This window comes from Anguilla rostrata, chromosome 2 (genome assembly GCF_018555375.3).
Source record: "Anguilla rostrata isolate EN2019 chromosome 2, ASM1855537v3, whole genome shotgun sequence".
Taxonomy (NCBI): Eukaryota; Metazoa; Chordata; class Actinopteri; order Anguilliformes; family Anguillidae; genus Anguilla; species Anguilla rostrata.
In genome coordinates, this window is record NC_057934.1 from 73546599 (window position 1) to 73618375 (window position 71777).

The 71777-nt window shown below is 46.8% G+C and overlaps 2 protein-coding genes and 1 long non-coding RNA gene across 10 annotated transcripts; 2 read left to right on the forward strand and 1 right to left on the reverse strand.

Moving 5' to 3' along the window:
• Positions 1-11419: 11419 nt before the first annotated feature.
• On the reverse strand, positions 11420-37626 carry LOC135249104 (uncharacterized). 4 transcript variants are annotated; one of them, XR_010328563.1, is made up of 6 exons: positions 37564-37626; positions 34656-34693; positions 34383-34423; positions 14038-14107; positions 13881-13952; positions 11420-11682 (listed from the first exon to the last, which is right to left on the reverse strand). It is a non-coding gene; the product is annotated as an uncharacterized LOC135249104 (long non-coding RNA). The 4 variants fall into 4 exon arrangements; XR_010328562.1 differs by having other exon boundaries at positions 34656-34705; positions 37564-37617; XR_010328565.1 differs by lacking the exons at positions 11420-11682; positions 13881-13952; positions 14038-14107 and adding an exon at positions 14189-14304.
• kcnj16a (potassium inwardly rectifying channel subfamily J member 16a) lies at positions 23088-40475 on the forward strand. 5 transcript variants are annotated; one of them, XM_064324381.1, is made up of 2 exons: positions 23088-23187; positions 38904-40475. In XM_064324381.1, exon 2 carries the CDS (start codon positions 38931-38933, stop codon positions 40047-40049), a length of 1119 nt encoding a protein of 372 aa, XP_064180451.1. In that variant the 5' UTR covers positions 23088-23187; positions 38904-38930; the 3' UTR covers positions 40050-40475. The 5 variants fall into 5 exon arrangements, with proteins under 5 accessions (XP_064180451.1, XP_064180452.1, XP_064180449.1 ...); XM_064324382.1 differs by lacking the exon at positions 23088-23187 and adding an exon at positions 23376-23641; XM_064324379.1 differs by lacking the exon at positions 23088-23187 and adding an exon at positions 29828-30208.
• Positions 40476-43211: 2736 nt separating this feature from the next.
• On the forward strand, positions 43212-52294 carry kcnj2a (potassium inwardly rectifying channel subfamily J member 2a). Its single transcript, XM_064324383.1, has 3 exons — positions 43212-43417; positions 49584-51863; positions 52094-52294. The coding sequence occupies exon 2, from the start codon at positions 49954-49956 to the stop codon at positions 51235-51237; it is 1284 nt and encodes a 427-aa protein (XP_064180453.1). The 5' UTR covers positions 43212-43417; positions 49584-49953; the 3' UTR covers positions 51238-51863; positions 52094-52294.
• Positions 52295-71777: the final 19483 nt, after the last annotated feature.

The following is a 71777-nucleotide window of genomic DNA, read 5'->3' on the forward strand; positions in this document are numbered from 1 at the left end:
GACCCGTTACCGTAGCTACCTCCATGATACGCGCTCATCTTGGGAGACTGAATTTTTACAAGCTAGCTAACTTAGTATATCAAGTATCGATAGCTAAGGACGTTGACTTACATCCAATAATAATTTTTGCTAGCTAGTTAGCCAAGTTAAGATAAAACCACAACTATAACGTCCTTATGAAAGCAAACTAGCTAACTAACGTTATCGATAACATTACATTATGAAAGCAAACTACATAGCTAGCTAACGTTAGCTAGCTAGCTATAATTGAATATAACCAACCAGATAGTCTAGTAGTCCTTAAAAGGCACTCTAATAAGTGAACCTAACGTTAGTCAAATATAATAACTATGGGTCACGAGTTATTATACGGAGTGTAGCACAGTGGGTAAGGAACTAGACTTGTAACCGAAAGGTTGCAGGTTCGATTCCCGGGTAAGGACACTGCCATTGTACCCTTGAGCAAAGTACTTAACCTGCATTGCTTCAGTATATATCCAGCTGTATAAATGGATACAATGTAAAAATGCTTTGTAAAAAGTTGTGTAAGTCGCTCTGGATAAGAGCGTCTGCTAAATGTAATGTAATGTAATGTAATATCCATGGGTCCCGAAATATGATTTAGAATGAGCTATCACAGCAATCTGAATGACAGTAGGGAGGGCAAAACGGAGCTTTAGAATGTCTCCACCAGTGTATGCGCATGAGCTCGCCAATACATTTCTCACAGAAAAGGTATTTTGTCGCCTTTTTTTAGTTCATTACAGTGGTGATAGAAGTGAAAATAATTAAGTGGTGCTGTGCTGTTAGCCTTTACTGATCACCGTACAAGGTTAATGTTAAGTGGCTAGCACAATCGGACAGCACTAACCCATAAAAATGTACTTTGAATGATACTTGCTCAATCGAACAGTAAATCTGAAAAACATTCGAATATAGTCAGTGGCACCAAAATTTTTTCACACCCTCAATAAACCGCAACAGTCCCAGAAGATTGAATGAAACCTTTTAAAGTTATATATTTTCTGAAACATTATCGATTCCGTTTGGCCACAGTGAGTGAAACTAGACGATCTGAGCGTATAATTTCTATGTAAATTATGTCAGAAGGATTCAGCCTTGTTGTTTGCTACCTAAACTTCACAGCACACTTGTAGCAGGGCGGTGTGTCCGGTCAGATTTCTTTACGGGGCGTGGTTACGGTACTTGTGACGTACTAAGTCGATAACATTCTCAACCGGCTGAAAATCAGACGATAAATTTAAAATGCATATTTCTCCAAAAATAAAGAACGGACATATTTAATAATTTACTCATCGTGTTTCTTCAATGCCTCTTGTGCAAATAGCATGTAAAACCGAGAAAGTGTGAAAACCACCATGTTACTCCTTTATATTACAAATGAAACATGAACTCATATCGCTGCCATATAGCATATATTTTTAAAAAGCAAAACTATAACCGAAAGTTTATTTTGCAGTGGCAGCACAAGATTTCCAAAGCTATAACATATGCTCCATTTTGTAAGCAGCTTCTCCAGACTTTGTATCCAGGTAAACCATTTGTGCTTAATATGCCTAATATAGTAAACGACAAAATCACATCAACATAGTTTTTTTTGTTTGTTTTTTCTGCAGCATGCAGCTCAGCACACATCACATATCTCAGCACACAGCTCAGCACACATCACACAGCTCAGCACGCAGCTCAGCACACAACTCGGCACACAGCTCAGCACACAGCTCAGCTCAGCACACATCTCACACGCAGCTCAGCACACATCTCACACACAGCTCAGCACACAGCTCAGCACACATCTCTGCACGCAGCTCAGCACACATCTCAGCACGCAGCTCAGCACACATCTCACACGCAGCTCAGCACACATCTCACACGCAGCTCAGCACACATCTCACACGCAGCTCAGCACACATCTCACACGCAGCTCAGCACACATCTCACACGCAGCTCAGCACACATCACACAGCTCAGCACACATCTCAGCATGCAGCTAAGCACGCATCTCAGCACGCAGCTAAGCACACATCTCACCACACATCACACATCTCATCACACAGCTCAGCACACATATCACCACACCTCAGCACGCAGCTCAGCACACACATCACACACATCTCAGCACACACAGCCTCAGCACGCAGCTCAGCACCACTCAACACTATCTCAGCACACAGCTCAGCATGCAGCTCAGCACCAGCTCAGACATCTTAGCACCAGCTCAGCATGCATCTCAGCACACAGCTCAGCACGCAGCTCACAGCTCAGCACGCATCACACATCTCACACACAGCTCAGCACACATATCACCACACCTCAGCACGCAGCTCAGCACACACATCACACACATCTCAGCACACAGCTCAGCATGCAGCTCAGCACGCAGCTCAGGACATATCTTAGCACACAGCTCAGCATGCATCTCAGCACACAGCTCAGCACGCAGCTCGCATCTCAGCACACAGCTCAGCACGCAGCTCACAGCTCAGCACACATCTCAGCACACAGCTCAGCACGCAGCTCACAGCTCAGCACACATCTCACAGCTCAGCACGCAGCTCAGCACACAGCTCAGCACACATCACACATCTCAGCACACATATCACACACAGCTCAGCACACATCTCAGCATGCAGCTCAGCACACAGCTCAGCACACATCACACAGCTCAGCATGCAGCTCAGCACGCAGCTCAGGACACATCCTAGCACACAGCTCAGCACACATCTCAGCACACAGCTAAGCACGCATCACGCAGCTCAGCACACATCTTAGCACTCAGATCAGCACGCATCTCAGCACACATCTCAGCACACATCACACAGCTCAGCACGCAGCTCAGCACACATCTCAGCACACATCACACAGCTCATCACACATCTCAGCACACATCACACAGCTCAGCACACAGCTCAGCACGCAGCTCAGCACACATCTCAGCACACATCACACAGCTCAGCACACATCTCAGCACACATCTCAGCACACATCACACAGCTCAGCACACAGCTCAGCACGCAGCTCAGCACACATCTCAGCACACATCACACATCTTAGCACGCATCTCAGCACACAGCTCAGCAAGTATCTCAGCTTGCCTACAAGACCGCTCAAATTGGAGGGCAAACTATCACCTGAAGTTCAGCTTGGTTGAAACTGATACTCTGTATTTCCCAATGAGACCTCCACCCTGCTTGGCCTTCCACTGACCCTAGCTGGCACTGCAGTTACACCCCTCCTCCGCTGCCAGGAATCTGGAGCGGTGCTGGAAAATGACTGTTCCCCTCTGAGAACACCATGGCACCTCACTGGGTGTGCAGATTCTCCCTGTATAATCCGCCCTTTCCTCACCACCTACTCATCACATTCAAACATTGGTGCTAGCCGATCAGGCAGCTGAAGGGACCGATCTGTTATATCTTCAGAAGATCAGTAGACCCCACACACATCCCACTGGAAGGTGCTGCTGCAGTCATTGCACACCCATGTGCCCACACACCGGTGGCCTTGCTCATTTCCGTGTCATGTGGGAGTGCCACACACACACTCACACGCACCAGCAGAGCAGCAGGGAGGAGACGGCAGGAGGGAGAGGTACAGGAGGGGCTGCAGTAGCACGTTTCCGTGGTTTGTAAAGCTGCCGTACATTTGATACCACAAACCACAGACTTTAATAAAACCCCCATTCTGCCTGGGCAACCCCCCCACCCCAACCCCAGTAGCAATGAGGTCATGGTTTTCAGGAACAACCATTCAATGGCCTCAGTAAATAAAACCAGCCCAGACCTCAACAGACCAATCTAATGCAAGGGAATTGCACTGGGCCCTGCCCCCTGCTTCCCAACAGTCATAGAGTGGTTTCCTGCTCTTGATAACCATCGGGGCCATGCATGGCCCGGTAAATACTATCACAAAAAAAAACACCTCTCTCACTGCCGCCCATTTAAAGCCTTTATGGCCGCCGCCCTCAGTGATGTCACAATGGGGCAACACTAAATGCTTTATGATGCAATCAGCCAGGTGCATAATGTGAGAATCCCAGATTACGATCTCTCCCAGATTACAAGAGAGATATGAATCTCTCTTGCTTCGCTAACTGACTGAAAACACAGCACTGCTTCAAAGATGCTTTTCTCAGAAACAGGAAATATGAAAAAGTAGCCTGAGCCTGAAATCCCCAAAAATTCTGAAAGTGAGAATAATAATACAAAAATATCCAGGTGGGAAGAACCCTGGTACAGAGGAAGATGCCAACAGTTAGGGTTGAGTTAAACAGTAATATACAGATATGGGGGAAACATTTATTTAAATGGATAGCATGAAAAAGATTCAAATAACTTTTACATTTCCTATCCCTTCTGCTTGGTGTGAGATTTCCACACACAGAATTCAGAGGATCAGAGGAAAATTCAGATTACTGCTGTGTCCTTATCAGAAAACATGGATCAAGCTAAACATGGATTAAGATGCTGAGATTAGGGTTAGGGTGAGATACGGATTAAGATGCTGGGATTAGTGTTAGGGTGAGATATGGATTAATATGCTGAGATTAGGGTTAGGGTGAGATACGGATTAAGATGCTGGGATTAGTGCTAGGGTGAGATATGGATTAATATGATGCGATTAGGGTTAAGGTGAGCTACGGATTAAGATGCTGAGATTAGTGTTAGGGTGAGACATGTATCATGCTGCTGGGATCAGGATTAGAGTGAGACACGGATTAAGATGCTGAGATTAGGGTTAGGGTGAGACAGGGATTAAGATGCTGGGATTAGGGTTAGGGTGAGATACGGATTAAGATGCTGGGATTAGGGCTAGGGTGAGATATGGATTAATATGATGAGATTAGGGTTAAGGTGAGCTATGGATTAAGATGCTGAGATTAGTGTTAGGGTGAGACATGTATCATGCTGCTGGGATCAGGATTAGAGTGAGACACGGATTAAGATACTGAGATTAGGGTTAGGGTGAGATACGGATTAAGATGCTGGGATTAGGGTTAGGGTGAGACAGGGATTAAGATGCTGGGATTAGGGTTAGGGTGAGATACGGATTAAGATGCTGAGATTAGGGTTGGGGTGAGGCATGGATTAAAATGCTGAGATTAGGGTTAGATAGGGATTAAGATGCTGGGATTAGGGTTGGAGTGAGATATGGATTAAGATGCTGAGATTAGGGTTAGAGTAAGACATGGATTAAGGTGCTGGGGTTAGGGTGAGACATGGATTAAGATGTTGAGATTAGGGTTAGGGTGAGATACAGATTAAGATGCTTGGATTAAAGTTAGGGTGAGATACGGATTAAAATGCTGGGATTAGGGTTAGAGTGAGACATGGATTAAGATTCTGGGGTTAGGGTGAGACACGCATCATGCTGCTGGGATCAAGATTAGGGTGAGACATGGATTAAGATGCTGAGGTTAGGGTGAGACATGGATTAAAATTCTGAGATTAGGGTTAGGGTGAGACACGGATTAAGATACTGAGATTAGGGTTAGATACGGATTAAAATGCTGGGATTAGGGTTAGGGTGAGGCATGTATCATGCTGCTGGGATCAGGATTAGGGTGAGACATGGATAAAATACTAAGATTAGTGTTGGGGTGAGACATGGATTAAGATGCTAGGAGTTAGGACAAGGCTTCAGTTTCTTCTTTTCCTAGTCGATTATTGCTGATTTTGCAAAGTGACTAAATGTTTACTTTGTCAAAGAAGTTGATTTGAGTATGAAAGAGAGAAAGAGAAACAGGAGAAATATTGGACCGAAAGGGAGAGATAAAGAGGGAGACAGAGAGGCAGTGAGATTTTAAGTAAATTATTGCTTTGCAATTCTATACCTGTGTGGTCATGCCAATAATAGAGAGAGAGAGAATGAGGAACAGAAAGAGAAAGCCAGTGTGGGAAGGAGAGAGAGAATGCAAGAGAGACATAGCTAGTGAATGAGAGAGGGTGGGGAAGAGAGAGAAAATGATAGAGAGACAGTGAGTGAATGAGAGAGGAGAGGGGAAGAGAGAGGGAGAGAGAATGAATGAGGGGGAGAGGAAGAGAGAGAGAATGCAAGAGAGACATAGCTAGTGAATGAGAGAGGAGAGGTGAAGAGAGAGGGAGAATGAATGAGTGAGGGGGAGAGGGGAAGAGAGAGAGTGAAAGAGAATGCATGAGAGGAAGAGAGAGAGGGAGAAAATGAGAGAGAATGAATGAGAGAGGGAGAGATGAAGAGAGAGAGGAACAGGATGATCAGTAATTTCTTCAGTAACTGTAACCACAGTCTGTGCAGAAGGCCAGAGCATTCCAGCTGGGTATAATTTGGGTTTTCATTTTGTTTTATTATTATTTTTAATCATAAATGTTTCCTCTTGTGGTTACTCTAATATGTGGAAATATAGTCTTCGGTCCATAAATCTTTCATAAGTGCTTGTGTGAGCTGTGATCTAAAGCATTTGGAAGCCCTGTGCTTGTGTTGTTTTTATGAAGGCAGTATTTGTATATCTTTACTTGGGTTTGGGTCTGTATGAGGTTGATGAATTTAAACAGACCTAACGGTGATCTTGACCTGATCATAAAATGGTTGTTTTGTTGGTTAAATCGTTAAATGTGTTGTTCAGCTCTGCAGGCAAAAGCCAATTAATGCATCTTCTACAAAACCATCTACTATACAAATAGGCCAACCTGCCATGGTGAATAGCCAGAATTTCTTTCTTTGTTTATTCAGTAAGAGCTTATTCCTCTTTATGCAGAATAAAATATTGTATAGTAGTTTCAATAAAGAATTAATGATGCAATATCATCTAATCTTTGTTGAGAAAAAAGAGCACACACCAAATGAGTGCATGGGCAAATTGGTTTTTTGGCTCCTTGTTTTTAAACTGTATTAATTCTGTTGTGCAAGACATACATACTTATATTTTATCTGTATGACAATTTTCTAATAGTTTTCAAAATCCAAAAATGCAAGAATATAATGTTACGTATAATTAAACACCCCAGCCTATTGCACATGCACTGAAAATAGATATGACTGCAATTTAAATTATTTGTCCAACAATCTGAAGAAAAGAACTCTAGCAAATAAGGTCAGGCAGCTGGCAAAGGCTCAGAAGATTAGCTGGGAATTCATAGCATAGGAAGAATATGGACAGACAATTAGGGAATGGCAGGGACAGAGGGACAGAGAGACAGGGGGACAGAGGGAGAAGAACAGAAGGATGAGGACAGATGGACAGAGGTAGAAAGACAGAGGGAAAGCTCAGTGTGTCTAAGCTCTGTCCTGTGTGTGCAATGTGTGTAAGATCTGTCCTGTGTGTGCAGTGTGTGTGTAAGCTATGTCCTGTGTGAGCAGTGTCTAAACTCTGTCCTGTGTGTGTAAGCTCTGTCCTGTGTGTGCAGTGTGTGTAAGCTCTGTCCTGTGTGCGCAGTGTGTCTAAGCTCTGTCCTGTGTGTGTAGTGTCTAAGCGCTGTCCTGTGTGTGTAGTGTGTGTAAGCTCTGTCCGGTGTGTGTAAGCTCTGTCCTGTGTGTGCAGTGTCTAAGCTCTGTCCTGTGTGTGCAGTGTCTAAGCTCTGTCCTGTGTGTGCAGCATGTCTAAGATCTTTCCTGTGTGTGCAGTGTGTAAGCTCTGTCCTGTGTGTGTAGTGTGTGTAAGCTCTGTCCTGTGTGTGCAGTGTGTAAGCTCTGTCCTGTGTGTCTAAGCTCTGTCCTGTGTGTGCAGTGTAAGCTCTGTCCTGTGTGCAGTGTCTAAGCTCTGTCCTGTGTGCAGAGTGTAAGCTCTGTCTTGTGTGCAGTGTCTAAGCTCTATCCTGTGTGTGCAGTGTGTGTAAGCTCTGTCCTGTGTGTGCAGTGTGTGTAAGCTCTGTCCTGTGTGTGCAGTGTGTGTAAGCTGTCCTGTGTGTCTAAGCTCTGTCCTGTGTGTGCAAGCTCTGTCCTGTGTGTGCAGTGTGTGTAAGCTGTCCTGTGTGTCTAAGCTCTGTCTTGTGTGTGCAGTGTGTGTAAGCTCTGTCCTGTGTGTGCAGCGTGTGTAAGCTGTCCTGTGTGTCTAAGCTCTGTCCTGTGTGTGCAGTGTGTCTAAGCTGTCTTGTGTGTGTAAGCTCTGTCCTGTGTGTGCAGTGTGTGTAAGCTGTCCTGTGTGTCTAAGCTCTGTCCTGTGTGTGCAGTGTCTAAGCTCTGTCCTGTGTGTGCAGTGTAAGCTCTGTCCTGTTTGTCTAAGCTCTGTCCTGTGTGTGCAGTGTCTAAGCTCTGTCCTGTGTGTGCAGTGTCTAAGCTCTGTCCTGTGTGTGCAGTGTAAGCTCTGTCCTGTGTGTGCAGTGTAAGCTCTGTCCTGTGTGTCTAAGCTCTGTCCTGTGTGTGCAGTGTCTAAGCTCTGTCCTGTGTGTGCAGTGTAAGCTCTGTCCTGTGTGTGCAGTGTAAGCTCTGTCCTGTGTGTGCAGCGTGTATAAGCTCGGTCCTGTGTGTGCAGTGTCTAAGCTCTGTCCTGTGTGTGCAGTGTGTCTAAGCTCTGTCCTGTGTGTGCAGTGTGTGTAAGCTCTGTCCTGTGTGTGCAGTGTCTAAGCTCTGTCCTGTTTGCAGTGTGTCTAAGATCTGTCCTGTGTATGCAGTGTGTAAGATCTGTCCTGTGTGTGCAGTGTGTGTAAGCTGTCCTGTGTGTCTAAGCTCTGTCTTGTGTGTGCAGTGTGTCTAAGCTCTGTCTTGTGTGTGCAGTGTGTGTAAGCTCTGTCCTGTGTGTGCAGTGTGTGTAAGCTGTCCTGTGTGTGCAGTGTGTGTAAGCTCTGTCCTGTGTGTGCAGTGTGTGTAAGCTCTGTCCTGTGTGTGCAGTGTGTAAGCTCTGTCCTGTGTGTGCAGTGTGTGTAAGCTGTCCTGTGTGTCTAAGCTCTGTCCTGTGTGTGCAGTGTATCTAAGCGCTGTCTTGTGTGTGCAGTGTGTGTAAGCTGTCCTGTGTGTCTAAGCTCTGTCCTGTGTTTGCAGTGTGTGTAAGCTCTGTCCTGTGTGTGCAGTGTGTCTAAGCTCTGTCCTGTGTGTGCAGTGTCTAAGCTCTGTCCTGTGTGTGCAGTGTGTCTAAGCTCTGTCCTGTGTGTGCAGTGTGTCTAAGCTCTGTCCTGTGTGTGCAGTGTGTGTAAGCTCTGTCCTGTGTGTGCAGTGTCTAAGCTCTGTCCTGTTTGCAGTGTGTCTAAGATCTGTCCTGTGTATGCAGTGTGTAAGATCTGTCCTGTGTGTGCAGTGTGTGTAAGCTGTCCTGTGTGTCTAAGCTCTGTCTTGTGTGTGCAGTGTGTCTAAGCTCTGTCTTGTGTGTGCAGTGTGTGTAAGCTCTGTCCTGTGTGTGCAGGTGTGTAAGCTGTCCTGTGTGTGCAGGTGTGTTAAGCTCTGTCCTGTGTGTGCAGTGTGTGTAAGCTCTGTCCTGTGTGTGCAGTGTCTAAGCTCTGTCCTGTGTGTGCAGTGTGTCTAAGCTCTGTCCTGTGTGTGCAGTGTGTGTAAGCTCTGTCCTGTGTGTGCAGTGTGTAAGCTCTGTCCTGTGTGTGCAGTGTGTGTAAGCTGTCCTGTGTGTCTAAGCTCTGCCCTGTGTGTGCAGAGTGTCTAAGCGCTGTCTTGTGTGTGCAGTGTGTGTAAGCTGTCCTGTGTGTCTAAGCTCTGTCCTGTGTTTGCAGTGTGTGTAAGCTCTGTCCTGTGTGTGCATTGTGTAAGCTGTCTTGTGTGTGCAGTGTCTAAGATCTGCCCTGTGTGTGCAGTGTGTCTAAGCTCTGTCCTGTGTGTGCAGCGTGTGTAAGCTCGGTCCTGTGTGTGCAGCGTGTCTAAGCTCTGTCTTGTGTGTGCAGCGTGTCGAAGCTCTGTCCTGTGTGTGCAGCGTGTATAAGCTCGGTCCTGTGTGTGCAGTGTGTCTAAGCTCGGTCCTGTGTGTGCAGTGTGTCTAAGCTCGGTCCTGTGTGTGCAGTGTGTCTAAGCTCTGTCCCGTGTGTGCAGTGTGTCTAAGCTCTGTCCTGTGTGTCTAAGCTCTGTCCTGTGTGTGCAGTGTGTCTAAGCGCTGTCTTGTGTGTGCAGTGTGTGTAAGCTGTCCTGTGTGTCTAAGCTCTGTCCTGTGTTTGCAGTGTGTGTAAGCTCTTTCCTGTGTGTGCAGTGTGTCTAAGCTCTGTCCTGTGTGTGCAGTGTCTAAGCTCTGTCCTGTGTGTGCAGTGTGTCTAAGCTCTGTCCTGTGTGTGCAGTGTGTGTAAGCTCTGTCTTGTGTGTGCAGTGTATAAGCTCGGTCCTGTGTGTGCAGTGTGTCTAAGCTCGGTCCTGTGTGTGCAGTGTGTCTAAGCTCTGTCCTGTGTGTGCAGTGTGTCTAAGCTCTGTCCTGTGTGTCTAAGCTCTGTCCTGTGTGTAGTGTCTAAGCTCTGTCCTGTGTGTGCATTGTGTAAGCTGTCTTGTGTGTGCAGTGTCTAAGATCTGCCCTGTGTGGCAGTGTGTCTAAGCTCTGTCTGTGTGTGCAGTGTGTGTAAGCTCGGTCCTGTGTGTGCAGCGTGTCTAAGCTCTGTCTTGTGTGCAGTGTCGAAGCTCTGTCCTGTGTGTGCAGCGTGTATAAGCTCGGTCCTGTGTGTGCAGTGTGTCTAAGCTCGGTCCTTGTGTGCAGTGTGCTAAGCTCTGTCCTGTTGTGCAGTGTGTCTAAGCTCTGTCCGTGTGTGCAGTGTGTCTAAGCTCTGTCCTGTGTGTCTAAGCTCTGTCCTGTGTGTAGTGTCTAAGCTCTGTCCTGTGTGTGCATTGTGTAAGCTGTCTTGTGTGTGCAGTGTCTAAGATCTGCCCTGTGTGTGCAGTGTGTCTAAGCTCTGTCCTGTGTGTGCAGTGTGTGTAAGCTCGGTCCTGTGTGTGCAGCGTGTCTAAGCTCTGTCTTGTGTGTGCAGCGTGTCGAAGCTCTGTCCTGTGTGTGCAGCGTGTCTAAGCTCTGTCCTGTGTGTGCAGCGTGTCTAAGCTCTGTCCTGTGTGTGCAGCGTGTCTAAGCTCTGTCCTGTGTGTGCAGTGTGTCTAAGATCTGCCCTGTGTGTGCAGTGTGTCTAAGCTCTGTCCTGTGTGTGCAGTGTGTCTAAGATCTGTCCTGTGTGTGCAGTGTGTCTAAGCTCTGTCCTGTGTGTGCAGTGTGTGTAAGCTCGGTCCTGTGTGTGCAGCGTGTCTAAGCTCTGTCCTGTGTGTGCTGCGTGTGTAAGCTCGGTCCTGTGTGTGCAGCGTGTCTAAGCTCTGTCCTGTGTGTGCAGCGTGTCTAAGCTCTGTCCTGTGTGTGCAGCGTGTCTAAGCTCTGTCCTGTGTGTGCAGTGTGTCTAAGATCTGCCCTGTGTGTGCAGTGTGTCTAAGCTCTGTCCTGTGTGTGCAGTGTGTCTAAGATCTGCCCTGTGTGTGCAGTGTGTCTAAGCTCTGTCCTGTATGTGCAGTGTGTCTAAGATCTGCCCTGTGTGTGCAGTGTGTCTAAGCTCTGTCCTGTGTGTGCAGTGTGTCTAAGCTCTGTCCTGCGTGTGCAGTATGTGGTGAACATGCAGATTCTGTGTCACAGCTCCCTCTGTGGCTGGTTTCAGCTGAGGCAGCATTACTGCAGATGGAGGAGAAAGAGTCCTGCTTGCACGTGGGCCCTGAGGGCACGGAGTCTCAGCGTGCAGTCTGAGGTCCCCACCATTCCTTCCTCTGTCCTGCAGTTGGACTTATTTGGACAGAGGAAATCTAAATAGAGTGCAATTTTTGGAAGATGAGAATTCTGGCAAATTCTGTGAAGCTTCGTTTTTTCAGTTGGAAATGGTATCATTTCAGCAATATCTTTTTTTTAGAGGAGAGATGGGAATGAAGTCATTCCATTTTTATAGTTCTGTCTCTTTCTTGCTCTCACTTTCAACCCCTAGACAATAGATACCTAAATCTAGCCCTCAAATCCAAATCTGGCCTTGATTTTCTTTTATCCCAGGTAATAAACTGAACAATTAGTGCTACTGTTTGGCCAGACCTTCACACCTGACTCCCAGATAAAGGGAGGGTGGAAAACCAACAGTTCTAAGCCCCCAAGGACAGTGAATATTTTACACCCTACAGGCCACACACAGCACAGCAGAAGAGCCAGTGACTGCTCATGGTGAGAGCCTTTACTGCGTATGTGTGGGAATGTGAGTCATGACCCCCCAGCCCCCCAACCACCTGAGTACAAGTGCTCTAAGAGCCAGTGTGTAAGTGCACTAAGAGGCTGTGTGTAAGTGCTCTAAGAGCCTGTGTGTAAGTGAACTGAGAACCAGTGTACAAGTGCACTGAGAGCCTGTGTGTAAGTACACTCGGATTCTTTGTGTAAGTGGACTTTGTGTAAGTGCACTGAGAACCAGTGTGTAAGTGCTCTAAGAGCCAGTGTGTAAGTGCTCTAAGAGCCTGTGTGTAAGTGGACTAAGAGCCTGTGTGTAAGTGCTCTAAGAGCCAGTGTGTAAGTGCTCTAAGAGCCTGTGTGTAAGTGAACTGAGAACCAGTGTGTAAGTGCTCTAAGTGTCTGTGTGTAAGTGGACTAAGAGCCTGTGTGTAAGTGCACTGAGAGCCTGTGTGTAAGTACACTCAGATTCTTTGTGTAAGTGGACTAAGAGTCTGTGTGTAAGTACACTCAGATTCTTTGTGTAAGTGGACTAAGAGTCTGTGTGTAAGTGGACTAAGAGTCTGTGTGTAAGTGCACTGAGAGCCTGTGTGTAAGTACACTCAGATTCTTTGTGTAAGTGTGGTGGATGCAGAAGCAATCTGGCTCAGGCTCTGGGAAACCCATGTAATGGGACCGGTTTGATCCAGACTCTGAAGCAGGGCCGGTGTTTGTGTGCCCCAGAGCTGTTTGGGAGCAGCAGGGTACCCCTGAAACCCTGCAGGTCTGGAGCACTCCGGCATGCACCCTCTGGACAGCCCAGGGCTGTGATGGAAAAACCAGACCTGCTAGTGTGTGTGTGTGTGTGTGTGCGTGTGCGCGTGCGTGTGTGTGAGAGTGTGTGTTTGTATAAGTGTGTGTGTGTGTGTGTAGGTATTTGTGTATGAGTGCGTTTGTGTAAGTGTGTGTGTAGGTATTTGTGTATGAGTGTGTGTGCGTGTTTGTATGTGTGCGTGTAAGGAGTGTGTGTAGTGTTTGTGTGAGTGTATGAGTGTGTATGTGTAGGTGTTTTTGTATAAGATAAGATACAAGATGCTGTGTGAATTGTCTAGTTACTTTTGGTCCCTCAGAAATGAGGGAACTATGTAAAAATGGTTGTGTTATCTATGTAGTTCACCCTGTATGGATATACATACCAACAAACCAAAGTTCGCAGTCTGTACCATAACATCATATTCATTGTTTTATTTAAATCCTATGTGCTGCAGTACAGACCCAAAACAACAAAAATTGTGGAACCGTCCAAATATTTACAGTCTGTGCTGAAAGGTTGTAAGTATATAATATTGTGTGTTTGTGTTGCATATGGGACATCTGGATCTGATTAGCAGGCATTCTGCATGCTGGGGTCAATTCCCAGTACGCACCTCCACAATGAGAACATTTACACTGCAAACATATCCCCTTCCCCACTGCACACATCCCCCCTTTCCCACTGCACACATTTCCCATTCCCCACTGCACACATCCCCTTTCCCACTGCACACATCCCGTTTCCCACTGCACACATCCCCCCTTTCCCACTGCACACATCTCCCCATACCCACATCTCCTTCCCCACTGCGCACACCTCCCCATACCCACATCTCCTTCCCCACTGCACACATCTCCCCATACCCACATCTTCCCATACCCACTGCACACATTTTTCCATACCCACATCTCCCCTTCCCCCATGAGTAAGAGACAGAGAAGCAGCATGTAACAGCATGAAAAATGTCTTATCCCTTCAGTGGTAACCAAGCCCAACTGTGCTTACCTTCAGTACTAACCGTGAACAGTCCTGCTTAGCTTCACCATTCAGTTGAATCATTGGGTCGAGCTGATCTGACTGGTTAGAAATGATTGATTACCTGGCAAAAGCGGGGGGGATTGATGTATCTATAATTCAGCAGGTTAACACCAGAGTGACCTACCTGGCTGTCCCACAGAAGATGAGCTGCTGTGCCAGGCATACACAGATTAGCATGTGGGTTAATAACTCTCCTGCGGGCACAGGGAAGGTGGGATGGAACACAGTGGCATTTCTTCAAAACAAGTGTGGTGACGTGAGTACATGATGCTGCATACAACTTTACAACTGAACAGCCTGTTTCTGTTGAAAAAGGGCAGGTGCAATCACATCTATATCCACAGACTGTAGAAGTAAAATCTTGTCAGATATCCAGTTTTTAGATCACCACCTTTGAGAAACAGACAAAATAATTTTGTGTCACCATTGGAATGTATCTGACTTCCCTCTGTCTCCTTTCCCCTCCACAAACATCCTTGGCAACATCCTTGGACAATTAGGGTCACCGGAAGGTCGTCTAAATGTATACAAACCTGGAGATGCCACTCTTTTGAAAGTATTATTATTTTATTATTGAAGACACAGGACACTCAAACTATAAACTCAGAGACCCCATGTGGCTAAAGAATGCACAAAACATCATCTTCCATTTTCCCTTCCTAAATTTGAATGCAATCTGCGACATTTAATTGAGATCACAGATTGAAAATGTTAATGTCTCTATAGATACTGGTTGTTGAGGCCAGGCAACTGAAATCTACATTTTTCAGGAGCGGTTCCGGTTTCAAATGGGAACCAACGCAGTGCGATTTGGTTTTGTTACATGGAAATTATTTTGCTTGAACGTGGAGATTATAACCTGCTGGCTTTAACAGTCATTTGTTGGCAACAGTCACCTCTGTTGTTGGAAGCAGAAATAAACCTCCATGTTTTTTTCAGAGGAAGTTCACAGTTCAGACCACCTAACATATTCATGTAAGACAATTAATCTTTTGATATCATAGTGCTTAGCCCTGCTTCCAACAACATAAGGCTACTTCAATATATACATTTGTCAGCTTTCAGATAAAACAGTCTTTGCCTGACCCATCTCCCACACACACCTCCAACCTTCCACACCTCCACCCAAATCAGAGGAACCACGCTATGCTTCTTTCTTCCCCTCTCTTGCGACACCATAAAATGTGGACCTTTTTCTATACATTATTAAAATTTCTGAGTACTTAACTTCAGTCACTTAAGATCTGTTGTGGTGGACATTTGGGGGGGTTGGTATCTGCCATTGCCATCTGAGGAATCTTAACCTTGCATCTGGGCCTTGTGTTGCTTGGTGTTTGGGGCGACATAGCTCAGGAGGTAAGACCGATTGTCTGGCAGTCGGAGGGTTGCTGGTTCAAACCCCGCCCTGGGCATGTCGAAGTGTCCTTGAGCAAGACACCTAACCCCTAACTGCTCTGGCGAATGAGAGGCATCAATTGTAAAGCGCTTTGGATAAAAGCGCTATATAAATGCAGTCCATTTACCATTACCATCCATTTGTTTGGATGGTCTTACTTTTTTTTTTCTTACAAGCCATCCTGAATTTTTACATTTTCATCCCTAACGTTTTGGAATATTCTGCTGTCTTTTAGTTTTTGCATTTTGATCTTGGTTTTCTTGGGACTATGAGAAGTTTTAACTGTTTATGCACGCTAATGAGTGCCAGATGTCAAACATGGGTGTTAGTTGTTAAAACCCCTGGATTCAGAACATAAAAACATTTTACTCAATTCTCACTGTCCTGACAACCTCAAGATAAAATAGTGAATATGTACAACAAACATATAGCTGATTTTGCAATACATGAGCAGAGCACGTATTTGAGTTCGTTTATTGTGAGTGTGCATGTGTGAGTGTGTGCGTGTGTTTGAGTCTGTGCGCGTTTGAGTGTGTGTGTGTGTGTGTGTGAGGGGTTTCTGCCGAGGGGGCATACAGATTGTTGAATCTGGTCGCATCCTATTTAATTATTTTTATAAGAGGAGTAAAAAAGTGAATGGAAACTATGCGCATTCCACACATCCCAGGAGGCCAGAGTGTCAGCGGACCTGCAGTGAGAGCACGTTTACAGTACACACCACTGACGCCAGGGATTATGGGAAATGAGAAACAGAGCTGAATAAAAAGCTATGTTCTACATGTACCTGACCTTTAACCTCAATCTGTCTCCCAAAACACAAGCACAAAACAAACACGCGCACACACAAAACCAACACACACACACACACAAAAATGCCCGAGTTTGGTTTTCATCTCCTCTCTAAATACCTACACCTTTTCTTCACTTCACTTCACTTTAAGCTGGGAATGAAGAGTCCCCCCCTTGTCTCACCACCGTTGTTCCCCCTCGTCCCCCCCATCCCCCACAGACTGAGAGCATAGTGCAGTTTCTTGGCCGGATGGCCTGGATCTGGCACTGAGGGCTGCAGTCCCTGTTTGGTAGGAGCCAGGTCACTCCACATGAGCACAGATCACAAAACCTTGGTCCAGATGCAGGCAAGTACGCCTCAACCACATTTACAGCCGCGCCTCAACCACATCTACAGCCGCGCCTCAACCACATCTACAGCTAAATCTCTAACACACCTGCAGCTAAACCTCAATTATATCTACAGCTAAATCTCAGCCACACCTGCAGCTGTCCCTCAACCACACCTGCAGCTACATCTCAACCACATCTGGTGGAAAGATGTGTTTGAGTATGTAATGTGTTTGGCACACACAGTGGATGTGTTTCAGAATGTAACGTGTTGGGGATTCACAGTGGATATGTTTGAGGACGTGACGGATGTGTTTGAGTATGTAACATGCTTGGCACACGTGACGGATGTGTCTGAGTAACATGCATGGCACACGTGACAGATGTATTTGAGTATGTAACATGCTTGGCACACGTGACAGATGTGTTTGAGTATGTAACGTGCTTGGCACACGTGACGGATGTGTTTGAGTATGTAACATGCGTGGCACACGTGACAGATGTGTTTGAGTATGTAACGTGCTTGGCACACGTGACGGATGTGTTTGAGTATGTAACATGCGTGGCACACGTGACGGATGTGTTTGAGTATGTAACATGCTTGGCACACGTGACAGATGTGTTTGAGTATGTAACATGCGTGGCACACGTGACAGATGTGTTTGAGTATGTAATATGCGTGGCACACGTGACGGATGTGTTGGAGTGCAGCTGACCCCTCAGGTCTATTAATACAAGCAGAAATATTCTCATTATCCTCCAGGCCCTTCAGGTTGTGGTGACTCTACAGTTTAAGTATTTGCCGGTAGGTTCTTTCTTTGCCAAGAAATACAGAATAAAATGGCAGAGAGCTTTCATTAAATAAGAAACAGCCAGTATTCATTTCAAAAGAATGCTTAGCAGCGAGCAGCCACGCACCATCAGAATACCAGCACAACTGAACTCTGCGAGTCAGACTGGTGATTCAGACTCGAGACAGAAAGCCAATCCTGTCCAATAACTGATTCCAGTCTTCTGTGAGAGAGTGATTTATACAATGTAAAAGTCATCATCACAGATCAGTTTTACTTTGCCAAAACGGAAGAAATTGAATAAATTACACTGGCCAGAAGCTTAATTAAAGACTCTGAACACACTGGTTCTCACCTATCCCCACGCCTACCTGTTTAAATTTATTTACTTTATTTAATCAGTATTTTAATCAAATGTAGAGATGAGAAGCACAGAAGCAAAATGCTTGTTCAAAAACAAACTGACTCAACCAACTCAACTGACTCAACTGACTCGCATTCCAAAAGTTACAATAAATATTGCGCAAGCTCACTGTGAACAGTCTAGCGATAGAGCCTTTTCAAATAACACTTTGGAGTCATTTAGTAATGGTGGGAAAATATCATGGAAAATATTAGCTAAATGGAAAATATTACAGGTAGAGTTGGAACCAAATTGACATTGTAATTTTATAACTAATGCATCTGAACTTGACAAAACTTCCAGCAAAAAAGGTCTCTACACCCTTTTCTCTCTCTCTCTCTCTCTGTCCCTCTCTTTTTCCACACACAGACACAGACACACACACGCACAGCCCTTTCCCTAATGAGCAGGCAGTCATTGAGAGCACGTGCTGCAGACTCAGCCCAACACCAGCAGCCCACAGTCTGGGGGCTCATCACTGATCGATCGATCAGAAAGAAGTGAGGAGGTCAGGCAGCGATGATGGGAATCGTCCTGGCAGCGGAGTAGGCTGTGAGGTCTGCATAAGAAGAGAAAGACAAAGAGAAAGAAGAAAAGAGGAGTCAGGAGGAGAGGGAGAGAAATGGAGAGAAAATAGAGGGCACTGGCTCTTGAAACCCTGTTTTATTTCATAATCAGTTCAATGCATAATTTCTGTAGTTTTCTTCTGCAACTGTATCCACACCCAGAACCAAACAAAACACAAACAAGAAAAAATAGAAGAAAAAACAACAAGACTGAAAAAGTCTCAAATGTCAATAACCAATTTTCCTTCGTTTACTGAACATAAGCACTCCTACATACACTTTCAAAATTGTGTAGACTAACAAACAGTAAGTTGATTCTATTTTAAGTCTAAAACTTGTCAGGAAACATATCCAATAGCCACAACACCACATCTGTTGGGTCAGTACTGTCCAAAGAGAGAGATGGGGGTGGGGGAGGGGGGGGGGGTAATGGACCAGACACACAAGTAATGACCTGCAGCTGTAATATATCACTGTTGAGGATAAATATGTAACTATATAAGAAATGATTCATGAACGCTACCGCTTGTGTGGGGCATCTCAGCACCTCTAACCTGCTCAGAGTCTCAGAGCTCTAACCTGCTCAGAGTCTCAGAGCTCTAACCTGCTCAGAGTCTCCCAGCTCTAACCTGCTCAGAGTCCCAGAGCCCTCGAGTCACAAGCTCTACTGCTCAGAGCTCACCGCTCAAGTCAAAGCTCTAATCTGCTCAGAGCTCTAACCTGCTCAGAGTCACAGAGCTCTAACCTGCTCAGAGTCACAGAGCTCTAACCTGCTCAGAGTCCCAAAGCTCTAACCTGCTCAGTCACAGAGCTCTAACCTGCTCAGTCTCAGAGCTCTAACCTGCTCAGAGTCTCCCAGCTCTAACCTGCTCAGAGTCACAGAGCTCTAACCTGCTCAGAGTCTCCCAGCTCTAACCTGCTCAGTCACAGAGCTCTAACCTGCTCAGAGTCACAGAGCTCTAACCTGCTCAGTCTCCCAGCTCTAACCTGCTCAGTCACAGAGCTCTAACCTGCTCAGAGTCACAGAGCTCTAACCTGCTCAGAGTCACAGAGCTCTAACCTGCTCAGAGTCACAGAGCTCTAACCTGTTCAGTCTCCCAGCTCTAACCTGCTCAGTCACAGAGCTCTAACCTGCTCAGAGTCACAGAGCTCTAACCTGCTCAGGTATCCAGCTCTAACCTCTCAGTCACAGAGCTCTAACCTGCTCAGTAGTCTACTAGAGCTCTAACCTGCTCAGAGTCCAGAGCTCTAACCTGCTCAGAGTCACAGAGCTCTAACCTGCTCAGAGTCACAGAGCTCTAACCTGTTCAGTCTCCCAGCTCTAACCTGCTCAGTCACAGAGCTCTAACCTGCTCAGAGTCACAGAGCTCTAACCTGCTCAGAGTATCCCAGCTCTAACCTGCTCAGTCACAGAGCTCTAACCTGCTCAGAGTCTCAGAGCTCTAACCAGCTCAGAGTCTCAGAGCTCTAACCTGCTCAGAGTCACAGAGCTCTAACCTGCTCAGAGTCACAGAGCTCTAACCTGCTCAGAGTCACAGAGCTCTAACCTGCTCAGAGTCACAGAGCTCTAACCTGCTCAGAGTCACAGAGCTCTAACCTGCTCAGTCTCCCAGCTCTAACCTGCTCAGTCACAGAGCTCTAACCTGCTCAGAGTCACAGAGCTCTAACCTGCTCAGAGTATCCCAGCTCTAACCTTCTCAGTCACAGAGCTCTAACCTGCTCAGAGTCTCAGAGCTCTAACCAGCTCAGAGTCTCAGAGCTCTAACCTGCTCAGAGTCACAGACCTCTAACCTGCTCAGAGTCACAGAGCTCTAACCTGTTCAGAGTCTCCCAGCTCTAACCTGCTCAGTCACAGAGCTCTAACCTGCTCAGAGTCACAGAGCTCTAACCTGCTCAGAGTATCCCAGCTCTAACCTGCTCAGTCACAGAGCTCTAACCTGCTCAGTGTCTCAGAGCTCTAACCAGCTCAGAGTCTCAGAGCTCTAACCTGCTCAGAGTCACAGAGCTCTAACCTGCTCAGAGTCTCAGAGCTCTAACCTGCTCAGAGTCACAGAGCTCTAACCTGCTCAGAGCCACAGAGCTCTAACCTGCTCAGAGTCACAGAGCTCTAACCTGCTCAGAGTCACACACACAAACACGCACACACACATACACATACACACATATGCACACATGCATGCACACACGTGCACACAAGCCACATTTCCATTAAATTGTCAAGCGAATTTTAAGCAAACTTTTGAAATATCACAAAAAAAATGAAAGATTTGAGAATTAAGAGTGTTTCCATTAACTGGTTTGGAGCGAATGAACCAGGCTACGCAAAGCGTAGCTACGTCAGAAGTTGGCGGTATAGGCTATGTTACGCATGGCTGTAATAAACAGAGTAGAAGAAGAGGTTGCAAACCGGAAACAAAACAAGTCTACGAGCGAAAAACTATAGCGAAAAATGGAGAGAGTTCTTCAGGAATTACTTTCAGTTGGGCAAGTTGTAATTGTTCTTTCATGTCAGCTAGTATTTGCCATGTTTCATGCTGCCCGGAGACGAAGAGAAAGAAATGCAATGATTCTAATGCACGCAGCAAGGGCCATACGACAACGGAAACAGCTGATCAGTCATGTGACTTAAATGTTCGCTACGTCAGAGCTTATTTGAAAAAACTGTTTCCATTTCTCATTTTGCGCATTAACTAGTTTTCGAAAAAGGCAAAAACCACCTCAAGCGAGCGTAAAAACTTTTTTGCGAATTTGAGGTACTTCTTGCGCATTTTGCTGTTTCCATAAATAGCGAAATGCGTAAAATGCGCATCAAAATACATTTATGGAAACACGGCTACAGAAGCACGCACGCACGCACAAACACAAATTATGCAGTCGATCCAACAACTAAATGAGCTGGTATGACTTCAAGACAAGGATATGAGAACCAGGAAAAAATGAGCTCCACAAGATTAATAAACGGGTCTGAAATGCCGCCAGCATTTCAAGATGGGGGGGGGGCAGAGCAGAGCACACAGTTAAAGTAAGAAGGTCAGTCCCTAATCACACAGGATGCTGTGAGCACACAGTTAAAGTAAGAAGGTCAGTCCCTAATCGCACAGGATGGGGGGGGGGGGGGGGGGGGAGCAGAGCACACAGTTAAAGTAAGAAGGTCAGTCCCTAATCACACAGGATGCTGTGAGCACACAGTTAAAGTAAGAAGGTCAGTCCCTAATCGCACAGGATGCTGTGAGCACACTGTTAAAGTAAGAAGGTCAGTCCCTAATCGCACAGGATGCTGTGAGCACACAGTTAAAGTAAGAAGGTCAGTCCCTAATCGCACAGGATGCTGTGAGCACACAGTTAAAGTAAGGAGGTCAGTCCCTAATCACACAGGATGCTGTGAGCACACAGTTAAAGTAAGAAGGTCAATCCCTAATCGCACAGGATGCTGTGAGTGCACAGTTAAAGTAAGAAGGTCAGTCTGTATTTGCACAGGATGCTGTGTTACTTCAAGCACAATACCAGGACAGTGAGCGCAGTTAACTTTCACAGAAACATGAAGCATAAAGGAACACACTTCATTTCAGAAATAGTTACACACAGCAGCCACTCACATATTAACACTGACGTCATGCCGTAAGCAGGCACTCAAGAACTTTAGAATTTAATAAAGAAAGAGATGAACATACAGGCCCCATGCACATAACATGGGAAGAGAATGCGTTGATTTGGTAAAGACAGTTCAGTGGTGCAAAGGGGGGTGTGTGACTGAGGGGAGGGGGGTCGGGGGTGTACGGGTTGAGGCCTGGAGGGCTGCTGTCCCTGAGATAGTCCCGTTAAAAACAGGAGGTGATGTCAGAAGGCAGGAGGAGGCTGTGATGGTATTATTATGACAGGTGGTGTTGTGTGTGTGTGTGTGTGTGTGTGTGTGTGCGTGTGTGCGTGCGTGTATGTGTGTGTGTGTGTGTGTGTGTGTGTGTGTGTGTGTGTGTGTGTGTGTGTGTGGGGAGGGGGGGAGGATTAGTGTGTAGTTAGAGAGCACAGAGATTAATGTGTAGTTACAGGGCACAGAGATTGGTGCGCAGTTAAGAGGGCACAGAGATTAGTGCGCAGTTAAGAGGGCACAGAGATTGGTGCGCAGTTAAGAGGGCACAGAGATTGGTGCGCAGTTAAGAGGGCAGAGATTGGTGCGCAGTTAAGAGGCAGAGATTGGTGCGCAGTAGGCAGAGATGGTGAGTTAAGAGGGCACAGAGATTGGTGCGCAGTTAAGAGGGCACAGAGATTGGTGCGCAGTTAAGAGGGCACAGAGATTGGTGCGCAGTTAAGAGGGCACAGAGATTGGTGCGCAGTTAAGAGGGCACAGAGATTGGTGCGCAGTTAAGAGAGCACAGAGATTGGTGCGCAGTTAAGAGGGCACAGAGATTGGTGCGCAGTTAAGAGGGCACAGAGATTAGTGCGCAGTTAAGAGAGCAGAGAGATTGATGCGCAGTTAAGAGAGCAGAGATTGGTGCGCAGTTAAGAGGGCACAGAGATTGGTGCGCAGTTAAGAGGGCACAGGGATTGGTGCGCAGTTAAGAGAGCACAGAGATTGTGCGCAGTTAAGAGGCCAGAGATTAGTGCGCAGTTAAGAGAGCAGAGAGATTGATGCGCAGTTAAGAGAGCAGAGATTGGTGCGCAGTTAAGAGGGCACAGAGATTGGTGCGCAGTTAAGAGAGCAGAGATTGGTGCGCAGTTAAGAGAGCAGAGATTGGTACGCAGTTAAGAGGGCACAGAGAAGAGTGTAGTTAGAGAGCACAGATATTTGTGCACAGTTAGTCAACACAGATTTGTGCAGTTATAAAGTGTAGAGATTGGTTAGACTTTGCTCTCACTGGATCTGTGCCTACGGGGGGTATATAAAATCACATGCAAACACTAACAGCTGCCTTAGTGGCCGTCAAACCTGCACACCTGCACACCGGCCTGGAGCTACCACCCACCCCCATGCAACACCAACCATCGAGCAGGACTGGGCAAAGTAAGTGTTTCAGTGTCCCCATTTCACCACTGCAGTATCATCAAGTGAAATTACTTCACAAGAGAATTCAGAGACGCTGTCACCCTTTCACTGTTGCTGTGCATGGATCGATCTCGCATGCCCCTTTCTTTGAGCTCAAAAAGTGCCAAAATTAATAGATTCTTGTTTAGTTTGTGCTGGTTTGACCTCTGTTTGAGGGTATCATGTGCAGGCATGTTAAAAAGTACACAAAGATACAAATTAACTTGGGGCCAACTCAATTTAAAAACTGTTTAACAGCAGGGTTCCTGTAGGCAGGAAAAGATAAAAAATCACTTGTAAAAAGGAGTGCAGGTTAGGGAAGGAAAGCCAGAAAGAAGGGGAACGTGAGAAAAGAGAGAAGATGAAAGCAGACGCATCAAAAAGCAGGACGGACTCAGTGGGGACGTGACGGGCCAGCAGGCAGCAGCTGATAGTAAGAATGTTTAACCTGTTCAGGGCATAGGTGTCTTTTCAGTGCATAGTACCTGTGTGTTCACTGTGTACTGTGTGTTCAGTGTGAAGGTTTATCCAGTGCGTTTGCGTTCCATGTGTACTTGTGCATTCACGGCGCTGGCGTCGTGTTGAGCGCGTACTCGTTTCATTTTCCGTGTTATGGGAAGGGAGAGTGGTGAATGACTGAGCACATGCACAAAGCTGTTCGGTTTCTTCCCGTGTCCTTCTGAAAACCAGTTTTGAAAGTGACTATGTGGACCTGCACAAAGAGGGGTGTCTGACTGCCTCCTCAGAAGCTTTGGGGACCCCTGAGTCTACTGAAGAGATTTTGTGACCCCTGATTCTGGTGTAGAGATTTTGGGACTCCTGTCTCTGTTGTACAGATTTCGGTACCGGTGTCTTTGCTGTAGAGATTTTGATATACCTGACTCTGCTGTCAAGATTTTAGGACCCCTCACCCCCGGTGTAGAGATTTTGGGACCCCTGACTCAGCTGTAAAGCTTTTTGGACCCCTGACCCCAGGTGTAGAGATTTTGGGACCCCTGCTGTAGAGATTTTAGGACCCCTGACCCCTGATGTAGAGATTTTGGGACCCCTGACTCTCCTGTAGCTATTTTGGGACCCCTGACTCTGCTGTAGCTATTTTGGGACCCCTGATTCCACTGTAGAGATTTTGGGACCCCTAACTGCTGTACAGATTTTGGTGCACTTGACTCCTCAGTAATGCTTTTGGAACTGCTGACCATTTTGGTACCTCGGACTCTGTTGTAGCCGCCACCCCCAACGCCCCCCTCTTTTGTGTGCAAACTCAATTGTACAGACTGTCCAGCTAGCCCCGTCCAAGTGAATAACAACCAAACCACAGGGACACCAAGAGCATCTGTGGCCACATCATTTACATCCGAACATTTCTGTGCAGTTTTTTCGGAAGGTCAGTCAAGGACAGAGTGACCTGGGGGAGGCAGATCTGGGGCAGGAAGGAGAAGCACTGGGGGCAGGGAGTGAGTGAGGGTATTGGGCTGCACAGCACAGGGGTGAAGCCTGCTGCTTTACCATTGCTAATACAGTCCTAATACAGCCTGTTGATATGTCATGTACTCCATGGTAATGTAGGCGAAGGGCGCTAATTTAGCCTGTTGATATGTCATGTACTCCATGGTAATGTAGGCGAAGGGTGCTAATTTAGCCTGCTGTAAGGTTGTGTACTCCATGGTACAGTAGGCGAAGGGCGCTAATTTAGCCTGCTGTAAGGTTGTGTACCCCATGGTACAGTAGGCTAAGGGCGCTAATTTAGCCTGCTGTAAGGTTGTGTACCCCATGGTACAGTAGGCGAAGGGCGCTAATTTAGCCTGCTAAAAGGTTGTGTACCCCATGGTACAGTAGGCTAAGGGCGCTAATTTAGCCTGCTGTAAGGTTGTGTACCCCATGGTACAGTAGGCGAAGGGCGCTAATTTAGCCTGCTGTAAGGTTGTGTACCCCATGGTACAGTTGGTTAACGGGGCTAATTTAGCCTGCTGTAAGGTTGTGTACCCCATGGTACAGTAGGCGAAGGGCGCTAATTTAGCCTGCTGTAAGGTTGTGTACCCTATGGTACAGTTGGTTAACGGGGCTAATTTAGCCTGCTGTAAGGTTGTGTACCCCATGGTACAGTAGGCGAAGGGCGCTAATTTAGCCTGCTGTAAGGTTGTGTACCCCATGGTACAGTAGGCTAAGGGCGCTAATTTAGCCTGCTGTAAGGTTGTGTACCCCATGGTACACTAGGCGAAGGGCGCTAATTTAGCCTGCTAAAAGGTTGTGTACCCCATGGTACAGTAGGCTAAGGGCGCTAATTTAGCCTGCTGTAAGGTTGTGTACCCCATGGTACAGTAGGCGCAGGGCACTAATTTAGCCTGCTAAAAGGTTGTGTACCCCATGGTACAGTAGGCTAACAGCGCTAATTTAGCCTGCTGAAAATTTGTGTACCCCATGGTACAGTAGGCTAAGGGCGCTAATAGACCTATCAAGCTACCTCACGTTGAGAGACTGTCAGGTACTTGGGTTTTATTGACTTCAACTGCAGGGTGCTTCAACACAAAAGAGAGAGTTTACAAACTTTTTAAAAGCCTGAAAACATGTCATTAGAACACAATTACTTCAAGAGTCTAATAAAATGTTTTTTTTTGTTTGTTTGCACAGCAAACTCTGGCATGACACTCAGTAATCTGAGCGCATACATGGCGAAAGTTACAGGGTAACACGGTTCAGGTCTAAGATTATTCAAAGGAAGGACTTACGAGGTAATCAAGCAGCTCATAGTGGAAGATGTTGGCAAAGGGAATGTTATTTATGTAGGTAATTATTTACAGTGATGCACCCATCAACTAGCCATATAACTGCCCAGAACTACAGAAATGAGAGTGCAAGAGAGACAGAGAGATGCCATGCATTACATTTGTTTGGCAGACGCCTTCATCCAAAGTGACAATAAGTGCATACCGAAGGTCATTGGAACAACGACAAAACGTCTAGTACAATTCTCATTAAGAATAAGTTATGCATAGCCAGGAACATCAGGTAAACACAGTGAACATACGCCAAGTACAGTTTGCAGGTCAAACGTTTTGCTTGCTTAGCTTTCAGGTGGTATTTGCTGAATCAGTCACCTGGTCTCTAGGTGCTACCCACATGCATCCTCCTGCACACACACACACACACACACACACACACACACGCCCGGCACACACGCACGCACACACACACACACACACACACACACACACACGCCCGGCACACACGCACACATACACACACTCACTGTCACTCACTCTCTCACACACACTCACAAACACACACTCATTCACTTACTCGCACACTCACAAACACACACAAACACACGCACGCCGGCACGTACACACACACACACATACAAACGCCCACACACGCATGCACACACACACTTTCACACACGCGCACACACACACACTCACTTTCACACACACACACACACATTCTTTCACTCACACACTCACTCACAATCACGCGCGCGCGCACACACACGCGCATACACACACACACACATGCACACAAACACACACACTCATGAAACAGAATGTAATCTCATAACCCAAAGGGCAAAGACAAAAGACAAAGGGCAGGTTCACATTAGACAGGCCTGCAGATGAGAAAGCAGCCAGTGCCTGTCCTAAGCCAGATTCTGCTGGTGTGTGACCTGTGCTTTCTGCTTTGTGTAAGGCTATGCATACAGGTTTGGACAGGTCTGAGACCTGAAAACTCACAGCACTGACCACTGCACAGCACATCACCAAGGGCACACACAGACTCATCGCAATATCATGTCAATTACCAAAGACCTACTCAATTCATTTAGCTGGATTTCAGCCCTTCTATGTGCTAATAAAGCCAAATGCAGCATGCTACATGCTAATACAAATATATGCAGCGAGCTACATGCTAATACAAATAGATGCAGCATGATACATTCCAATAAAAATGGATACAGCATGCTAAATGCTAATAGTTACATGAAGCACGGAACATTCTAATACAGCAACAGTGCCCTCAGAAAGTGTTCACCCCCCACCGATTATTTCTTCTGTTCCTACATTGCAAAGACAAATGAAAACACATTTCAACAGGATTTTTTACTCCAATACAAATAACTATAATGTCAGAATTAAATAAAGTATTTTGATGTCTTCAGAATTATTTAAAAAATGAAAAGCTGAAAAGAAAATCATGGATATACACATAATATAAACATAAATTGATACATATTCAACCCCCAGGGTATCAACAACACAAAATATATTACCCAGAGCCCCCTATTTAGATTTCAAATCCATCTGTTTTCAGAATAATCATCACTGACAGTGTGAGGTTTCACCTGAAACAGCAGATGAGGTCAGCCACACGGTTGCCAGTGAAACTCCGGTATTTAGCTGCTAGGAGGCTAAGAGCCGGAGAAAGATCAAGATCAGGCCATCCTACCCAACAGATTAGAAAGGCAATCAGAACAGAGACCAAGAGGCCATTAACAACACAGACACACTAGCTGCCTACAGCTGTCGAGAGATCAGCACACTATTCAGCACTTCTCCGATTCGGCACTGTGGGACAGCGGCGACTCTGAGCAAGGCCAACGTCCAGTCATGCCTGGAGTGTTCCAGAAGCCATGTGACAGATTAAGAGATCTTTTGGAAGAACATTTTTGGTCTGATGAGACTAAAGTTGAGCATTCTGTCTGCGAGTAAACCAAACACAGCCCATCTCCCAGGCAGCACTATCCCCTCCATCATGGCTGGTGGCAGCAGCATCATGCTGCAGGGCTGCTTTCAGCAGGAAGGGCCACTGAGGGCCAGAGGGACAGAGCCAAACGCAGGCAAACCCTTTGGGAGAATCTGTTTCAGTCCACAAGAGGTCTGTGTTTTAGACAGAGATTCATGTTCCAATAGGACAATGACCCAAAGCACAAAGCCAAAAAATACAAAGCAATGACTTCAAAACAAGGTCAGTATTCCGGAATGGCCCAGGCAAATCTCAGACTGAAATCCTACCTAAATTCTAGGAAAGTCTGGAGCAACTTTCCATGGAGGAATGGGAATAAATTCCAAAATCTAAATATGTAAACCTCATACGACATACCTGAGAAGACTCAGAGCTGTCATTGCTGCCAAAGGCTTATCTACAAAGCGCTGATCCTGGGGGAGGGTGTGAAAACTTCTGAAATTGAGAAATGCAAGTCGTTGTTTTTTAAAAGTTTTTTTGCCTCATTAACGTGTTGAAAGGCACAAAAAATATTTAAAGTGTTAAAATTTTAAGGTGTAACGGGGCAACATGTGAACTTTGTGTGTTTCTGTAGGCACTGTACCTGAGACAGTAACAGGGAAGGGCTGGATTTACAGGCTCGTTCATCTCTGGGTCACAGACTGTTATGAGACTGAAATGTGATGGAGTGAATGTACCTGAACCAGAGCAGAGAAGCACAGCCGATGCCGCGGCACTGAGCAGAAAGGCAGAGTTAGGGTTAGGGTTAGGGGTTAGGGGTTAAGGGTTTAGAGGTTAGGGGTTAAGGGTTAGGCATTAGGTAATACAGAGGTAGATGAGTTTAACTTGTGCAGCAGGAAGAGAGAGAAGGGTTTCATCCACCACTTAATGGACGGCGCTACAATTAACTGTCAATCATTCTCTGAACCAATTGAAAGACTCTCCTGTGCACCGAAAAATACATTGATCGGTCCAGAGTCTGTAATGGCATACAGTAGCTCCAGCGACTTTTTTTTGTGGTTTAACAAATCCTGTCACCAGTTTATCCTCCCTTAGTCCCTGTGTCACCGGTTTAAATATTACAGACCCCTCAACCTGCCAGACAGCTCTGAGAATCCACAGAGCCCCAGAGCCACACTGAAAACTCACGCTGGCTGAACATGTTGATAATTCCCACATTTTTCTCTCTCTCGCTCTCTCTCTCTGGACGAAAGGATTTGTTGATTTGTCTCTGTGTTTTCCTGAGGGGTTGACATAGGGAAGGTCACATCGAGCTGTTCCAGAACGTTCTCTTGCACCATTCCAGGCCCACCTAGTGACGCAGGTAGACACAGGCCAGGTTCACCTGGGCCGGTTTTTTTATTTATTTTTTATTTTTTATAGAGGGTTTTTTCCTCTATAAAAATGCTCCACATTGACAAACAACAGGCAGGAGGGGAGGAGAAAGCCAGAGAGGAAAGAGGAGACATGACCCTCCACCCCCCCCTCCACGCCCCCCCGCTGAGAAAGCTGCCTCTCCCTCCCGCTGAATGAATGTTCAGGGAGGAAAACAAGGGAGAAAAAGAGAATGAGAGAATGGAGAGGTGTATATCCTCTCTCATTCTTCTGTTCTGAATATGTGAACAAAGCACTGGTGTCAGTCAGCCTCTTCTAGGAATGGCATGACTGGGCTGCCCCCCCAAACCCCACCCCACCCTGAGCGTGGGCACTTAGGGCAATTACTCTTTAACTTTGACTAACAATTCAAACACTGTCATAATTCCTTTATTTCTTATTAACGCTTGCATTTACTTTAAAGTTTTTTTTGTTCTTTTTTTAAAACATGCTTTTAATTATTGATATTTAGGGACGAATGCTGATTGAATGCCAGTCACAGCGCACTGTAAGGTGATGTCATGAGCACCAGAGTCCAACAGTATTCAGGACATGCCAACCCAGGTGTACTGAGGTCGCTATGGAAACACTGGACAGACAGAACTCCGTATTCCTGTCAACAAAAAACTGTAAAGACCATGTTTATTGTGAAAAGGACTGAGTTTATGGTCAAACATACTCGCTCTCTTTCTTTCTCTCTCTCTCTCACACACACACACACACACACGCACACACTCCTCCTCCTCTACTTCCTGATTCTGAGCTTGGTGCTAGTATGTACCTGCGATTCTAGCCGGGCAACTTCAGTCTCAGTGTCACCACTGCCTCTGTCCTGCAGACACACAGACAGACAGACCCTTCCTCACTGTCAGTGCACCTGTACAGGTGTGGGGAACAGAGACGTGCCCAGGTAAGGCTCAGCTCCCGTGTGACTCTCTCTTTCTGCTACTCGCACACTGGGATGTGTAATGCTGATAAGAAAGATTGTTTTATTGCTAAATGGGTTATATTGACGTGCATTGTCTTTAATGTACAATATTCAAATACAGGGCTGTTATTGTGTAATGGACATTCAGATACATTTGCAGAATGTTGCTTTATGGCAAAGTACAAAAACATTGCCATAACTACAGATTTAATGAGACTGAGTATGTGTGTTTTTGCATTCATATTTTCCCCATACCTTTGTATGTGTGTGCATGTGTGTGCATACCTGTTCGTATATGTGTCCACATGTATGCCCAAATATGTGTGTCTATCTGTGTGTGTGTGTGTGCGTGCATGTGTGTGCGTGAGTGTGTATGTATGCGTGTGTGCATGTGTGTGTGAGTGTGTGTATGTGCGTGTATGTATGTGTGTGTGTGTGTGTGTGTGTGTATGTATGTGTGTCTGTCTGTGTGTGTGTGTGTGTGTGTGTGTGTATATATGTGTGTGAGTGTGTGTGTATGTGCCTATGTGTGTGTGTACATGTGTGCACAGGAAAATCACAGAAGACCTGACAGGTTTTGTATGGTGAAGAATACAGGGCCAGTGCCCCAGATCTGTAATTACAGAGCAGCAGGATGGAAAGGGCTTTACTGAGCCCTGCTGCTAGGGAGCTCACCTGCGTTGAGCCAAACACCTGAACAATGACAGGGTTCTGTTACCTGTGACGTGAGCTGCTAAGGCCACACAATGGTACTGAGGGCCTCTCGGGGGGAACAGACCCCTGCTGTGCACAGAGGGTACCCCTCACAGACACGCTAACGCGCTACCTCGCTACAACTCCCTTACGCAACCACGCTATCGTGCTATTATTACACCACACTAATTTCCTACCCTGTTACAATGCTAACACGCCACAGGCTAGGACTCCATTACTCCGTCAGGCAACCTCGCTATCACTGAGCCTATCACACAACTAAGCTCTGACCACCTGCTACACTTCCAGCCACCACTGCCACACAGCCTTGCTTCAAAACTATACCTCTAACTACGCTAGCACCAAACTGCAGCACCATATAATTAGCAGGCTAACCCTCTAACATGCAGCTACGCTAGCACCAAACTGTAGCACTGTATCACTATCAGACTAATGCTCTATCATGCAGCTACGCTAGCACCAAACTGTAGCAGTGTATCACTATCAGGCTTATGCTCTAACATGCAGCTATGCTAACACCAAACTGCAGCACTGTATCGCTATCAGGCTAATGCACTAACATGAAGCTACGCTAGCATCAAACTGCAGCACTGTATCGTTATCAGACTAACCCTCTAACATGCAGCTACGCTAGCACCAAACTGCAAGACTGTATCATTATCGGGCTAATGCTCTAACATGCAGCTACGCTAGCACCAAACAGCATCACTGTATCATTATCAGGCTAATGCTCAAACTCTGCTCCCACACACACAAGCACACACGCATACACACACATGCTGCACTCACACACAGCAGACACGCACACACACACTCACAGACGCACGCATACTCACTCACACTTGCATTCACACACACTCACCCACACACAGCAGACACGTACACACGCACTCACAGGAGCACGCACACACTCACACTCACACACACAGGCCCACATAGCAGCAGACAGAGCAGTAAAGCCTGTGTTTTATAAATACCAGTGTACTGATCTTTCAAACACACTGCCTCCCCAGCTGCTGTTACAGGGCTACAAGGGCATAGCTCTAAAAATACACCTGCAGGGCAGTGTCACGAACCACGAGTTTACAGGCTGTAATGCTAGGCTGATCAAAGCACTTTACCTGGAATATATTTCTCTACCTGGAGCCTGAAGAATAAAACAGGCAGCCACTTCCTGCCCCAGCACTTTACCCCCCCCCCCGCCCTTAGTCGGAGGGTTGCCGGTTCAAACCCCGCCCTGGGCGTGTCGAAGTGTCCTTGAGCAAGACACCTAACCCTAACTGCTCTGGCGAATGAGAGGCATCAATTGTAAAGCGATTTGGATAAAAGCGGTATATAAATGCAGTCCATTTACCATTTACCGTGCTTTACCAGCTCTGCTCATAGTTCTTCTCTTTAACACCGTTAGAATAACAAGCCTGCTCCGTCTCTCTCACGCAAACACACACACACACATACATTCATACTAACACAGACACGCTCACACACTCCCTCACTCTCACACACAATCACTCACACTCTCTCACACACAGTGACACACACACTTTCTCTCATACACATACTCACACATTCTGTCTCCCTCTCTCTCACACACTCACACACACACACACACACACACATTCTCTCCCACACATATATACATCAATTCGCTCTCAAAGATACACATGCATTCTCACACACAGTCACCCCCTCCCTCTCGCTCTGCCTGCCAGCCCCCTTCTCTCTTGCTCCCTCCCCCCCGCCTCTCCCCCCTCCCTCCCTCCCTCTCAGTGACATTAGTCGTTATGCTTGATTACTGCAGCAGGACAGCGGTGACAGGGCTCATTACAGCCGTGTTCCGGCCCGGCCCAGTGATTACTGCTGCAGGTTAAATATTAGCCTGGCGGAGCCTCCATACGGAACTGGGATCGGATAAAGGTCGTATGCCAGGGAGAGGGGGCAGGTCTCGCTCCACCAAACAGAGAGGCTGGCAGAACGTTATTTGCGTGTTAACAGGCGTGTAACAGGCGTGTAATATGCTGGTCAGGACCTGCGGCAGAGTGGAAACAATGTGACCCAGAGTCACTGAGAGCCAACAGTCTGCTCCTTAACAATATCACCCACAGCCAGCCAGAGCCAACAGCCCACTCAACACTGTCACCCAGAGTCACCCAGAGCCAACAGCCCACTCCTCAACACTGTCACCCAGAGTCACCCAGAGCCAACAGCCCACTCCTCAACACTGTCACCCAGTCACCCAGACCCAACAGCACACTCCTCAACACTGTCACCCAGTCACACAGAGCCAACAGCCCGCTCCTCAATATTGTCACCCAAAGCCAACAGCCCACTCAACACTGTCACCCAGAGTCACTCAAAGCCAACAGCCCACTCAACACTGTCACCCAGAATCACACAGAGCCAACAGCACACTCCTCAATACTGTCACCCAAAGCCAACAGCCCACTCAACACTGTCACCCAGAGTCACCCAGAGCCAACAGCCCACTCCTCAACACTGTCACCCAGAGCCAACAGCCCACTCCTCAACACTGTCACCCAGAATCACACAGAGCCAACAGCACACTCCTCAATACTGTCACCCAGAGCCAACAGCCTGCTCCTCAACACTGTCACCCAGAGTCACCCAGAGCCAACAGCACACTCCTCAATACTGTCACCCAGAGCCAACAGCCTGCTCCTCAACACTGTCACCCAGAGTCACCCAGACCCAACAGCCCACTCAACACTGTCACCCAGTCACCCAGACCCAACTGCCCACTCAACACTGTCACCCAGAGCCAACAGCCAACTCCTCAACACTGTCACCTAGTCACCCAGAATCAACAACCCACTCCTCAACACTGTCACCCAGTCACCCACAGCCAACAGCCCAGTCCTCAACACTGTCACCCAGAGTCACCCAGAGCCAAAAGACCAGTTCTCAACACTGTCTCCCAGAGTCACGTGTAAATGTAAGCCCCACACACACACCATCGCACTCTAAGCCCCCCCTCCCGCCGGTTCGATCCCCCGCCCTGGGCGTGTCGAAGTGTCCCTGAGAAAAACACCTAACCCCTAATTGCTCCCAACAAGCTGATTGGTACCTTGCATGGCAGCCTTTCACCATTGGTGTGTGAGTGTGTGAATGAGAGGCATCAATTGTAAAGCGCTTTGGATAAAAGCACTATATAAATGCAGTCCATTTACCATCCACCCATTTGTACAGTTTTAGGGGATATAAGCTTGTAATCTCAGTCTGCAGGTTTGAGTGCCACCAGGGGGCGCTGTTTGAGTGTGATTGCCACCTTCTTTACTCCAGGAACTATGAAATCAACGGACATTATGTCACTAGAGCCATTTTCCCCAGCCGCTAACAACTGCAAAAAAGTTTTTAACATTTTCATAAAACTTTTTACCTGTTTAGGTAGCACCAAAGCGGAAAGGAGGGAATGAGAGTTCACCTGTTCAGGAAAAGGTGACGCCTTGTGGCTGAGCTGGCCACCTTTCAAACACAAACAAAATAATTACAACACATGTACACTTTACATATTCCAAACATAAAAATCTGCTAATTTAATAATGCACTGATGTACCAATTTCCTTAAATATTACTGAAAAAACAAATTAGTAACTCAATTGAAAATATATTTAAACACAAGACACAGAAATGGAGAGGGTTGTCAGGATGTGTGAGTTTGGCAGCTAGGATGTGTCGATACATTGAGAAGGCTTACCTGAAAAGCAACCAGACTGTGCCACTTTCCGAGGTGTTCTGCAAAATTAACTACATTCAAACAGACATCTAATGAGCAGAGGACTTCAACCAAAGCAATACAAACAGGGTTGTTATCTATAAATATTATAGAGAAATATAACTGCGGAAGAACGGTGTTTATACATCTACATCCAGTTAAAGACAGTACCTTTGACCTCATGACCTGAAAAACCCTGGAAGTCAGTGAGGACAGCCTTCGCTGGCCACGTTTAAACTCAGTGCCTGCATTGCCATGGAAGCAGAGGGCCACACACCAATCAGGAGCTTCTACCACTTGACCTGAAAATAGCTGTCTATATGAGTGCGGGACAGATGCCGCATTCCAGACAACCCGGTGACGACGTAATTCCATGTTGGGAACTCGTTAGTATAACGTCAGCGCGTTGCAATGGTGAATGTCGGGAAAACATGGACGCCTGCAGTAAACTTTGTTTTGCAATGCTACTGTGTTGTGTGGCTATAGCATAGAATAACTTTACCTTTCAATTTTAACCCACCACCGGATGCCTATGCTAATTAATCTAAATACATTTCTTGCAGAAAAGCAACTTAAAACGGTGCTCAAAAGCTTCAAAACATGTTATAGTTACTTTATTTACCATTTACTGTGTAGGCAGCCATGTTGGATGTGACGTCAAATGACAGTATGTCATAATCTCGGGGCTTAAAAATGTTCCCCAGTTCCCGACTTGGAATTTCCGAATTGCAAGCGCGTTCCAGTGCATTTTTTCTAGTTGGAACTGGGAAATTCCCGTGTCTGGAACGCAGCAAGAGAAGCGCACGTGTGTATTGGGACATGATTGGCCGCTTTCGAGAGCTAGAAGCACTTCCACCAGAGAGCAGAGCTTCATTACACTTCATTATTTATAGATAAAAATGCAAGTCAAGTTTAAACAAAAAAGATTCCATAAGGTTTAAACTGATATATAGACAATACAGATTATCTCCAGTTGTACAGATTGGTATCTCCAGTCATTAAGATTGGTATCTCCAGTCATGAAGATTGGTATCTCCAGTTATTAAAATTGGTATCTCCAGTCATGAAGATTGGTATCTCCAGTCATGAAGATTGGTATCTCCAGTCATGAAGATTGGTATCTCCAGTTATTAAGATTGGTATCTCCAGCACTTCCCCCTGCTCCTGCTGGAGTATTATTTGTGTTCTTAAAATGCCTGACCACTCGATTGTCAGCACCAAAAAGAAATATCGGATAATTTCATTATTCTTTTTCTGTCACTAAAAGTAAAGTGTGATGACATATTAAGTGATTTGCTCCTTTAATTTAACAGAGAACATGAGGGGCAGGTCCTTCAGCTCTACACTAAGGCGCCTCTTACAGTCCCATCTGTGGGGAAGAACGCCTCACTGATACCTCAATATCATTATTATTATTCTGGCTGAATTAGGTGTTTAAAGTGTTCCCATACTGAGGATGGGAAGACTTCTTTAAAGGAGTGAATCAGACACTCAGTAAAACTCGGAAAACTTCCCAGAGAATGAGACAAACAAAGGCACAAAGACAACAGGCGAAAACAGGATGTCGCAGGTAAAGGGAAATGCATCCACTTCCTGTCGTCCCACTCACCCGCATTCTTGTTTGCAGCCTGCAGCGACTCGTAAACTTCTTGTTTGACGCAAACGGTTATCTAATACATCTCTGCTCAAAGTGCTGGACTACCTCAGAAGTTTTCATGACTTTATTGACTGTACAAATAACAGTCGCATAAATATTATGGTTCTCATGGCTTTTTTCTTGTTTGTTTTTTTACTCACCGTGTAAGAATTATACCCAGATTTTCCCCTCTTCATAAAAATATGCAAATTCTATATTTTTGAGCTCTATATTTTGGAGAGCAGGAGCAGTTCCTGTGGGAGGGGGAAGTGAGTGGAATTAGTTGAGGTAATGCTCCACCAGGCCATTCACCACCAGTACCTCCTCATCCACAATCATGCCATTATTTGAGAAGGGGGCAACCCTAAAAACCAGTGATGAAATGGTACAGATCACCCATCTACGCTAAAAATAGTTTGTTGGTATGATGTATTCTACAATATCCTATCTCTACAAAATACTGAGTGAATGCTAGATTGACTGTTAAACCTGTCAGCAGAATGAATTAAACAAAAATGTAATGTTCTAACAGACTAAAACATTTCTCAAGTGTGTATCATTAATGTTATACTTGTATTTAAAACAATGTTTTAAAAAGTAATTGTTCTCTTGATACCTAAGATACGCGAACTCAAGCTCCCTGTGCGTCATTAAAGCTGAATATTCCATTTTAGCCTCAGAAATAACGTCAGCTTTCTCGTTTGCCCCTGCTCTTTTACTGGACTATTAAAACAGAAAAAACGTACTTTAAACCAGCCCTTCGACAGCGACCACCGGATGGATTTTTAAAATATCAGGCCTGCGTTTTCATAAGCGAATTTACTGGACTTCCTTTGAAAAGCTAGCGCGCAGCAACGGGAGCTACCTAATCTCGCAGCTATTTTAACCGAAACCTAAAATTGTAGTCATCTGAATTTATACACATTTCTGCAAACGTTTTGACGAGCTATTCTTTCACTCTTAACACGAGGACATTAGCTTTCTAACAAGCTAGAAGTATGACTGACATTGGTTTGCTCTTGGACGAGAAGCTGGTAGGGGGGCTCGCTAGCTCGGGTAAGCTAACTAACTGCTACAGCAAGTTAACTAGCTAGCTAGCTAAGTTAGCCAAGCTGTGCGTAGTCATTGTGAGCTAGCAAGCATAGCAAACATTTTACTTCAGTTAATTTTGTACAGTGTCCGTAAGTGGCCATTATTGCCAATTTTAACCGCTAGAAATTAGCTTCTTATACTGTATGTAGCTCATTAAATTACCTGCAGCTCCTGCTCAGACCACTCATTCTGTTTCGCTCGAGCGCTGAGTTTCTCCCGCCTGTGACTCAAGTTAACAGCATTTTTCAGCCTCTTATCTGATTGGCTGAGCAAGTACAGTGGCTGGTGGAATAAATAGACTGAAAATGGACAGGACTGTTATTATTTGGGAAGCTGCCAGTCATATTTCAGTACATCTTTATGGATTTACCAAACGTGCGGGAAGGTGAATGCGCATATGTGTGTATCTGAGTGTGTAGATTTTGAGTATGTGCGCATATGTGTAGGCTACCTGCGTGTGTGTTTCTGATTCTCTGCTGACTGGTTTGGGGTTTCCAAAAGACTGGGTCATGACTACAGAGTGTACAGACACCTATGGCCATGGGCATCTAGTATTTACAAAGGTCTTTGCTTTTCCTAATTAATTTTATTTATATACTAATATATTTTTAATTATATATAGTGCAGGGTGGTGTTTGTGGTGTAGAGTGGTAGTAGTGGGGGTGTAGGGTGGTGCAGGGTGGTGGTAGTGGGGGGTGGTGCAGAATGGTGGTGGCAGGGGTGGTGCAGGGTGGTGGTGTTGGGAGGTGCAGGGTGGTGATTTTGAGTGGTACAGAAGTTGAGCTCCAGACTGTTACGGACACTGCTAAATTCTGGGGTGAGGAAGGGTCTGCTGTAATGAGCATTGCCGGGCAACGGCTCATTACCATAAACTGTACTGACATGCCGTAGACAGGAAAGAATCATAAATGTTAAACATTCCCAGATTGGGCTTAAAATAGAGCAAGGGATCGAATAGAGTGCATCAGCTTGAGAGAGAGAAAAAGAAAGAGAACAAAAGAAAGAGGGGTTAATACGGAAACACACATGAATGAAATTAGTTTTTAAAAACAATGGAGAAAAGAATCAGCAAAGAAAATCTTGGTTTTGATTTTGCTGGTGAGTTTTCTGTGTCCCAGAGTTTAACAGCAGTCCCCATCCAGTGCTCCACTGGCTAAAGACGTTCAGAAAGAAACAGATCATTACCCGTGATGGGTCCAGTGTGTGTGTGTGTGAGACAGCTGCTACTAAGACAGAATGAAATACAATCTACCGTTCAGTCAACATTCATCCACCCACAGTCCAGTCATGGGTATCTGATGCTACTGGAAAAGCAGGGCAAAAATAAGTTTTAAAAAATATACTTTGCATTGGTGTGTAAGATCTACAACAACCTGTTCTTTCTCTCCCCCTCTCCTCCTCTCCCCCCCCCTCTCCCCCTCTCCCCCTCTCTCTCCCCCTCTCCCTCTCTCTCTCTTCCCCCCTTTCCCCCCTCTCTCCCCCTCTCCTCTCCTCTCTCTCAGACAGTGTGGTGTTGGTGCCTTAGCAGGATGAGCTCCACTGGCGTGCAGTACACCACGGTGCAGTCCTCGGACCGGCCCGTGACTCTGAGCGTGGGGATGGGGCCTGGGCATGCGGACAGGAAGCCGCGCTACATCCAGAGAGACGGCAGCTGCAGGCTGGCCCTGGAGCACGTCCCGGGGCACCTGGGGCTGTACGTGACAGACATCTTCACCACGCTGGTGGAGATCCGCTGGCGGGTGATGTTCCTGCTCTTCTCGCTGTCCTACATCCTGTCCTGGCTGTTCTTCGGCCTGCTCTTCTGGATCATCGCGCTGGCGCACGGGGACCTGGTCGGCCTGTCCGACGGGCCGTGCGTGGACAACGTGCGCAGCTTCACCGCCGCCTTCCTCTTCTCCCTGGAGACGCAGACCACCATCGGCTACGGCTTCCGCGGGATGACGGAGAACTGCGCGGTGGCCATCGCCCTGGTGACCGTGCAGGACGTTCTCAGCTGCTTCATCGACACCGTGGTCATCGGCATCGTGGTGGCCAAGATGGCGTCCGCGCGCAAGCGAGCGCAGACGGTGGGCTTCAGCAGCTGTGCGGTGATCAACCGCCGCGACGGCCACATGTGCCTGTCCTGGCGCCTGGGCGACTTCCGCAAGAACCACATGGTGGAGGGCGTGGCCACGGCCCAGATCGTCCGGCTCCAGCAGCGGACCTCCGGCGAAGTGGGCGTGGTCTACCAGGACCTCCCCCTCCAGCAGAGCGACATCCTCCTGGCCACGCCCACCACCGTGACCCACCCGATCGTGCTCGGCAGCCCGCTGTACGGCCTGAGCATGCTGGACTTGTACCGGGAGGACTTTGAGCTGGTGGTGTCCTTCACCTACACGGGCGACTCCACCGGCATCCTGCACCAGACCCGCTCCTCCTACCGGCCCGCCCAGATCCGCTGGGGCGCGCGCTTCAAGGACGTCCTGCTGGTGAATGGGCCGAGCTACAGGGCTGACTACACCCTGTTCCATGAGACCGTCCCGGTCCAGTTCCACGCCCGCAGCGCCCAGGACCAGGACCGCTGCAAGCCGGACGACCCCGCCACCACCCCCGCCCTGACCAATGGCCAAGCACCACCCAATGCCAGCCCCACCCATGCAACCCCATAGGGGCTCTGAGCACTGCAAAAATCACTCACACACACATACACACACTCACACACACACACCCCACATACACACACACACACCACACACGCTCACACACACACACACACACACACACTCACACACACACATCTCATACCTGGGACTGGATAAAGCCTGTTTAATCTTCTTCTTGTATTGGACATAGAAACACAGGAAAGTCATAGCAGCGGTGGCTTGGGATTCCGGTTTGCAAACTGGCGTGAGACTCTAACATATTTAAACTCTCTATTAGGGTAGACAACCTACTTCTGCCTGACCCCTTCTCCCTCTCCGCTTCCTCAGCCTAGGGAACATTTACCACAGACTCTGTCTCATTTTCCTATGATTGTGCATATTAAAACCCTTTTATTAATACTCCGTTCTTATTAAACACTATCCGTCATCTAACCTTTCAGTGTGTTCTTTACTATATGTTTGGGCATCTACTTATTTTTAAGCAGAAGTGGCATGCTGGCGTGACTAATCTGAATTAAAGCAAAGAGGGTCACAGGTGACCCCTCCCTCTCACAGGTGACCCCTGCTCTCACAGGTGACCCTCCCTCTCACAGGTGACCCCCGCTCTCACAGGTGACCCTCCCTCTCACAGGTGACACTGAATCTACTGTGCTGCTTCAGAGAGAGCAGCCTTTTTATCCCTTTCATGAACGTGGATGTTAAAAGATTATCTGTCTCTCCATTAGAGGCAGTGAATAATGATGCACTCGGGTGAGACTGAGCCGAGCGTTCGGGACAAAATGCCCGTCTATCGCCAGACACCCAAAGCCGTCTGCTGCCACACAGCCACGGGCAGAAGGTCAGGCTCTTCTCTATGGTGCAAAAAAAGCATTCTTTTATTTTTAGGTGTCTGTGTTGCTTCTTCTGACAACAGATGTGATAGGACGCCAGCCGTGGGATGAGTAGGGTAGGGTAGGGCCTCTTTACAGACAGCACAACCGTGTTCTGCAATAGAAGCTTGAATTACACGGGATGTTTCAAAGAAAGCGTTCATGCAATGCCTGTCATATTCAGCAGGTGGCGCTGCCGGGCACGCAGACAGGCAGTTGCGAGTGCAGACAGATCGCGGCGTTCAGGGAGTATCGGGAGAGCGCGTCACTCGCACGTTAAAGTCACAAACAGCAAAGCCATCGTGAACTCGCTCGATGAAATGGGTCTCGAGTGCTCCACCTTGTGGCCCAAAGCGGCACCACTGCCGCGCTCTGTGTAGCTTTTAATTGGCCGTTAAATCTAAACACAGGTCTCGATGAGATGAACGAATCACACAGCGTGCCTGGGTGAAGAGTAATCAGCCTTTATTTATAGCCCAGCCTAAACGGTAAAAAGAAAATAATCCTTTTTTTTTTTTACAAAAAGAGACAAGAAAGGGAAAGAGGTGCACGAGCTACTTCGCGTCGTTAGCGACCTGAGCACGCGCCTCTCGTCTTGAGATAAAGCCCGGCACACGTGCTGCCAGGTCACGCTTTCTGAAGCCCGAGAGCGAAAGTGATAAAAATACTTTTAGGTTCTGAAATAATTTCAACCTTACAGCGCGCAGTAGGACAAATCAGACAAATCAGAGCAGCTAAAATGCAGGTTTGTTAAGTCAAATGTTACGCCTATATTTTAGGTTTGTTTGCTTTTACTTGTCAGGCTGTTCAGCCGAAATAATGAACAAGTGACAAAATGTGAGTTGGAATTTATCTCGGTGAAGTCGGTTGGCCCCAAAACGCAGGAGCAAATCAACTCCCCTCGTTTAAAATTTGGAAAATTTGTATTTCCCAGCTTGCAATCAACTGCCCTATTTTTCAAATACAATTTACAGAAATTGAATCGCTCTCGTTCATCGATGTTTCATTTTGTCATTCATTAAACTTCCCTCTTACATCTCCCACAAATATTTAAGCTATTTTTCCGAACAGAAGAAAAACACATGAAGCATAACATAGTTAGATAACAACATTGGCAGAAGCCACAGATAATCATAATATTTCCATTTAGCAGTGCATAACAGCACAGCATTATGCAAATGTACGTCAGGAATTCCAAACTTTGGCTACAGAGAACCAAGTCAACGAAAGTCACATGCTCCATGCTTTAATGGAATCCCTGTTGTAGCCAATGGAAACTGTACTCTGAGCCCACCCAGTTCTCAGATTTAAATATTGCTTGCAGGGGCATCACAGCTTGGGAGGGGGGGCAGGAAGTTCGGATGATTCCAAGGACCCTGACTGACAGGGGCCCTCAAAGACTAGAGCATCTGGTTTTCTGGGGTGATGAGGCCCAATATGAGATCTTTACATGGGGCCCAAAGTCCCTGGTGGCACCTCTGTTTACTTGTAGGTATATGGTAAATGGTAAATGGACTGCATTTATATAGCGCTTTTATCCAAAGCGCTTTACAATTGATGCCTCTCATTCGCCAGAGCAGTTAGGGGTTAGGTGTCTTGCTCAAGGACACTTCGACACGCCCAGAGCGGGGTTTGAACCAGCAACCCTCCGACTGCCAGACAATCGGTCTTACCTCCTGAGCTATGTCGCCCTCAATATATATATGCAGTATGTGTGAGAACTTAATTGAAAAGACACATTACTGAGCCGCATGTGGATGGGATGCACTTATTGCAGTTTACACTGTGCTGACACTTTTGCTGTTTGCAGAAAAAAGTGCGGCTGTGCTTGGGCTAAGGACTAGGAGAAAGACTACACACCTCTCCTTTCAGGAACAACGGAACACGAATGAAGAGTCAAAGTGCTCCAAACCATGAACACGTTCAAACACAATCAAAACTCAGATGTCCAATTTCCAAACTCTTATTTTACCTCTTTAACTAGATATATGTGTGTGTGTGTGTGTGCGTATGTCTGTTTGTGTGTGTGTGCGTGTGTGATGTGTGTGCGTATGCGTGTGTGTGTGTGTACAAAATTACTCTGATGAGGAAGCGCTAATATGACAATAGTAAAAATCACGGTCAGACTCAGCTTCGTCCCCGCCAGACTGTTCTCAAAATAGAGCTCTCATTGGATATGCACCCGAATTAAGCGCTGGCGATGTCTTCTCAGTTCGCCTGCACGCGAAAAGGGACTGCTAGGTTCACCGTACAGAAGAAAACCGCTGCGCGTGTCCTGCGATTCAATTGGTTGATTAACGACACGGGGCGGAGAAAGCCGGCGCGTTAAAACGCATTGGGCGACCTGCGGAAAAAGCAGAGTACTGTACTCAGCACACGGGGTTTCGGCTCTCCTTCTTTCAAGTAAAACATTCAGGTGAAAGAAAGTCCGTAACAGACTGGATATCCAAGCGGACTAACCCTGGAATGTAACACAGCCACAGATTCTGCCTCAATGATCAACAGGTAAGCTCTCCTATTACATGTATGGGGTTTCTTAATTCCGTAGTAGCAGCTACAAAAACGTATTACTTAAGTAATGTTCATTTCTCAGCAATCGCCACCATGGTCGAACAATTGTAATAAATACTAGTGTGCTTAGCACGAAAGTACAACATTCACTTACACGTTTCCGTTTCTTATGAACGACACTTGAAGACAACTGCGAAGCGAATGCTTTTTCTCCCGCGCCGCAGTTGTAATCTGGAAAGGAAATAAATCGAAACTTCCACGTTGATATGATCTTCTGGGAGTTTTAATGTATAGCGCTAAGGTAACGGAGCCTACTTTAACAATAATAATAATAATAATAATAATAATAATGCGTAGAAAACGTAGCCCATGCCTAACATTTTCTGTGTAAACTTTTTTTTTAGTTTTATAAATTACTATACAGTTAAAAACGGCAGTTATGGAAACAATGTGTTTTTAACTTTTTAACACTTGACTAATAGCCTAATCTTTATCACGCGCTCTTATCAAAACGGTGTTCTTCCCTAACACTGCGGCTTAAAGAAAAGCACTTTGGTGTGTTCATGGAAATGAATCTCTTGAAATGTTAATCGATGTCTAAACTTGCATCCTACACAGTAGCACTGGACGGACTTGAGTAGCATATGGAAAGTACAATAAACTTGCGCTTGATTGCTGGGGAAAATGTTTTTTGTGAATCCATGTGTTTAAATGTGTAAATATACCTCGGGGTGTCCGGGTTCACACCGAGGGCTGCGGGTGAATGTGTCTGTCCCACTCTTGCACCTGTTCGTCTTGCCTGTGCTCGAGCAATGCTGCTACGCACGAGTGGAGCTCCAGTTGGTAGGAAAGCACGGCGCGTGTCCAGTCACTGAACTGACTGTGCCGAGCTGCCTGCGCCGCGCGGCTGTTCTGAATTCCCTCGAGCTTGCGGCACTTGTCTTTAGACAAAAAAAAAAAAAACAGTTGGCGAAAGAGGCCGCTGATCACGATCAGACATGCCGGACGAAGTTCCCTCAGAGTCACGTCGCGTTCGTCCCAGTGGTGTGCACTAATAACTAACAAGGAACTAATTTAAATCTTTTTTTAAAAAATCCAGTCGCATTTTTTTATGTATTCGATCTTGCCCGTTTACAGGAGACTTGATGTTCTGGTCTGGCTGAAAAATGTTTCTACAAAATTCATCCCGCCATGTTATTCCCCGTTAAGAACTTTAATTTATATTAACATTTTCTTTACACATCGTTGAAATGCCTTGATAAATAATTTAGCTTTTCTAAAATACCATTTTATAACCAAAAAGAGAGAGACCTAAGCAGGGGTCATCAGTTAGGGTAACCTCATCTTCCTGATGGCCTGTTATAGGTGACACTGTTCCATCAAAGGTTCTCACATAACAACAACAACAACCCTGGATGCACATTTACTAGATTTAAAATATCCCACCTGTATTTTTTTATCAATCCTTTATTTTACCAGGGAAGTCACGCTAACATTTATATCTCTTTCACAAGTGTGCTCTGGCCAAGACAGCAACGGACATAAACTTGCATATTTACATTAAATTCAGGCAACAAGACAGTCAGAAGAGAGCAGAACATCTAGATGAGAAATTCTTATATTTGCCTCCTAGAACACAATGTTGAATGTAACATAAACTTTGGTAGAGTTCTTGTAATTATAATATAGTAGATGTGATCGCTATTGGACTCTTAAATGTGATCACTATTGGACTCTTAAATGTGATCACTATTTGACTCTTAAATGTGATTGGACTCTTAAATGTAGTCGCTATTGGACTCTTAAATGTGATCACTATTGGACTCTTAAATGTGATCGCTATTGGACTCTTAAATGTGATTGGACTCTTAAATGTGATCGCTATTGGACTCTTAAATGTGGTCACTATTGGACTCTTAAATGTGATCGCTATTGGACTCTTAAATGTGATCACTATTGGACTCTTAAATGTGATCACTATTGGACTCTTAAATGTGATCACTATTGGACTCTTAAATGTGATCGCTATTGGACTCTTAAATGTGATTGGACTCTTAAATGTGATCGCTATTGGACTCTTAAATGTAATCGCTATTGTACTCGTAAACTGTCAGTTTAAATCATGTATGGGAGAGCTTATAACTATAATAGCATCAGTACATTCAGTCACAATTCACTCATACAAACTCTGTCAGAGGCAAAATAAATAAAGCAAAGAACTGCTCTATCGTAGTCCACTGGTGCAGCGATGGAAAGAACAGGAGAGAGAGAGAGAGAGAGAGAGAGGTGAACAGGCACAGACTGGGGTAGGGGGCTAGCCGATGATTACTCCATCTCCCTGTGCCCAGAAACACCCCCTTCACAACATGCATGTAGTGATTACTCCATCTCTCTAAGATGAGGTGGATACAGGCACATGTCCTGTATACCAAACCATGACACTGACACCTACGCAACACTGACACCTGTGCAACACTGACACCTGCATAACACTGACACCTGTGCAACATTTACAGCTACGCAACACTGACACCTGCACAACACTGACACCTGCGCACCACTGACACCTGCGCAACACTGACACCTACGCAACAACCCTGCAACACTGACACCAATGCAACACTCTGCGCAACCCTGACACCCCCGCAACACTGACACCTGTGCAACACTTACAGCTGCGCAACACTGACACCTGTGCAACACTGACACCCCCGCAACACTGACATTTACGCAACACTGACACCTGTGCAACACTGACACCTACGCAACACTGATGCCTGTGCAACACGTACAGCTGCGCAACACTGACACCTGTACAACACTTACAGCTACGCAACACTGACACCTGTGCAACACTTACACCTGCGCAACACTGACACCTGTGCAACACTGACACCTACGCAACACTGACGCCTGTGCAACACTCACAGTTGCACGACACTGACACCTGTGCAACACTCACAGCTATGCAACACTAATACCTGTATTCCACACTGACACCTGTGGAATACTGACACTTGTGCAAGACTCACACCTGCACAACACTCACACCCCAAACTGAGCCCTGTCCCACATCCAGCCCCCAGACCATGTTTCATAATTAATAATCACCCGCTGAATAGACAGAATAGCTTGTGACTATAACTGAGGCCTGGATGTTGAAAAGAGAGAGAGATGCTGCTAGAAGCCGCTGTGCTGGTTGCTAGGGCAGCAGGGGCTGCACGTGTAAGGGCTTTAATGAGCCAGTTTGGCCCATAGGGGCCCTGGGGGGCCCTGGGGAACTGCCATTATGCTGTTGTGATAAGTCTCGGTCCCAGTGGGGAGAGGGACTCCTAGTCAACAAGCTTCAGAGCCAGAGATCTCACCTGCAGCTTAAACTGCAAACTACACTCTCTACTGCAGCCTCAAACTACAAACTACACTCTCACCTGCAGCTTAAACTACAAACTACACTCTCACCTGCAGCTTAAACTACAAACTACACTCTCACCTGCAGCTTAAACTGCAAACTACACTCTCTACTGCAGCCTCAAACTACAAACTACACTCTCACCTGCAGCTTAAACTACAAACTACACTCTCACCTGCAGCTTAAACTACAAACTACACTCTCACCTGCAGCTTAAACTGCAAACTACACTCTCTACTGCAGCCTCAAACTACAAACTACACTCTCACCTGCAGCTTAAACTGCAAACTACACTCTCTACTGCAGCTTAAACTACAAACTACTCTCTACTGCAGCTTAAACTACAAACTACACTCTCTACTGCAGCTTAAACTACAAACTACACTCTCACCTGCAGCTTAAACTGCAAACTACACTCTCTACTGCAGCCTCAAACTACAAACTACACTCTCACCTGCAGCTTAAACTGCAAACTACACTCTCTACTGCAGCCTCAAACTACAAACTACACTCTCACCTGCAGCTTAAACTACAAACTACACTCTCACCTGCAGCTTAAACTACAAACTACACTCTCACCTGCAGCTTAAACTACAAACTACACTCTCTACTGCAGCTTAAACTACAAACTACACTCTCTACTGCAGCTTAAACTACAAACTACACTCTCACCTGCAGCTTAACTCAAACCTACTACAGCTAAACTACTACCTCTCACCTGCAGCTTAAACTCAAACTACATCTCACTGCACTAACTAACTACTCTCTACTGCAGCTTAAACTACAAACTACACTCTCACCTGCAGCTTAAACTACATACTACACTCTCTACTGCAGCTTAAACTACAAACTATACTCTCTACTGCAGCTTAAACTACAAACTACACTCACCTGCAGCTTAAACTACAAACTACACTCTCTACTGCAGCTTAAACTACAAACTACACTCTCTACTGCAGCTTAAACTACAAACTACACTCTCTTCTGCTGCCTCAAACTAAACTCTCTACTGCAGCTGTCACAACAAATTTCATCCCCCTTACAAATTTCACCACCCCATTCTTTTCCGGGGTTACGTTGTGCTGTTACATTACATTGATTGGTCAGATCTCTCTGTCCGAAGATTCAATTTAAAATAAGCTTTATTGGCATAATGTGTATATATATATATATATAGCAAAAATATGAGTACAATAAGCATATGAACAGAATATAAATGTGTGTGTGTATGTGTGTGGTATTTCTGTATCTTAGCTTGTGTAATGGTGTGCGTAAATTAGGTGAAACAGTGAGTACAATAATTAATATTTAAAAAATCTCTCTCTCTAGCAAGATTCATAGATCGCTAGCTAGCTACCACGAGAAATAAATAGATCGCCAGCAAGACGGATCACTAGCTAGCTAGCTGGAAGAGCTTCTCTTAGACTTTTATAAAAGCTTCTCTTCCTAGCTAGCCAGCAAGCTAGCGATCGCTCTCTATCGTTAGCAACCAGCAGAGAACGCTTGGAAACCACGCACGCAAGGTAGTCAAGTTGACACTAACTTACGAATTAAGGGAACGTATCCGGAAACGTAACCCTGGGAGCGAATAGGGGGATGATATTTGTAGGGGGGATGAAATTTGTCGTGACACAGCCTCAAACTGCAGCCTCAAACTACACTTTCTACTGCAGCCTCAAACTACTACAAAGTACACTCTTTTCTTAACCTTTTGCTTAATTTGTGACAAGTCCCATAAAGTCACAATAAAGCCTCCAATATTCTTACTGCTGGATAGTGCTGATGTCACAAATGGGGCGTGGTGTTCTTACCTGTACAGTAATGATGTCACAAAGGGGCCTCCCATGTTCTTACTGCTGCACAGTGCTGATGTCACAAAGGGGGCGTAGTATTCTGACCACTATTATACATTGATGTCAGGGGTAGCATGGGAACTGACACCCAACGTAAAAGTTCCATGGGATCCAAGTGACCACACTACCCCCCAATCAAGCACAAAATAGTCTTCTCTGGCGTCAAGACCCAAGAAAAATAAATCTTCTTTGAGAATGGCTGTTGGGCTGGACCTCTCCTCAATTACACGTTGACCTCTCAGTAATACTGGGAAGGGAGGGCAGGGTTAATGACTGTGCTGTGGGTTTCTCAGGCCAAACCTTGTGAGTCAGTGGCCTATTTGGTAAGACCCCATCATTGTTGGTAGGAATATGCGAGCAAACCTTTGTTAAACAAAGATGTTAGTACGATAGTGAACTTGTGCTTTAGTGATTTAGTTCTCTATATTTTGGAAGCTTGACCTACTTTTGTTTCGTTAGTGTTTGTTTGTGGATAATCGTAGCCAGCCATGCCAAAGGCCTAAAGATTTTCCAAAAGGAAGTGACTATTTAATTCCCTGAACATTTCCTATGCTGGGAACAATGGTCCAGTCCACCAACACCTGGACTGTTTGTGTAAACATTCTCAGTCATTCACCTGTGTGTCATTCACTGTACCAGGTGAGCTTCACCACAGCAGGTGTGTGAAGACCAGTCATCATCGACGAGGAGCTGCCCTTTAAAGGGTTAATGTATTACTTTAGTGAAAGCATCTACTCACTTCTCTGTAATTCTTATGTGAAGTATTTCATATTATTGTTCAATAAACAAAAGCGTAATTTTTACATCCAGCAGTGAATATAAGGGATGAATCTGCTGAATGTTCAGCGTAGACACCTCACACTGCTGCACTAATGAGCCTGTGTCTCTTTCCCCACAGCCTGCTGCTCGGATGAGGCCCTGGCTACAGGGGAGGCGGAGCTGACAAAGAAGAGGCGGAGCTTACGGGGAGGAGGCGGAGCTGACAGACAGGAGGCGGAGCTTACAGACAGGAGGCGGGGCTTACACAGAGGCGGCGGAGCTTACAGAGAGGAGGCGGGGCTTACAGACAGGAGGCAGGTCTTACAGAGGGATCCCCTGGGCCCAGCCGAGGGGGGAGTGGCCACTCCTCCACGCTGCCTTCACTCGCCCAATTCCCGCGTGCGCTGGTCCCCCGCAGAGATCCAAACCTGTTTCTCCAACGCTTCTTCCAGAAACTGAGACTGTTCTCCGCAGCGGACGCGGCGCGGGCCTCCGGGGGGGCCGAAGGGATGGGAAGCGCGCGGCCCGCTAACCACTACAGCATCGTGTCGTCCGACGAAGAGGGGATGAAGCTCTCCAGCGCCAGCGTGCCCAACGGCTACGGCAACGGCAAGGTGCACACCCGCCACCACGCCCACAGCCGCTTCGTCAAAAAGAACGGCCACTGCAACGTGCAATTTGTCAACGTGAGCGAGAAGGGCCAGCGCTACCTGGCCGACATCTTCACCACCTGCGTGGACGTGCGCTGGCGCTTCATGTTCCTCATCTTCTGCCTGGCCTTCCTGCTGTCCTGGCTCTTCTTCGGCTGCGTCTTCTGGCTGGTGGCCATCTTCCACGGGGACCTGGAGGGCGGGGCGCCCAAGTGCGTCTCCAACGTCAGCAGCTTCACCGCCGCTTTCCTTTTCTCCGTGGAGACGCAGACCACCATCGGCTACGGCTACCGCTACGTGACGGACGAGTGCCCGTTGGCCGTCTTCATGGTGGTGTTCCAGAGCATCGTGGGCTGCATCATCGATGCCTTCATCATCGGTGCCGTCATGGCCAAGATGGCCAAGCCCAAGAAGAGGAACGAGACGCTGGTGTTCAGCCACCACGCCACCATCGCCATGCGCGACGGCAAGCTGTGCTTGATGTGGCGCGTGGGCAACCTGCGCAAGAGCCACCTGGTGGAGGCGCACGTGCGCGCACAGCTGCTCAAGTCCCGCACCACGGCCGAGGGCGAGTTCATCCCGCTGGACCAGGTGGACATCGACGTGGGCTTCGACAGCGGCATCGACCGCATCTTCCTGGTGTCGCCCATCACCGTGGTGCACGAGATCGACGAGGACAGCCCCTTCTACTGCATGACCAAGCAGGACCTGGAGACCTCCGAGTTCGAGATCGTGGTGATCCTGGAGGGGATGGTGGAGGCCACGGCCATGACCACGCAGTGCCGCAGCTCCTACCTGGCGGGCGAGGTCCTGTGGGGCCACCGCTTCGAACCCGTGCTGTTCGAGGAGAAGAACTACTACAAGGTGGACTACTCCCGCTTCCACAAGACGTACGAGGTGCCGGGCACGCCTCTGTGCAGCGCCAGGGATCTGGCCGAGAAGAAGTTCATCATGTCCACCGCCAGCTCCTTCTGCTACGAGAACGAGGTGGCATTGCCCGCCAGCAGGGAGCAGGCGGAGGAGGACGGAGGAGGCGGGGTGGGGCAGGAGGGCGGCACCACGGACACGGGCTCGGACTCCGCCCACACGCCGGCCACCGCCCCCTCAGAGCCCCGCCCCCTGAGGCGAGAGTCTGAAATATGACTGTGCACATGCTGTGAGGGGGTGGGGCAGGGGGCGGGCCAGAGCTCGGGGGGGAGGGAACAGACAGGATGGGGTCCCACTGAATGGTACTGCTGTAAAAATGGGCGAAGCTTTGATCAAGGACTGACTTTATAAGTGTTCTCGGGCAAGAATTTTTTTTTTTTGGTAACGCACAGGCACAAAGTTATGAGGCTGTACAGGTGTACATAGAAGGACAGACAGACAGACAGCACTATTTATTAATCAGATGGCATGCACCCGCAGTGTAAGGGTTCAATGGCAAAACTTGAAAATGGTGCAGGCATGTTTGCCATCTGTCCAGTCCAGAAGAGCAACAGGAACAGCGTGGTTTTAGTGGCAATATTTGTACCTTTTCCTTATTTTATGTGCCTAAATGGTTTCTAAATGCTGCTATAAAATACTAGATTATTTTTGTTTTGTTTTGTTTAGCAGTTAAGGTAGAGAAGGTTTCTCAAAAAAACATTAAAAGCACTTACAAGGTCAAGTGCACAGTCACAAAGACATATATGAATATATATTTTTATTTCCTCTCATAAACCAAAGACATATTTGCTGTTTTGCACATAGATGTGTTGTGGGGGCAGGGGGACTGGTCCTAGAGAGCAGTCTGTTGGTTCATGCGATGTGTGTGTTGGTGTGTAGACAGACTACAGCAGCCTATTTGAACGCTACAGTGAGAGCAGTCTGTGTGTGGTGTGTGTGAGACAGACTACAGCCCTAGTAACAGAGCATTCTGTGTGTGTGTGTGTGTGTGTGTGTGAGACAGACTACAGCCCTAGTAACAGAGCAGTCTGTCTGAGTGTGTGTGAGACAGACTACAGCCCTAGTAACAGAGCATTCTGTGTGTGTGTGTGAGACAGACTACAGCCCTAGTAACAGAGCAGTCTGTGTGTGTGTGTGTGTGTGTGTGAGACAGACTACAGCCCTAGTAACAGAGCAGTCTGTGTGTGTGTGTGTGTGTGTGAGACAGACTACAGCCCTAGTAACAGAGCAGTCTGTGTGTGTGTGTGTGTGTGTGTGAGAGAGACAGACTACAGCCCTAGTAACAGAGCAGTCTGTGTGTGTGTGTGTGTGTGTGAGACAGACTACAGCCCTAGTAACAGAGCAGTCTGTGTGTGTGTGTGTGTGTGAGAGGACTACAGCCCTAGTAACAGAGCAGTCTGTGTGTGTGTGTGTGAGACAGACTACAGCCCTAGTAACAAAGCAGTCTGTGTGTGTGTGTGTGTGTGTGAGAGACAGACTACAGCCCTAGTAACAGAGCAGTCTGTGTGTGTGTGTGTGTGTGTGAGACAGACTACAGCCCTAGTAACAGAGCAGTCTGTGTGTGTGTGTGTGTGTGTGTGTGTGTGTGAGACAGACTACAGCCCTAGTAACAGAGCAGTCTGTGTGTGTGTGTGTGTGTTTGAGACAGACTACAGCCCTAGTAACGGAGCAGTCTGTGTGTATGTGTGTGTGTGTGTGTGTGTGTGTGTGTGTGAGACAGACTACAGCCCTAGTAACAGAGCTCTGAGGGACTTCTCCTGTTCCAGAGATGGCACAATTAGCATCGCCTCATCTGATTACGAACAGCACTTGGCTCGGGTTGGTTGGGCTTGACCAGGATTGGCTGGATTTGACTGTGTTTGGCCAGGATTGGCCGGGCTAGGATAGGTCGTGTGGTGTTCGGTCTGATTGGTAAAAAAAATTATAACCAGAACTGGGGCAAATTACTATAGCAACAGTCAAAAGTGCTCTGCTGAGGAGCTGGTCTCTTGGCGGATGTTTTTATGCGTATTATTATTATTGTGACATGTTCTTGTATGAATAAACAGCAGGATATTGCTTTATAATTCTACTGCAATGTACTCATTTTTAAAGGAAAATGTGAACGTGTCAATTCAGTACATTTGAAGAATCTTGCCCCTCCTTCCAGTAAGAGCAGTGTTCTGGGAGGGGCATGGCTGGATGGGGTAGGGGCGGGGCATGGCTGGATGGGGTAGGGGCGGAGCATGAATGAACAGTGGGTGCCATCTTCTTGCCACCCCAAATCCAATATTCCCAAACACAGTCCCAGAAGTCCCTTCGCATGCTGGAAAGACTGTTTCAGAACCCAGAACCAGCCAGATCTTTACAGCAGACCTCCCGGGTCAAACACAAACCAGCAAAACACTCTCTAAACAAAGTGCTACAACACTGCAATTCTGAGGTTACTATAGCAAAATGTATAAAACAGCAACAGCAAAACCAATGTAAAAATGAGTAGATAAAGCAAACTTAAGCCAAAGAGTATTATTGTCTCTCAAGGGGAGATTTATTTTGTGCAAGTTAAAAAAAATGTAAAATAAATAGATATAGAAGCAGAGACATAGTTTTCATGAAAAAGTTTAAATATTTAATGAACAGATAAAAACCTTCTCTCTGTGAAAGACTCATTTTTACATAAAAATATTTTTCAACCCCTCACCTCTTTTAGTCCCTTCTACCGTCTTCCTGTTCTACTGCAAAACAATGGAACGTACAGATTTTATACACCTGCTAATGTTATTATGATGATGATGGTCACTATTATTATTTTTATTGTTATTATTATTGTATGTGTTATTTTATTGTTTTTTTTTTCAATAAAACAACAAGGAATTATTAACAATGCGGAGTTGGTGTGCATGTGTTGGAGGCATACACACACACTCGGGTCAGAGAGACAGACAAGCAGCTAAACCTGTCTGCCGATCAGTCACACACAAACTTCTTTTGAATTTGACTGCGAGTGCTTTGGATGTGGACAGAATCTCTGACTGAGATGAACTTTCTACCAACCCTTTTTGTGTCTGTTACATATGTAATGGGAGTGGCCATGGGGGGTCAAGGGTCATATCTCTGTCCAATCACATACTGGCACTGATCTGATGAAGCAGGCCTGGATCAGCCTCAAATTATCCTGTAAATGAGCAGTGGAAAAGTCCTGCAGAGCCTGGAGCTTCCAGCTCTGGAATGTTCCTCAGTGTCCGGAGTCTGGAGAGTCTCTAAGGCTGCAGTGTGATCTGTCCCTCTCACACACACATGCAGACATGCACGCACGCGCACGCACACACACACTCACGCACACATACACGCACACATACACGCACACATACAGACGCGCACACACACCACCGCACACTACCACGCGACACATACACGCACACAACACGCACACATACACGCACACATACACCACACATACACGCACGCACCACACGCACACACACCACGCCACACACACGCACACACACACCACACACTCACACACACGCACACATACACGCACACCACTACACGCACACACACACCACACACCACCACACAACACCACACACTCACGCACACATACACGCACACTACACCACACATACACCACACCACACACACACGCACACACACCGACACACACCACACATACACGAACACACACTCACGCACGCACGCGCACGCACACACTCACGCACACATACACGCACACATACACGCACACACTCACGCACACATACACGCACACATACACGCACGGACGCACACACACACACACACACACACACACACACGCACGGACACACACACACACTCACATACATACTCACACACACACTCACACACATACACATACACTCACACACGCACACATACACGCTCGCTCGCACGCACACACGCACATGCGCACACATTCACACTCACACACACGCACACATGCATGCACGCACACGCGCACACACTCACACTCACACACACACACACACACACACACTCACACTCACATACACGCACACACACACATGTACACATACACACACATGCGCGCACACACACTCACACACGCACACACACACACATGCACACATACACGCACGGACGCATACACACACACACACTCACACACGCAGGAACGCACGCACACACACTCACACTCACACACGCACACACACACGCACACATACATGCACGGACGCACACATACACACACTCACGCACAAACTCACACACACACTCACACACATACACGCCCGCATGCACACACACACACACTCACACACACGCACGCTTGACCACACGCACACATACACGCACGGACGCACATATACTCACACACAGACATACTCACACACACACTCACACACACACATACTCACACACACTCACGCATGTACACACGCACATATACACATGGTGTGTGTGTTTGATGTCCAGTAATCCTGGTATTCACAGTATGACTTATCATACTGAACGCTGACTGCACATTAGCTAAGGTGGAGAGGGAGTGAACAAATTTTGACCAATTAAATCGGGATGATTAGGTGACAGGTTGAGAGAGCCAGTTGGGAATTTAGTCAGGACACTGGGGAACCCCCTACTCTTTGCGAAGAGTGTCATGGGATCTTTAATGTCTCATCCGAAAGACTACGTCTCCTACAGCACAGTGTCCCCATCACTGCACTGGGGGACTGGGGATTATTCGACCAGAGGGAATGTGTGCGTGTGCGTGTGTGTGTGTGCGTGTGTGTGTGTGTGTGTGTGTGTGAGAGAGAGTGTGTGAATGTTAGTGAAAGAGTGTCTGAGCACACATCTGTTTTATGTCAAGTATTGAATGTGTAAATGATGAATGGAGGAAGATGAGGAGAATAGAGAAATGAAAGCAGAGGTCTTACATCACAACATATGTTTTCTTGTTCACTTTTAACTAAATAAAATTTCCTGTAGACATTAGAGCAAAATGTGGGGTGTGGGGAGTTGGGGTGTGGGGGGGTGGAGGGGTGTGGAGGAGGTATGGGGGGGGGGGGTGTTGGGAGTGAGGGTGTGGGGGGGTGGAGGGGTGGAGGGGCCGGGTTTTGGTGGGAAAGTAGTGAGTGAGACAGGCTCCTTTTCCGCTCACACCATTTAATATCCCCTTTATTTATTGAATTATTAATTTAAAGTCATGAGCAGGAAAGGCTGAGTGCGACTCAGCTTCCTGAGAAGGGGGGGGGGCAGTGTTCCTGAGCTGTTAGCGGAGCGCTGGGCCCTTTACACAATAAAGCGCAAGTGCACAAAACTCATTAATCCTGACACTCTACCCCTTCTGGACCAAAACCTGCGAAACCATTAGCATTAGCCCCGACACTGTGCTCCTTCTGCAAAACATGCTACATGCTAGCTGCAAATATCAGTGTGCATGTGCGTTTGCGCAAACGCGTGCGTGTGCGTGCGTGTGCACATGTGCGTGTGTGTATGTGTGTATGTGTGTGCGTGTGCACATGTGTGTGTGTGCGTGTGCGTGCGTGTGCGTGTGCGTGTGCGTGTACGTGTGCATGTGTGCATGTGTGCACGTGCGTGCACGTGCGTGTGCGTGCATGTGTGTGTGTGTGTGTGCCTGGCCCATGCCACTGGGACCCTGAGCTCCCTGCTTGGGCTCCATGGCAAGAGGTCAGGGGTAGTTCAGGTACAGGTCAGGCAGAGGTCAGGGGGAGGTCAGGTACAGGTCAGGCAGAGGTCAGGGGGAGATCAGGTAGAGATCAGGCAGCGGTCAGTGGGAGGTCAGGTAGAGGTCAGGGGGAGGTCAGGCAGAGGTCAGGGGGATGTCAGGTAGAGGTCAGGGGGAGGTCAGGTACAGGTCAGGCAGAGGTCAGGGGGAGGTCAGGTAGAGATCAGGCAGCGGTCAGTGGGAGGTCACGTAGAGCTCAGGGGGAGGTCAGGCAGAGGTCATGGGTGGTCAGGTAGAGATCAGGGGAAGGTCAGGCAGAGGTCAGGGGAGGTCAGGCAGAGGTCAGGGGAGGTCAAGTAGAGATCAGGCAGCGGTTAGTGGGAGGTCAGGTAGAGGTCAGGGGGAGGTCAGGTAGAGGTCAAGGGGTGCAGTGTCCTGGAACTTCAAAGGGATTGAATGTTCCACCTCCAACAGGAAGCAACAAACAGGAAGTTGAAAAGCCTCCCTCTCTCAAATAACCTGCCAGGTACTGTCACTGGCTCTCTGCTGTGACTGGACAACAGCAAATAGGACAACACCCACACTCAGGACAACACTCACACTCAAGATAACACTCACACTCAGGATAACACTCACACTCAGGACAACACTCACACTCAGGATAACACTCACACTCAGGACAACACCCACACTCAGGACAACACTCACGCTCAGCCACTCTCCTCTCATTGTTGGACGGATCCCAGCCTCCATGTAGCAGACATACTTTGGATGGGACGGATGCATTACACGTTTATTTTAAAACACACCCTGCCCTCTATTCCCTGAGCCCCTTGCTCAGCTATCTGTCCTTGTTTCTGTCTGCCCTGCGTGTTGTTATTTGGTTGTTTGTTTGGCTGCAGATCTGCATTTCCCTGGAGGGGCTCGACCTCCAGCTTAAATAACAGCCAACTGAAAATCTACCCTGGGAAGCCCCATCACACAATGTAGAGAATGACATGTTCTTTCATACAACATGTTTAGCTTTTGAACACACACACACACACGCACACACACACGCACACATATACACACACACATACATAAGCACACATATACACACACATACGCATACACACAGATACACACACACGCTTATTGCCTCATACAGTGCATATCCACGTGCACACGTACACACACGCACTCACACACATTCCAACACATGCACACACACTGCATTCATACACTACAAACACTTGCACACACTCATACACAACACACACACACAATGCTGCACACATTCCAAGGACATCTTATGAATATTCATGAAGGAGTTGGTGCAAGAGAAGTATCATAGCAATGAATGTGCTGTACTTCATGATTAATTAGAAGTGGTAATACAATATCAGAAACTCCTGTTACTGATCAGAACATTGAGGACCTCTGCATTTGGGAGCATAGAGATCATGAGGACCACAGGAGCTGGATATGTGATAGGTCTGTAGACTGGAGACAGGTAACCTTCAATTGCAGAGAGAAGCATTCTGGGTAACTGCTCCTGTGTTAAAAGCACAAAGCCTAAATATTTTACTAGCAATGATGAAAAATACCAGCCTGCACATCACTCAGGAAAAAGATCAATCCTGCAACTTTACACTTCCGCACAACGCAGTTAGGGAGTGAACTTCAGCACTTATACAGCTTCAGGAGTTAGCCACATTGACCAAACCAATCTACAACACTGCATCTGTACCTGCTGTTGGAATTCGGCAGGTAGCTGTGGTCCCACTGGAGAATCTGACATCACTACTATTGTAACTATAGTAACCCCCGGCTCCAGTGAATAGAGGTGGCGACAGTTTCTTCTTCATAAAGCATGAGAAGAACAGGATACAGAAATGCAGATGATCCAGAACCCTTCCAGTCCAAACGCACTACAGAACCCCTCCAGTCCCAACGCACTACAGAACCCTTCCAGTCCAAACACACTACAGAACCCCTCCAGTCCACACACACAACAGAACCCCACCAGTCCAAACACACTACAGAACCCCTCCAGTCCAAACACACTACAGAACCCCTCCAGTCCAAACACACTACAGAACCCCTCCAGTCCGAACACACTACAGAACCCCTCCAGTCCGAACACACTACAGAACCCCTCCAGTCCGAACACACTACAGTACTGCCTACACTACAAAAAAGCAACAAAGAAATACAAAAATTGTTTTGTTTTGTCTTCATTCTGTAGTGATTATATGTATTTCTGATACTGGAAAAAAATCACCTTTTCCCAATCATATTCCAGAATAAAAGCACGGAATGTACTGAAGGACAGTCATATTCCAGAATAAAAGTATGGAATGTATTGAAGGACAGAAAAATATGACACGTATTTACCCAAAGCTGGGCTTAAGTGTCCCCAAAACTTCTTCAAAGGGCACCAAACATCTCCAAATTACCCTACTGTGTGTGTATTTTTTACCAGCCACAGTCCCCTTCCAGACGCCAACTCCACTGAGGGTGGTGCCCTCCGGAACCCCACAAAACGAACATTCTTTATTTCCCCATTCTCTCTTTTGACTAAGTCCTGTATTTCACTGAAATGCTGTCCTTTTGTAGAGTTTCAGAAAGTGTTCATAATGGTGCCTGCAGTGTGCTGTGACCTGCACTCAGCTGATAGGCTTGTAAATCTGACCTGTAAGCAGTAAGTAGGCTGCTCTAATCTGCATAAGCAGATTGAGGCTGTATGATCCCAGCACCCCTTCTATTACTTTTAATTTTACAGGAATTTCGCACGGAAGTGTGAAGCGAGGGAACTCATGTCCTTCCATAACAGGCGCATGTGAGCAGGCAATGCTCTCCTCAATACCAGTTGATCTGACTGTGCTGATCTCTAAACTTAGACTTGTCCAGTGTGGTAAAAAAAAAGAAAAAAAAAAGAAAAAAAACTTCCAGGAGTTTCCTCAAACTGGTGTAGCTCATAGCATTAAAGAGGTACACAAGCCTCTTGATCACAACAGGGAGTGAGCCTACAAGGAGGAAAATTACAAAAAATATTAAATTATAAACGATATACAATAATATAGGGTCCTTAATCACTACTGCAATCACTAAGTGAAAGTAATTGGGTGTGCAGGTGAATAGCTAAGCCATAATTTTAACTTCAATTTCAGCTCTGTTTGACTGGAAAGAAGATGCTTTTTTAGAAAAATGGCACTTTTCGCATTTGAAATTTAATGCATAGATATTCTGGTTTTCCAGTAGTCCTGAAAACACTTTCAGCACAATGGAAATAATGCAGAATGAATAACGACTTTAGCTACACAAAGAGCATGTTGATTGTTTATGGTTCAGATGGAGATTTTGGTGATATCAATAACATCACTGTAGTGATACCAGTTGTTTGACTTGTTGGGGACAGTTACTGATTATAAAATACCATAATCATCAACCTGGGGCGTCAATTTCAGCCCTCCTTTGGGGAAGGGGACTGCCTTGTTATTTATATTATGTGCCTCTAGGGCACCTGACAACATTTATTTGTGTGGCTGATGCTGTCCACAGCGACTCACTGAGAATGTCTCCTGGATCTGCCGTGATCAGTGAAGACGTTTGAGTAAGGAAGTTTATGATCACCCATTTTTAGATCTGGAACGAAAAGCGCTTTTCCTGCAGGATGCGTGGGAAAGAAGCGGAGTCACTTAATGGAAAAACTGAAAGATTCCCGCCCAGCTCTGAGTGGCAGGAAAGTGTGGAACGGAACAAAGAGTAAATGAAAGGATAAAGGAAAATGTGGAAATGAAGACTTCCCTTTTTCCCTCGTCTGGCCACTTCCCTCTCTAGTGTGAAGCACAGGCGGCCTTTCCAGACTGAAATTAATACCTGCACAGCCCTCACAATCAATGAATAAACAGCAGGCACCGTGAGCTCATACCACAGCAGGGCTGCCCTAGATCTCTAATGATGGCAAATGGAACGCTGGAAAAAACACAAGTGATGGGATTTAGCCACGCTGCACGCATGTGACTCCTTACGTCTGCATGCGCAGGTAAGACACGTGGGCTGTGATGTTACGTGTGTGTTTGCATCAGTGCTACATTTGTGGGTATGAGGTATATGTTACAGGCATGGATTGGAGCCAAAGAGGTCTGGTCTGAAATTGTTTTCAATTATTTTCCTTCATTGGCAATACAGTGATTAAACCACATATTCAATACCATCAGATATAGCCAGTTTCTAAATGTAATTTATCATTTAACCACTCTAACCTGATGAGAGAAGTTGTGTATTTCCCCTGTCAATGTATTAATCAGATGTTTGGCAAACTTGTTAATTAAGAAAAATGACTGAAAACAGTTAAAGACCAATAATCAGGTTCAGGGGACATTTCTGTCTCTTCGATGTTAAGCTCAGAGACCTCCACTGAATGGGGCATAGGGTGCATTACTGCAGCACCATGGGTAGGGAGCTGGGCATGTAAGAACTTGCAGGTTTGACTCCTGGCTGAGGCACAGCCATTGAGAAAGGCATTCAGCCTGAGCTGTTTCAGTAGTCACCCAGCTGTATAAATGGACAGGGTGTTAAAATGCGATTGCCGTGCGTCTGCACAATGCCAAATGTAATGTCATGGAAAAAAGCACTTCCTCCAGAGAGAAGCTTATAGTGTCCATGTGCTCCACTCTAACTGCACCTGCTGTGGGAGGAAACAGGAGCTCCAGGTTTAGAGACTGGCCTGAATGCTTCAGCAGGCATGGAAACACCAGCTAAATATAATACAACCACAGAGGGATTTATTTACTTTGTTTTCTCAAACCGATTTTTATCCCGCACGTTTTCCCGTTTCCTGACTTGGAACAGCCAGGCATATTTGCAGGCATATCCCCACTGCATGGTAACAGCTTGTGGGCGGAGCCATTGGGCAGGTGCTGGTTAATGAGGCCTGTGGGCGGAGCCTGAGTTGGGTTGGAATGTGTGGGTGGGGCCCATTAGTGGACAGTCTGGGCTGATGATGGAGCTTTTTGGGGAGAGGGGGGTTTGCAGAGGAGAAGCTGGCAGCGGGAGGGGGGAGGGGGAGGGGGAGGGGGGGGGTTGGGAAGGTTTGTCTGAGAGAGCACTATGGTGTGGGGATGGCTGGTTTAAGCAGCCACACCTGCCCTGGGTCAAGCTAATTAGACCTGGCCAATTGGATAATTGGTTAAGAATTAGATAATTGGCCAAGCTAATTGGACCCAGGAAAAGGAGTGGCTGCACCTGTGCGTAGTGAGGTAATCACTGCGCACAGGTTAAATCTGCCATCCCCACCCACACAAGGGAGCCTCTCTGTCATGACAGTGTTTTACATCTGCTCATTTGGCTGTACCATCTTGCCAAACCCTCGTAAATAAATGTGGACTATTTGAACATCTTCTCCCTGTGTCTCTGTGCTGGAGGGCCCCTAGGAAAGCCACTTCGGTGGCCTGTGGCAGGCGTGTTTGCCACAAGCACGCTCCACACTGATAGGACTCTGGCAGTACAGGACAGCCTTTCATCTCTGAGTGCAACGCTTACATCCTGCCCCTCTGTCATCAGAGCCTGAGCCAAAATGGAGGCAATATCGCAGTACAGCAGAATCTCTCACCTGTGAGTGCATGCTCACATATTGCCAAAATGGAGGGAATGCCACACAAAACATATGAAAAATATATAATACTATTATTACTACTACTACTACTACTAATAATAACAATAATAATAATAATAATAATTATTATTATTATACAAATTGGATTATTATTTTTATTATTATCATTATTAAAGATTTTGTGCACACATACAGACAAACAGACACACACGCACACACACACACACACACACACAGACACACACGCGTACACCTCACCTGGGACAGGTAGGAACACTCCTTCAGGGACAGACTGTTGCCTTGGAGACCAAACCTGAAGCATTAGAGAGCCTGCAGATATCACTGTTTGTTTTTCCAGAGAGAGAGAGAGAGAGAGAGGGAGGGAGAGAAAGAGAGAGAGTGTGGGGTCCGCTCACAGAGCAAGATTTTACAAAATGGGACTTTCTCCTACATTGTGAAAAATATTCAGAAATTACGACACTTCAACAAATTTTCTCTAATTATAAAGAACTTCCTTTCCCAAACAAATGAGAAAAAAATGCAAATCCTGCTAGGAGAAAGGCCAACAGCTCCACTAGCAGCAAAGTACGTCTCGGCCTGCTATAATCTGAGGGACACTGGTTGACCACCACAAATATATTTATTTTAATTATTAATTAATTTCTATCTTTTTTTTTTCATTTTCTTTTTTCTACATTATTATTATTATTACATAGCCTACTCACTGTGGCCATTACCACATTTGCATTGTTGTTGTTACCACAAATGTTGTTTGTATTTCATGTTGTTTGTTTTCCTATTCCTGTTTCTGTGTGTATGCTTTGGCTATATCTACAAATGTATTTCATGCCAATAAAGCATTCTGAATTTGAATTTGAGAGAGAGAGAGAGAGGGAGAGAGAGAGAGAGATGGTAAAGGCCTTGGGCATGCTCATGTCCCTGTGGGATCAAAACCCCCAGTTCTGCAGTACGAGAGGAGAGAAGTCCCATCTTACCCTTTCACGTATACTACATCTTTAATATGAATTACATGTGAAATAACCTTTCTGGACTGGTTGCCTTCTTTACCCAACCAAGTGTGTAATTCACAAACTTTCACATGTGTGGGCCTGTCGCACACACTTATGATTTAAACACTTCAGACAAGACAGTGTTCAAATCCCCCAGACTGAAGCACCAGACTCCTTCCATTTTCTGTCGGAGAGAGAAAGAGTGATGGAAAGGGTGATTGAGAAAGAAAGGGGTAGGAGAAAAAAACAACATAGAGCAAAAAAGGAGAGAGAAATGAAGAGGATGACAGAGAGGTACAGGGTGATGGACAGTGAAGGCGTGTCTCAAGGTCTCTGTTGCCAGGCAGTTTTATCCCTGTGCAATTTCTGATTGGGTGATGGCAATGGATGGGCCAAGTACACAGGCTGAGGTTCTGTGTTATATTAATACCCTGAGGGTGGAACAGCACTGGGGCTATATTGGGGCTCACTGTGAACCCTGCGGCTATACTGGGGCTCACTGTGAACCCTCACCCCCAGACTGCCAGACCTGGCTCCTGGGGTCAGGGGGACGTTCACTGAAAGGAAGGTCCCCTTCTCAAGTGACAGAAAGACACTATTTGAATGACTTCTGACCTTTGACCTCTGAGTTCTGGTGTTGAATGTTGGACTGAGAGGGCAGGTTTTCTCATTTTAAAATACTGAGATGTGCATTTCACCCAACAGAATACCATTTAACTGTTTTGCTGTGTCACAAAGACGCTTCACAGAGTAGCAGGAAAAAGAGCAAAAACTAAGCCTGAAACCCTTCATAGCAGGCAATGAGGTAAAAATATAAACAAAACTCCCTGGTAGGCAGAAAAACCATCAAATAGTGGTGACAAAATCCCGAAATCCTGGGAGGAACCCGACTATAGGGGGGGAGCCCATCCTCCGCTGGCCAGCCGGGTGTAAAGTAGCGGTAGAATGAATATAACAAAAATGTAATAAGGCATCTATCACAGCAAGTAAAATGGGTCGAGCAGATTACAGTTGAGGTAATAAACTAGCAGGTAAAGTAGAAAGTTCAAATGAAGAGAAGTGTAGTGTGCAGTTTATAGAGGCAGTGTGATGCATCTGAGGCTCCAGGCTGTGTGAAGGTGTGGGCTTGAACCAGGAGAACCAGGGAAAAACTGTGTCTGCCACTGTAACTCCGTGCCCAGGGCCTTGCTGAAGCCCCAGCCAGGGCTAGTGCCTGTGCCTCTGGGGGTGATGTGTGGGGCATTAATTGGGGGTGATGTGTGGGGCATTAATTGAGGGTGGTGTGTGGGGCATTAATTGAGGGTGGTGTGTGGGGCATTAATTGGGGGTGGTGTGTGGGGCATTAATTGTGGGTGGTGTGTGGGGCATTAATTGGGGGTGATGTGTGAGGCATTAATTGGGGGTGATGTGTGGGGCATTAATTGAGGGTGATGTGTGGGGCATTAATTGAGGTGATGTGTGGGGCATTAATTGAGGGTGGTGTGTGGGGCATTAATTGAGGTGATGTGTGGGGCATTAATTGAGGGTGGTGTGTGGGGCATTAATTGGGGGTGATGGGCGTTATTTGGGTGGTGATGTGGAGGCCATTATTTGTGGGGGGGGGGGGGAGTGAGGGGTGTGCGCTGTCTCAGGACATTGTTTCCGTTTCATTCGTACCAGCTGGGAATTACCAGCTGTCTTTTTCCACCTTTCTCAAAATAAAAAAGTATCTCACACTCCACACACACACACACAAACACACACACACACACACACTCACTCACACACACACACACTCACACACACACACTCACACATACTCACACACACAATCACACATACACACACACTCACACTCACATGCACATGCACACACACAAACAAACATACATACACACACACACATGCTTGCACACACAGTTCTGAAGAATCCAGTAAATGAGGAGTGGGTTGCCATTGGGAAAATCCAGCAGAAAGGGGAGTATACGTGCACGGCGGGGTGTACAGTGGGAGCTGTAGGCCTGACCTTTGCTATTGTAACAGCTGAGTAACAGCTGAGTAATGCTTGAGTAATGCTTGAGGAAGGCCTGCTGTCACTTCCTCTCCCGCACGCTGCTTCTCGAGAGTCCAGCGCTCTCTCTGACCCCATCAGCTCTGGGACGTCTGGGAAGGCCGGAAACTTTACGCCAAAACTGCAACAATTACAGGAAGAGAGACTGTCAGGCAAATAACCTTCACGCGTTAAAAATAAAGACAAATAACTTTTACAAGAGGATGAGAGTTTTTATTTTTGATCTGTCAGCTGCCGTCTGGAGAGCCCCAACAGCTGTCTCCCGAAGTGGGGGTGTCACCCTGGTCACCAGGAGGAAGGGCCATCTCACAAACCCTAAAAACAGACCGCGAAGAAGTCACGCTCCACCAAATAGGTTTCCGACAGTCATGCCCCCCCCCCCCCGCCTCCATCGAGGGGACAGCTGTTGTGTGGAAGTTCCAGCTTGGGTCAGAGGTCAGAGGTCAGAGCGCAGATTCTTATTACGAGAGATCCACATTGCGCATTCGCATTTCTGATTATTTTGTGTTTGTTCAAATCTAACAGTCATAACCCTCCTGTCATTATGATAACTATAACCAAGCACACACACACACTCACACTTTTTTCAGTCCTACTAGATTTTTAGGAAACCCTTGGTTTTGGGATTTTTTTTTGGGGGGGGGGGATTTTTTAAAACCTCTCTTGCTTAACTGGACATTGTTGTGTGAATATTAGCTATGGCTGTATGCACACACACAGGCACAGAGCTATGGAAGCTGAGGTGTGTGGGATTAACTGTTTTTACATCTTACAAGCGTCTGAGGTTTGGCGGTTCTGAGGTTTGGAGGTTCTGAAGTTTGGAGGTTTTGAGGTTCTGTGGCGGATGAGGGTAGTGCTGAAGTAGTGCCGGATCCGGGTGGAACAGAAGAGAGGAAATAACAAAACTCTCAAACTTATGTTCTACGGAATATCTGTATGGACCCATTGACTATTTCACATTAAGCGGATGTATAACAGTCTGCCATGTAAAGCCTGAGTACACACACACACACACTTTCACACACACACACAAACACACACGCATTCCTCTCTTTCCTCTGGTCATGTTCCCTCTGATTTTAAGATAGCTCGTGTTACCCCACTTCTCAAAAAAACCCACCTCAGACCCCTCCGATGTAATGAATTATCGACCCGTATCGCTTCTACCCTTTCTGTCCAAAACCCTTGAATGAGCAGTTCTTGAACAACTAACCTCTTTTCTCCATCAGAACAACCTGCTAGACCCTCACCAGTCTGGCTTCCGATCCGGGCACTCAACAGAGACTGCGCTCCTGGCTGTGACGGAGGCACTTGCCACTGCAAGAGCCTCATGCCTCTCCTCTGTCCTGATCCTTCTTGACCTGTCTGCAGCCTTTGACACGGTCAACTATAAAATACTCCTCTCCACCTTGGCTGGGATGGGCATCGCTGGGACTGCCCTGTCTTGGTTGGCTTCCTATCTTGCAGATAGGTCCTACCAGGTCACCTGGAAGGGGTCTGCCTCTGCTTCTCATCCCCTTGTTACGGGAGTGCCGCAGGGATTTGTACTGGGTCCTCTGCTGTTCTCCTTATACACCAGATCTCTTGGTTCAGTTATTAATTCACATGGCTTCTCCTACCATTGTTATGCAGATGACACACAACTCTTCTTCTCTTTACCCCCTTGGCCACACAGGTCAATGATAAGATATCTTCCTGCCTGGCTGACATCTCCACCTGGATGGCCAGCCACCATCTGAAGCTCAACCTCAACAAAACTGAGCTGCTCTTCTTCCCATGCAAGACCTCCTTACTACCTGAGCTCTCAATCACGGTTGATGGCACCACAGTGACTGCCTCTCACTCTGCCAAGAGCTTGGAGGTGGTCCTGGATGACCAACTGGACCTCAAGGAGCACATCAAGGCAACATCACGGTCCTGCAGATTCCTTCTGTACAACATCAGAAGGATTCAACCATACCTGACGACGCACTCCACCCAGCTGCTCGTCCAGGCTACGGTGACCTCTCGCTTTGATTACTGCAACTCTCTCCTTGCAAGCCTGCCAGCTTGTGCCATACAGCCACTACAGATGATTCAGAATGCCGCTGCCCAACTCATCTACAACCTTCCCAAATTCTCCCACGTCACTCCTCTGCTGCGATCACTCCACTGGCTACCAGTTGCTGCCAGGATCCGGTTCAAAGTCTTGACCCTTGCCTACACTGCAGCCAACAGGACAGCCCCCATCTACTTGCAGGACATGATTCGATCCTATGTCCCTGCTCGACCACTCCGCTCTGCGGCAGCAGGGCACCTTGGAACCCCTCCCACCCTACCAAAGGGATCACAGAGCTTTTCCACCTTAGCTCCCCAGTGGTGGAACGAACTCCCCGTCCCTCTCCGAACCCCCCCCTCACTACCCATCTTCAGCCGTGGCCTGAAGACTCATCTCTTCAAACTATACCTAGACTAACCACCACCATGCTGTATATTTCACTCTAAATCCCCCCCCTTTCATGACACTTGTTACATGTTGCCCCATCCCAGCACTTTTTGGTAATTTGTATTTGTCCTAATACTGTAGCTTATTCTTCCGCCTAGTTGGCTTTGCAGAGGTTAGGTCTGAATAGTGTTCACTGTGTGAACTAAACTGTGTTCTTGGCTAGAAATAGCTGTACAAAATAAGTATTGTATCTTCCTGAACCTATGTTTAATAGTTGTCTATGACCATGAAATGCACTTTTTGTACGTCGCTTTGGATAAAAGCGTCTGCCAAATAAATGTAATGTAATGTAATGTAAAACCTGTGTGAGACCCCAATAAAGACTTCCCACATGACCACTCTTTTGTTTCACCTCTCCCCAAAATTGCCGATTAGGTCAAGTTGGGATCAAAAAGTTGGGAGGTATGGAGGTTTGGCAGGTTGTAGGTTGGGAGGTGTGGCGGTTGGAGGTTAGAGGTTGGGAGGTGTGGAGGTTTGGTGGGTGGGGGTTAGGAGGTGTGGAGGTTTGGTGGGTGGGGGTTGGAGGTTGGGAGGTGTGGAGGTTTGGTGGTTGGTGTTTGGCAGGTATGGCGATTTGGTGGTTGGGAGGTTTGGAGGTTTGGTGGTTGGGGTTTGGGAGGTATGGAGGTTTGGTGGTTGGGGTTTGGGAGGTGTGGAGGTTTGGCGGGTGAGGTTTGGGAGGTATGGAGGTTTGGTGGTTGGGAGGTTTGGAGGTTTGGTGGTTGGGGTTTGGGAGGTATGGAGGCTTTGTGTTTGGGGGTTGGGAGGTGTAGAGGTTTGGCAGGTGGGGTTGGGGGAGGTGTGGAGGTTTGGTGGTTGGGGTTTGGGAGGTATGGAGGCTTTGTGTTTGGGGGTTGGGAGGTGTGGAGGTTTGGTGGTTGGGGTTTGGCAGGTATGGCGATTTGGTGGTTTGGAGGTTTGGAGGTTTGGTGGTTGGGGTTTGGGAGGTGTGTAGGGAGTTGTAGAGAGTTTGCGTTGGGGCCCTGCTGCTTAGTGCAGTGAGTGTTTCCTCTACACACAGCTGTGTTCTAAATTTACCGCTTCCTACATTTGGGGCTGGATTCCACACCTCCCTCCAGCTTCCTGCGACAGCTGCCGCTCTGGCAACCACACTGCGACACGGAAAGCACTCTGACACAGGGCAGCGGCCTAGGCCTGCAAAGAGGGCGGGGGAGACATTTGCCCGATATCAGACATAATGTTTGAGGGACTAGCAGGTGGGGTTGGTCTGTGAGGCCGGCTGGTGTGGTTGGTTTGTGGGGTTGGTGTGTGGGGTCAGTTTGTGGGGTTAATCTGTGGGGTCAGTTTGTGGGGTTAGTCTATGGGGTCGGTCTGTGGGGTCGGTCTGTGAGGTTTGTCTGTGGGGTCGGTCTGTGAGGTTTGTCTGTGGGGTCGGTCTGTGGGGTTGGCAGGTGTGGTCAGTCTGTGGTTCTCTGGGCTGTTTTTTCTCAGTCAGATTACTGCACTGAATGCCCCAAATAGGTGAATATTCTTTACCTATGGAAATATGCACAGATACTGGGGAATTATTACGCCAAGCTGCATTTACTGTGCCTTCACTCCGAGCTTACATGCACCATACTGACAGGTAATACGGACATGATAGGGCTGTGCATCCAGCCTGGGAGTTTATACATCCATCTGGAGCTCATAAAGGGCCTGTCCATCATGCATGGATATTGGGCTAATGTTAGCTTCTGATTGGCAGTCCCCACAGCGCGTCAGGTCCTCACTTTGCTGCTGGAGTATTTTACTGTGCTGACGTGGAAAGACAATGTGAGATGGGAGAGGAAGAGAAGGAGGAAGTATCTGTGAGGACAGGATTGAGCCGGGATCATGTGACCAGACTTGACCTTCACCTGAAGCTGGGTTCAAAGCCACACTCTGATAGGCTGGAGAATGGTGGGCGTGTGGTCTGCTGTTTGTAAACATGTCTTCCTCCTCAGCTTCACATCAACTGAGACAGCTGGATCCTCTTATTGTTCCCAACACTGAGAGAGCAAGCTCACACACACCTCTCAATCTGTCTCTCTCACACATACACACACACACCTCTCAACAGTGCTGTGCATGAACGTGCTAAAAGAGCGGCATTCATTGAACGTGCTCATATTTCTGGTTAACGGTGAACTGAACATATCCTTTTGCAACTAATGAACGTGAACGTGAGCATCGTTAACTCTCGTGAGAGTTAACAATGCTCACGCACTAATAATAATCGGTATTCGAATCTCTTTTGTTTGTCCATCTTTCACTTCACAGCACTGACAGCAGTGGTGATAAAACTAACAAGAAGTAAGTGCTAGTGTGTTGTTAGCCTTTACTGATCCCCGTATGAGGTTTACATGATATAGCTAGCAGAAGCCAATAGCACTAACCCATAAAATTTTCTTTTTAACGATACTTGGTCAGTCAAACGAAAAAAATGAAAGCATTTGATTACGGTCAACGGCACCGAAAATTTCTGTTGCACCTTCAATAAATGGCAAAAGTCCCACTATAGGATTGATCATAGCGCATCTTATAGCTAGCGACTGTAATGAAGACAGTGGTGGAGCCTTTTGCTTCTACAGTATACCTTTACTGAATCTCTTTTTTCACTTTCTGCATAATATGACATATTGTAAAGTGGTAAAACATATACTCACATTGTTTTTTCTTGGCTTTCAAAAGTAATCTGGATTCTATAGTACTATACAGTAATTAATTTAGTTTGGGAAGTGGGCAGTGGCAATGATTGGGCTTGGGGTGGATGGGTAGGAGGAGGTTCTACTGAAAAAGAATAGAATATAATTTAAAAAACGGAGGAAATGAACATGAACTAGTTCATTTCTGGGACTGTGAACTTAGTTCAAAATTCAAAATTGTGAACTATGAACATGAACTATTTCATTTTAATCTGTGTGAACTGAACTTTGAGCTTGCTCTTGTTAAGTGTGAACTTGCACAACACTGCCTCTCAATCTCTCTCTCTCACACATACTCTCACACACATTATACACACACACCTTTCGATCTCTCTCTCACACACATACACACACACACACACCTCTCAATCTCTCTCTCACACATACACACACACAGTATACACACACACACCTCTCAATCTCTCTCTCTCACACACACAGACACTATACACACACACACACACCTCTCAATCCCTCTCTCTCGCACACATACACACACACACTATATACACACAGACAGATACACACACAGAAACACACACACACCTCCCAATCTCTCCCTCTCACACATACACACACACACACACGCTCACACCCATACAAATGCACACACACACACACACACACACACACACACACAGACACACATGTACTCACACACGCACTCACACTCACACATGCACACACACACACACACACACACAGACATACACACACACACACATTCACACACACACAGACACTCACACACACACACAGACATACATTCACTCACACACACACACACACACACACAGACATACACACACACACACACACACACAGACACTCACACACACACACAGACATACACGCACTCACACACACACATTCACTCACACACACACACACACACACACACACACACACACACACACACACACCGCTCACACCCATACAAATGCACACACACACACACACAGACACTCACACACACACACAGACATACATCCACACACACAGACACTCACACACACACACAGACATACACGCACTCACACACACACATTCACTCACACACACACACACACACACACACAGACACTCACACACACACAGACACTCACACACACACACAGACATACACGCACTCACACACACACATTCACTCACACACACACATTCACACACACACAGACACTCACACACACACACAGACATACACGCACTCACACACACACATTCACTCACACACACACACACACACACACACAGACATACACACACACACACACA

Coding starts and splice junctions, on each gene's coding strand:
- kcnj16a (XM_064324378.1), top strand. CDS start 37,308: ATGACTGACATTGGTTTGCTCTTGGACGAGAAGCTGGTAGGGGGGCTC. Junction 37,366..38,907: donor AGGGGGGCTCGCTAGCTCGG/GTAAGCTAACTA, acceptor TCTCTCAGACAG/TGTGGTGTTGGTGCCTTAGC.
- kcnj2a (XM_064324383.1), top strand. CDS start 49,954: ATGGGAAGCGCGCGGCCCGCTAACCACTACAGCATCGTGTCGTCCGAC.